This window comes from Charadrius vociferus, unplaced genomic scaffold (assembly GCF_000708025.1).
Source record: "Charadrius vociferus isolate BGI_N301 unplaced genomic scaffold, ASM70802v2 scaffold43, whole genome shotgun sequence".
In the NCBI taxonomy this organism is placed as follows: domain Eukaryota; kingdom Metazoa; phylum Chordata; class Aves; order Charadriiformes; family Charadriidae; genus Charadrius; species Charadrius vociferus.
In genome coordinates, this window is record NW_009648043.1 from 4,832,546 (window position 1) to 4,904,634 (window position 72,089).

The following is a 72,089-nucleotide window of genomic DNA, read 5'->3' on the forward strand; positions in this document are numbered from 1 at the left end:
GCCGGGCCCTGGCAGGAGTGTGGTGGGACGGGGTGGCCCGGCGTTGGTCAGCCGCCATGGGATGGCTGTCCAGCACCCCGCACCCAACAAGGAATGGCCGAGAGCCGCTTTTGCAGCACTGGTTTATTGTGGACTTGGTCTCCTTGACAGGATCGATTTTGAAGGTCCTTCTCCTCTAGTGATGGCTGTTGTCACACCCCCAGAACCTCCACTCTTCCCGTGAAACTCGCCTTGAATTGTTCGTCATGTAGGGACAGGCTGCCAGATCCAGGGTTTTATTTGGGTTCTGTGACAGTTTTCAGGGAGTCTCCTTTAAGCATGCTTTCTTGTGTCAACAAGAGGCATTTGTGTTGATGGTTTTCAGAGAATCATAGAATTGTCTAGGTTGGAAGGGACCTTTAAGGTCATCGAGTCCAACCATCAACCTAACACTGCCAAAACCACCACTAAACCATGTGCCTAACCACCACATCTGCCCATCTTTTAAATACCTCCAGGGATGGCAACTTCACCACTTCCCTGGGCAGCCTGTTCCAATGCTTGGCAACCCTTTCTGTGAAGAACTTTTTCCTAACATTCAATTTAAACCTACCCTGGCGTAACTTGAGGCCGTTTCCTCTTGTCCTGTCGCTTATTACTAGCAAGAACAGGTCAACCCCCACCTCTCTATAACCTCCTTTCAGGCAGTTGTAGAGAGCTATAAAGTCTCCCCCTGAGCTTCCTCTCTCCAAACTAAACAACCCCAGTTCCCACAGGGGACCTGCCACTTCACCAAGAATATTCTGCCTGCGCTGGATAAGCTACATTTAGCATACAGCCTTGCCACACAGCATTAGAGAAGGGCTTGGTTTTCCCCATAAATAAAGGCAATCCATGCTAATATTTTGCCTGGATCCATCTCCCAGTCTCTGAAGTTGTCCCTGAAGCTGATGCTCTAGAAGGTTACAATGATGGTGGTATTGGTTGATGAAGAACTTTCATACAGGTATAAATAAGGTACTTCAAAAATTTACCACTGATACTTCTACTACTGAAACATAGCAAATTCATCAAAACATTTTGAAATTTGTTTTTCGTGCTCTTTTTAGAGATACAGTTCAACATTTTAGAGAATGCAGTTTTTGACAAACCTCACTGGTTACGTCAGTCAGACCACAATAGTTGGAAGCTCTTGTGACATTGCTGTCAAGAGCAATCAGTTCTGGGCTAGCTGTAAAGGTGAAAAGCTATGCGTTTTCATGTCCTGGCTGTAGATATAGTCAAAGTGATTCACAGTGTAATTCTAAGAGTTTTTTACAGATATTCATTTATTTACCCTTGTAAATTTAATTGAATGTCTCCAGAAGGAAATCAGAGACTGGACCTGGTCCTGCCACCCAATGGTAATGTTAGGGAATTATTTTTCATTGTTTCTCTTAATACAAAATCTAGCTGAAAGCATTTAAGTGGCAGATTTAAGTGGCAAGTCCCATACAAACAAAAAGAGGCTTCTTTTTTTTTTCTTTTTTCCCATAAGGTGCTGCTCTTGATACAGGTACTCCCTGTGTCCCTATCTTCGGTGGTTTGGATTTGAGCCAGAATCTTGGATGATACTCTTAAAACTTCAGCAGTTTCAGAGCATGATACAGCTCTCAAAGTTTCTTAAAAAATGGTGGCACAGTGAAAGAGAGGAACCTGATCAGGTCCTGCATTGAGGAAGAGTGTAGCAGAACTCTGCTGTTTTACTTGCTTCTTGGGGGCAGCTGGGTGGCCGTTGAATGCATGCATACATCCTCATCACAGACAGCAGTCACAGATTTACTGGCTGATTACCATTTCCTCTAAACATAACTGGAGGGATCACTGAAGACATGGGTGGAAAAGTTGTCATTGAGGAAGTGGGTTATACTGTTGGATGGCTAAGAGGACCTCAGGAAATAATTCATAGGCAAAACACTACTCTTTTATTTTTCTGCTTTGTATCTTGTTTTTTTTAAAAAAAACTTGTTTCAGCCAAAGTAATTATTGAATTTTGAGTGAATAGATGAAATGTTTCTGGCTACCTTAAAACTGAAAAATATAAGAATTTCTCCCATCTCCACCTATGATCCAGCTGGTGATGTGTGGAATAAAGACAGTCTATTTGTAAGAGTGGTTTCTGTGAATGAAGATGTTTCAATTACTACACGGGGGAAAACTCACATAAAATAGAGCAGTCTCTATTTTTGTAAGAATTTTTGCAGGAATTTTTAAATTCTGCAATAGTGCTTAAGACTCATGGTATTGGAAGCCTAAAGAGACAATACATTACAGTACAGTAACATATTCTGAAAAAATAATGTATCAGTCATATCCTCATAAAAGGCCAGCAGAGGATTGGCAGGTAAATTCTAAAACATTAATTCAGCTGTATACTGACTGAATTCTTTTACAGTATCTAAGGGGTCAAAATATAATATATGAAAAAGCCTTGGAGGGTTTATCCAAGTTCAAAGCTCTGTTATATTGTTCTAAAATCTGTTACATTTTTGCAGGCTCAGAGGGCATTTGTTTTTGTAGCTAAAAGCTTGAGCTGGGGCACAGAAGGCCACAATTCATTATCCCGTGTGACTGTAGACAAGCCACTTAAACTTTCTGAGAAACATTTAACCACTGATAAAATATTTCACTTTTCTGTCTTGTTTATTGAGATTTACGCACTTCAGGCCCAGTTTAGCAGTGTTAGGGGGCCATGTAGCACCTGGTGTATTGAGTCTTCCAAGTGCTCTGTTTCTGAAGTGATAGTAAAGCAGCTTAGTCCATTGCAGAGATGTATTTGTGCTGTAAAAATTTATATCAATTGACCTTATGTTTCGGATGACAATGGTGGTAATGCTATAAATACACAGTCAGAAAAACTTGACCTGTACCAACACTGTGTATCCAGATATTTCCATATTTGGGTAGAGATGAGATTTTTGGGACCCACATCTCTAGTTTGGGGTACTACCAAAGAGATCGGATCACATTATCTGTTGTTTAAAAATGGATTTTTGTAACAGCCGAAGATCTTGATGAGAGGAAGCCTTCAGCGGAATGAAATCTCCAGGGAGAAGTGCATGAGGAGTGGTGATGTCTCACTCCTATATTTTCAGGTTTGTTCTGATATACCAGATGTTTGGGAAAAAAGCCCTGTAGAATAAGCTGTACATCTTTTCTACTAATGAGCCACTGCATTAGTGAGAGACTAGCTGTCTTTGTAGGCCGGAGTCAAGCAGCTGCTTTGCTAAAGAGAATAGAAAGACTGTATTGAACTTTTCAGTGAAAGCATTGTGAAGTACCCACCAGTGTCTATGTGCATCGTCCATGCCCTCTGCTGGCTGGAGCGTCAGAGACTCGTTAGTATGTGTCTCAATAATTTTTCTCACGCTCCAGTGAAGGAAGGAGTGAAAAAGGATTTCTGTAAGGATTGTTACACTGACAGAGTGCGGTGGATCAAGGTTTTTAATTCACGAACTCTGCATTTTGGATACCTCAGTTAGGTACATGCAGCATGAAAACTGAAACAAACCATAGGACTTACAGACAGCCTAAGTTTGTGTATTAGTAGTCCCAGCAGTAAGGTACCTCGAGCTCTATTGTGACATTAACAATGTTGTTATTATGGGACTGCTGGGTGCCCTTAGCCTCCCTTTAAAAGGGTGGTTGTTCAGTCCCTGCCTCAGGAAATCATCACTTGGCACTGGCAAGCTATCATCTTGTCTCAACCTGCTAGTAGCTTGAGGGAGCAGCGTGCTCCACAGGGAGACTGCCAACATATGGTATATTTCTTCTGCAGGATCTTGAAGTTCTGTTGAATGAATATATTTTCTGAGATGAAAACAAAGGTAGAGAAGAGTGACTACATATTGTCTGATGTCTGCGTATATATGTATGTGGCTGAACACCACGCTCTGGAATTGCATGTGCAGAAACAAAATGTTGGCTGAATATATAAAGTAGTGATTCACATTAATTTTCATACTGTCTGGTTGTGTCTGATTACTAATCAATAAATACCTTATCAGTTATGAAGTAAGGGGTATACAAGCATAGACTGAAAAATGTCATCTAATTACTACTGTCCAAGGAGAACTATAATCAATACACCACGATGGTGGTAACACATTAGCGAACATAATGAAATCCAAAGTTATTCCCTTGAGGATGCTAATATTGATAGGTGCCTTTTACCTCCTTGCCCTTTAGTTTTTCATATGTAACAAGGGGACAATAAATGCAGGAAGATTTTGCAGTCCTGAGTACACCTGGCATTAAAAAGAAAAGTAGCTGCGAAAGGTTTGGAACACCTACAATGAAAGAACTGTTCTCTAAAGACCCAGGTCCTTGACTGGTGTACACAAAAACTTTGGATTGATCTCAAATACTGTATCTTTACATGACTATTGTAATTAAGAAAAATACCATGATGCTGGGTTAAATTTCAGTGGAGTCCTTCCAGAAAAATACACAGAAGGGTCTGGGACAGCCACACATCAGGAAACATTTAGAAGTGTTAAGAGATGAAGTTTCCAGGCACCTGTACAATGGCTTTCAATAGGACAGGAAAAAAACTGCCAAGGAAGAACAACAAAAAAGAAATTTCTTTAATAAAGATGAAAATATTGTCTAGTAAAGTAGTATTTTTTTTAAGCCATGCAATAAACATTGTTTTGTATCAATGTTATTCTTTGAAATGAAACTCATGACCCTGTCTTGAAATCTCAGACCCCAGTTTTGCAGGCTGTTTTGCTTTGGTGGAATGGGTATCTGCCAGTGCAAAGGGGCCTACACAAGCACACTGTGGAAACCTTTCCAGTAAGCTTTAAGTGTGTATGCTTGAAATTCTTCCTAAAAAGGTCATCAATGCTCCATAACTGAATATGTTTTAAAAGTATGTAACCGTCTTTGCTGTCTCGTTATTTGTATTGAAAAGTGATGGATAGGTACGTGTACGAATCTAAGCTGTGTCTGGGAGTTGTCTAGCGCATATTGCACAGGTCTGAAATCTTCCACATGATTCTTTGCTGATATATATACAACAGGGTGTCCCAGTGTGATGCAGGGATTAAAGCAAATTTTGTTGGACTTCTTGGGATGCTAGTGACATCCTAGGCTGTCTATGAAGTGGTTGTATTGGCCTGTCTCTCAAAAATCTCTCTCCATGTTGTTATTTTTAATACAGAGAAGCAAGAAACTGTAAGGCAGGGACTAGAGTATGATTTCAATTCTGTTCAGATTCTGTAAGTGCCAATAGCCATCTCCCTTAAAAGTGCCAGTATCAGATTCTTCAGACAGAGAAAGAGAATTTCAATTAAAATTTTAGCAAAATTTCTAGACATTGAATGAGGGCACTGGAGGCAGTTAAACAACTTTCATTTAGACCACTTCATCAAACGCATTTTAGCATTTCTCAGTCTCGAAGTATTGCCAGCCTGAATTCTGCCTAGAAAGGAGAAGTACACAATAATGAATGGCAATCAAAGTGAAATGAACGTTCCTCTAGTATTTAATCTTTTGAAAAATACAGGAACATAGGAAACTGAAACTATAAGGCTACAGAGACAAGTAATGATTACAGGAAATGCAGTGAATGGTAGGTGAATATTTTGCCTGGGTGGAGGGACGGGGGGTGTCTGCTTTAGGAGAATACAAGTTCGGCTTTGAACATGAGATAGTCACCAGCAATGCAAGGTATAGCACCCCTTTTCCTTCTTTTCTCCTTCCTTACTCACTGACTCCAAAATATAATACAGAGCAAACTAATATATTTGGAAAATACTGTGATTTTACACAACACGTAGCTGGCTTGAATCTCACTGTGACAAGTTTGTAGGATTTAAAGCATGCATTGCAAATACATGTAAGTATCATAAATATCCTGGATGATATTGATGGATGGAGCTTAGGAAGACACATTTCAGTGGACAGTTTATCGCAATAGTCTGCCTTTCTCTCACCTTCCTTTTACTTTTCTGGTCCTGGCTGCTCTCAAGAAAAAAGAGAGAGGATCGGATGGATAGGTCTAATCTAACATATCCATTACAGTGTTCCTTTATCTTTATGGTGGGCTTCAGGGAAAGATTGTCTATATTAAATACCAGGTAGATAAAAACTGTTGAATGGGAAGAGACTGGTCTGTCCACATTCCCTATTGCTTCACTCTCTCCTGCAGTTCACTTCCTCTGCATCCACTGGGAGGTCCTGAGTGTTCTGTCTTAACTCTTCTGTGATTTTAACTTTTCATTCCTCTTTTTCTGGCGATTTCACGCTTTTCTCATCACAAATGCTCTGCTTGCTATTTCCTGGCTGATAGCCAAAAATATTTACGGCGAGACTTGTAAATATTGTGAACCTGCAAGCTCTCTTATCACAAAGTGCTACAGATCTAGTATCTTTCAGAGCAGTAAATACAAACAAGCCTAACCTCAGGAAACTTTGCCAATTTGTGATTTAACAAAGCAGTGCAGTGTTTGAACTAGAATCCTGTGTGCCAATGTAGAATTTTAACCATGTTAAAGCATTCTGCTGAAAAAATAAAACTTCATATAAGTCATACAGAATACATTAAGACATTACCAGTGATGTTTCCAGTTTTTAGAAACTCTTTAATAGTTATCACAAATCCAGTGCAAAAAGGAGGGACCTGAGGTACAAGAATTATTCAGAAGACATACCATGGCTTTTGTTTACCCAAGATCCAATAACCAAAATCAAAGCTGCAGTGAATAAACTATGTTTTTACAGAAGTGATCAAAGCCAGCTGGCTTCTTCTGTGCTGGACTGTCCACTACATATATTTGTTTTATTCATTATTCTACTTGGAATATTGACGGCGGAAATAGCTTTGACTTGTGGACTCAACACCATAACTGTGATGAGAAAATTGTCACTTCCTCTTGATAACTTGTTGTCCAGAAGCCATAAAACATTATTTCTCCATGTTAAATCTAAAACCTTTACCTATTTTTCTGCATGTCTGTTATGACTGACAACCTGTAAATTCAAAGGCAGAGGGTATAATATGTGTTTTCTGCTAAATTTAGGCATTAACTTTTCATGAAGAAAGGGCTATTATATTGAAATCCTAGGTGTGAGGCAGGTTGTATCTGTAGGAGGTGGTAATTTATGCAGTTCATGCCTAGCTTTAGGGAGCCTTTTTTAATCTATCCGTGCCAGCAGCCACTCTTCACCCACCAGAAGTCCAGCTGTCTATTAAGCATCTGACATAATAATCTGGAAAGGATATTTTATCAAATGAATGACAGTTAATTGCTTCTAAATGCTTAATCTGACAATACATAAATCATAAGTGGAATCTTGATATGAAACCAGGAATGGTTTTCTTCTGAGGTATCTCTGCTACTTTAACATTGCTTTTGGCAATGAAATAATAATAAGACTATTTAGTCTTAGTTCCGTCAGCAGACTGGATCAAAAAGGTGGTCCTGAGATTGAGGATCATAGACACTGGAAGCGAAGAAGGGGAGCCCCGGGTTCCCAGCATCATTGCATCTTGCAGCCTCCACTGCTGCATCTTCTTCAGGAACAAACTGGTTTCCACTGAAGAGACTGCTGAGGAAATAGTCAGGCATGAAGAAAGTTCCACACTTACAGGCTTTTGTCCAGATGGCATGGACGGTCCTATCCAGTTGCTAGGGCTGTATGGACAGAAAAATTAGGACCAGTACCAGTAGGGAGTGCAGCGGCAGATCAGATGAGTTGTGAGCATTGGCCAGACAAAACAGCTGAAAGCCAAGGAGGGGATATCTGAAATTGGGAGGGGGCTTGGGAAAAGAAGAGGAGAAGAAAGAAAGAAAGAACGATAAACCACTACAGCTCAAATTTTAAATAACAAAGCAGTAATATTTGAAGTCAACATTTACATTAAAGTTAGAACCCTTTGAAGAGTTATGAATATATTTAATTAAAAGAAAAAACACAGTGTCCCTGTGGATATTGTGAAAAGTGGAGAAAAGTTAGGTTAACCAGATAAATTTTATACTGCCAAGTCCCACAGATCTAAAGTTAAGACAAATATTTTTAAGGGCTAATTTTCATATGGAATGAAATTAATTCCTGCATAGACCATCAAACCTGTTGACTGCTGAGACTCAATGAAATCCAGGTTGAGATGCATTTAACTGGCTTAACTTGAAGTATACAAGATGACATTATCAACAATTTTTTTTTCTAAATATAATTGTTAAAAATGTAAACTGTAAAAAAAAATTTCTTATTCTGGATTATCCTTCCATATGGTAAAATCAGTGTATACATACCAGTATATCTTTGGCACAAATAGTAGTTTATAGAACTAAACTGAAGAAATACACTCAAGCTGAAGTCTCACCTATGGAATAGAAAAGGTTACCTGATACAGATAAGACCACAGAGTTGCAGCTGTTTTATGCCTTTCAGGAATTATTTTTCTGTGTAAATAAAATCTTTAGAAAAGAATATCCTCAGTTTTGTGGGTCATTTATATTAAGATTCTCAAAATTAGAATTAAACAAAACAGATTAAACATCCTTATCTTATAGGATGAAGAACTACTGAAAGTACGAGTGTCATTTGCTTCCAGATCATATCCAGTGGCAGCTGTGACAGTGTTATATTCTGCAGATGTTACATTGAGTATATTATTTCCAAAGGTAGATTGAAAATCTTCTATTTCGGGATGTGTAGATAATGTCACCTTACTCTGAGAGGTAGGTGAAAATACAGTTCTGTTAGACAGGATCTTTTCTTCAGAGGCTTCTATGTTAGAAAGTGAATTTGAGGACACATGAATGCAGATATCTTCTGAAATACAAGCATGGAGGTAATGGATGTCATTTATATCAACTCTAGGTTCACAACTGTGCCCTGCATAACAGTGGCAATCGAATTTTTCTATGAATGTTTGCAGATCCTGAAATGCTGGTTGCCCTCGTAGGGTGTATTTTCCATCCTTTGTCATTTGAATGACAATATTCTCGGGGTTCAAGTGAAGATAGTCACTGGAATTCCATTTTTTCCGTACGCAAGCACCAGAGTCTTGGCATAACACTTGGCTACAGATTCTGGCTGCCATTGTGACATTGATGAGGTATGGGGTCAAAGTCCTCCTAAGGTAGTTGTCCAGAGTCCTACAGGTGTTCTGTGAAAAGAGCATCATATCTGCAGTGTTTAGTATGGAAACCATTAAAATGTTGTCATTCTAATAACAGGACCGTAGCGGCTATCTGTGAATGTTTCTCCTTAGGTTTCGATAATAGTTATAACTGGTTGTTGGAAGTAAGTTTATCTGAGAAGTTGCTGTATAGCTAAAGGATCACAGCAAATTTATGTTGGGTGGTTGCTGGAGATGTTATAAAAAGCAGTTATATCAGAAAGCAGACAACTTTAAGCTTTCATTTTATCTGTATGTTTCGTGTAGCATTTTGAATCAGATGCATTTAAAGAAGTTACATGAAGGACTGAAGTTCCTTTTTATGTGTCTTGAATGGTTTGAAGGCATCTTGAAAAAAATCTCGCTTCTTCAGTCTGAACGAATAATTTTTTTTTTATCAAATCATCTCTATAAGACTCTTGAATTTTCCCTTGACCTGAATAGCTAGGCTGTAGGAGTAAGGAACTTTCATGGCATTTTTGAATGGAAAGCATTTTGGGAGCATGGTCAAATGGAAAGTATGCTAAGAGAATTGATCATTTTAATTGATCATGAAGTTGGCAAATACTCTGTGTATGCTTGGCACAGTTTAATAACCAGAGGCTTTGTGAACTCTTTCTTTGTTTCTGACACTATCTCTCCTTAGGGCATTTGCCTAATACTACACATAGATACAGCTAATATTTACACCCATGAAGATCACTTCAGCGAATCTGAAGTACATGTAGCTTTTTTGTTGTTCTTTTAGGTATATATAAAAACCCTGCCTGAAAATTTTGGTTGATCCAATTCTTGCAGAAGTGAAGCTCACAGTAATATTGCATCACTGAAAGGCTACTGACTGTGATAGATGCAAGAAAAAAAGGTGCGATTAGTTCACAAATACATAGTCTGACTGGGCTGTGGAAAATTCTATTTGCTCATACAAATCTCAGAATTCAAGCAATAAAAGTTGTTGCTCCTCTGTGTTCTGGTGTTGGGGTAACAGGCAAAAAAGCTTCAGATGCAACTGCTATGCTTTCTCAAAGGCAGGCACATAAGAAAAAGGGTGAAAGTGGGATGCTTTGGGGAATTTGACCCTTCCAGAGCTGTGGGGGTTTATTTGGGCATGCTTTCTGTAACAGGAGGCGCAGGAGTGCTGAAGAGTTTCAGTTCTTTGCTCTTAGAAGACTTCAGAAGAGTCCAAACAGTAGTTTATTATATCTAGCTTGCTGGATATGAACGCACTAGTTCAGAAGATTTATTTGGACATTCTTATAACAATGTTGCTCAAACTATGTATTTGACCTTCCAAAAACAAATAGGATTTTTTTTCCTCTTCTGACTCGGATCTTACTTACAATGAAATTAATCAAAGTGGTACTTACAACACAGAACAGGCTAGAGCTGAAATTTCACAGACTGACTCCTCCTAGTGCTTCAAAGATTATTGATAAGTGCACTACTTTAAAAAGCAGAAGCACCTTTTAAAAATTGTTCTGGGCAAGCACAAGTAATTTTTTTCTGAACCTCATGACTGGAATGTAATGAAGATATAGGAATTCTTTCCTTAAATTAACTAAACAAGTCCTAACTTGCCTACAGTTATCATGGTAGCTTGTACAGTTACTCAGAGCCAACACTGAAGTTTTAAAAGGTTGAACTCTTACTCTGTGTAGTCAATGACAATATTCATAAGCCTCAGATGTGGTTGTTTTTTAACTAGAGAAGACTGCTGGCAATATGGAGTCATCATTTTAAAAGTAGAAGATATGATGTAAGTAATCATAATGCTTTATATCCTTTTCGCTTTATTGCTCTTTAAAAATGTCATATAATAATTAATATGGCATACCTTATTTTGTGTTAAATTCATATCACCCCAGATCACAATTCCAGAAGCACCCAGTGCAGCAGATTCTCCAATGGTGTTTACCAGGTCATCCTGAGAGGAAATGTGCAAAGAGTCATACCAGTGTAAGTAAGCTATAACATAAGGGCAAAAGGGATAATGCATATAGTAAATTTCATATCCAAAATAACTACTTCGAAGACAGCAAGCAATTACACATGATGCAAACATTCTGCTCTCAGTTATACTATTTTATTCTGGGCCTGGGTTGCACAGGTGATAACAGAGAATGTTGCCAACTATATCCAATTTGTATATGTCATCTGGTTAGAAAAACAAGGCTGTAAAACTAAGCCAGTGGTTAGGCATATGACATGCATTCCTCCATCCATTTTATTTTGCTGTGCTGCGTCCTGGCTGCTCAGAGTTGGTAGTAACTGGTTTCAGAGGCTGGAAAGCACAGTTGTTTTGTTTTGTTTTGTTTTTTAAACTTAGTTGCAGTTATCAGAAAGTGCTAAAGCAGAAAAGTAGCAAGAGAAAGAGCTTTCACCAATAGGATTCCCTTTTCTTCAGAGAATGGCTCTGGCCTTTTACAGAGATTGATTTGGGAAATTTGTTTCTGTCCAGTTCTCCTTTTAGGGTCAGATATTAGCCCAACCCTAACAAAATCTTAAAGCCCATCTGGGGTGGGAGAAGACTATAGGTAGAAAAAGAACAAGGAGCAAACAAATTACTGCAGGGTGCAACATGTGAAAAGGAAGAATGTAAGGATTACAGGATTTAAATTATTAACTAGTGTCGTTGTAGAGACGGACACGACACTCAATATCCAGTTACAGCAATCGTCCCTTTATTTTACAAGCAGTGCTCTTTTATATCCTCTTAGCTGGTTGCTTATCTGTGCATATATTCTAACATTCTACTTTTGCCCAGTCCCCTCTCACATCACCCACCATCCAGCCAATACTATTGTTGATCACGCACTGTTCATGCTCTGGGAAAAGCCAGGATGTTTGCCACCCCTTGTCCTGTTTGCTCGGATCTTCTCGGGATTATTCTGTCTCCTCAAGGGTACACAGGTATCTGTTTAGGGTCAGTGTTAAACTTGTATTTTGATCCCTCGGACCAGCCGAGGTCTCCCACAAACTAGGAGCCCAGTAGGGACCCTGTCAGCACCCCTGGCTCCCCGAAGGTATACATAGAGCTGGGGGGTAATGCCTCCTGATGGTCTACCCAGGATCATAGGAATCATAGAATCATCCAGGTTGGAAGGGACCTTTAAGATCATCCAATCCAACCATCAACCTAACACTGCCAAAACCACCACTAAACCCCCACATGTCCCCAAACACCACATCTACTCATCTTTTAAATACCTCCAGGGATGGCGATTCCACCACTTCCCTGGGCAGCCTGTTCCAGTGCTTGGCAACCCTTTCTGTGAAGAACTTTTTCCTAATATCCAATCTAAACCTACCCTGGCACAACTTGAGGCCATTTCCTCCTGTTCTGTCGCTTGTTACTAGCGAGAACAGGTTGACCCTCACCTTGCTACAACCTCTTTTCACATAGTTGTAGAGAGCGATAAGGTCTCCCCTCAGCCTCCTTTTCTCGAGGCTAAATAACCCCAGTTCCCTCAGCCATTCCTCATAAGACTTGTGCTCTAGACCCCTCACCAGCCTTGTCGCCCTTCTCTGGATACATTCCAGCATCTCAGTGTCTTGTAGTGAGGGGCCCAAAACTGAACACAGTGTTCAAGCCCAGATTTCTGGATGGCCAACTTCAGCGGTCTCACAGCTGAAAGTTATTCTATAGGATGGAAATCTGTCTGGTGTGATAATGATTTGATCCCTCAACCCAAAATGCACTCTGTGTAACATAGATTGGATTTGCTATGATAAAAGTGTACAGGAAGCTCCAGGAGAAAGCTCATTGAAGAGTCATTAATAATACAGCTTTTTTTACACAGTGAAAGAGCAAGACACTTAACTACTTTAAAAAGCATGCTTGAGTGAGAGGATACCAGACACAATGCAGTCACCAGGACCACAACCTCTAACTTCCCCTTCCTTATGGCCTGGATGACCAGGAAAAGATTCCCCAGATTGGTGGTATCTCTGATAGGGTGGGTGTATATAAACATTTGAAGGGAAGAGTGTAGCCAGAACTGCAGTAAGATGATTAGACCTTAATCAGAGCCTAACCTTGACTAACCCATGAGATGCTGAAATACTATTTAGAAAGCTATTTGAGTACAACTAAGGACAGAATTTTCTCACTAGCTTTTAAGCCCTTTTTTAAGGAAAAGAAAGATTCCCTTTTATTGTTTTTTCTTATAACCTAAAAAGCAGACATTAGGCTAACCCAGTTTTACTAATTCACTTTGGAAGAGGTTATTCAAATTTCTTTCCTCTGACTTAATATACTAAATATGCTTTCTAGCTTTATAATATTTTGCTACGTGTGAGAACTATTCAGCAAATAAAACACTATTTGACAAATATCATGAGGAAGATTTGAAAATAGATCTCTTAGTGTTCCATTTGATCGTATTTCTTTGATGGATTAATTTAATTCTTATACAAAATCTAGACACTTTTTTTTTTTTTTCTGATACGACTTAACATATTTGCTAAATAAGTGTCACCTGGTAATTTCTTTCCACTTAAATTTGAAATATTTAAGGTCTAGCTCCACTCACCTGGGAGAGATATTCCTCATAGACATCTGTGAATACTGGACGTGTATATACAAAAACTGGAAGAGGATGAGTAGAATTAGAGACATATGAAATTCTAATGGCTTCTCGAACTCTGTTGCGAACAAAGAGTTGGGCATTTCTGGAAGACTTTAAGGCTGTCTCTAGATAGACAGATGGGTAAAGTGCTGTGCTTTTCTCCCACAACCAATTAAGCTCATTATTTCTTTCTATTTCAATGTCTAAACAGGTTCCTGTATAATTATGTGGGTTTTGTTTGTAATCATAGTTATAACAGTCTGGATAAAGGTAATATCCCCACAGACGATTTGGCTTCAATTCTATGCCCAGCTTTAAAGATTCCAACATAATTGATTTTGCTGCAGCTTCAAATTCCATTTTAGCTATATTCCTGGCTTCGGCTTCTGATAGACTGAGGTCTCTCTGCTGAACCAGCTCAATGGATTCCTGTCTGTAAATGTCTTTTGATCCCCAGTTCCTTATCCACACAGGTCTCCAGTTTTCCCAGTCAATGACAGCCAATCCAAACTGTTCATCTGAAGGAATATAGAACTGGATGTCCTCTTTGGCTTTTTTTAAATGATTCTCCAGCAGCAAGAGTTGGGGGAGACCTCCATTGAATGCCTCTCCTGTGACTTCATTTTTGTAAGGATAGTAGCCAAGCCTGTCTGGATAGAAGAGAGTGATGTTTTGCCCAATGGATGTCTTCAGTGTGCTTCCAATGAGAGAAAAAAATTCCATGTCCAGCTGCACTCCAGTCCTTTCTGGACAAAGCTCTGTAGGAGCATTCCAGATAGAAAGGAAAGGTGAATTAGAAACAAGTGGACGAGCTCTTATGTTCAGAGATGAACAGCAAGAAACTAGAAGAGTGGCAAACACCATACCGGATGCTATAGGATATGTACAGGTAACACAGATACCAAAACTTTGTATTTGTCTTAGAGTTTCCATTGTAGCGTGTGCAGTGGCATTAGGTGCTTCTGATCAGACAAAAGTAAAATGCTCTCTGGGTGTTCAGAAGGTTGGTAGTCTGTCAAAAGCTTTACCATGCAATATATTTCTTCAGATTAATACCTATTAAACAGTATTCCTTAGCTGTGAAATAGGGGTGTCCTTTATACGAGGCTTTCTGTCATTTCAGATTGCAGGAGACCTTTCAACAGCTTCTGAGACCTAATGCAGGAAAAGAAACAAATGTAGATAAAGTGACAGATGATAAACATTTCATTTCTAACCATGAAAGAAATACCATTTGTGATTTTGAATACATTGTAATCTTTGAATAAAATTCCCCTTTGAAGGAAAAGCACAAGGTACAATCATAGAGGAAATAAACTCTCTCTATATCAAATTGTATATATATATAAAGTAGATATAAAACTGACAGTGGAATGGTATCCAGTGAGTCATGGGTCAGAATGAATGTGCTCAGTAGTAGTCCTGATTGTGCCAGTGACTGATGTCTGTAAACACGAGCAATCTCACCATGTCTTCTCTTAGTCAACAGTAATCTGTATGGGATATTTCTCACCTATCTCAAAATAAAGTTCTAGGTCGTAACTCACTAATTTTACAGAGCACTTAAGGGAAGATACAAGATAACACAAAACTGGAACCTGGACTGTTCCAGTTGATGCAAGAAAACAATCCACGTGCACTCATTTAACCCAGTGAGGTGTCTGAAATACCATAGGCATTCTATCTTCTGTTCAGAGCTCTTTCAAACAGGCTCAAAGTCTGTGTATCATCTTGGTATATGGCCATCTGTATGTTGCTTGAAGCCATTTGAGATCTACAGATTAAGTGACCCCAAGTCCAAGTTTATCCAGGAGTGTAATTCGTTAGGAAGGCTGAGGTTGTCCATACACCCAACAGTGAACAGTCACACTTTTTTTCAAGAACATAATGGTAGCGGCAGTAGTCACAGTGTGGTCAGCAACTTTTACATAGTAGCCCCATAGCTAAAGCATTTCTCTGTGCAGTAACTCACCTGAATCCACTTTCTTCCTGATTTTGAAATGGTTTAAACTTGGATCTGTCACTTTCCATAGAGACCATGATGAGGCCATAGGGTATCTAAGAAGTATTTAAGAGTGTGCACAAAAATATAGGAGTCACCATGAAGTGGGCCATAGAGTGGCTAGAATGTAAAATCTCTGAGGACAGATTAAAAAAAGCAAACAATATTTTGGTTTGCGTTTACTGAATTCAGCTAGGAGTGGAAACCACAAATCTCTGGTCCCTACATCTTGAATTGTCTCTCTCCCTCTGTTTATCTTTTTTGTGGCTACTTAGTATAAAATTTATGAGCAGTATGGGCACAGAATCGTAGATTTCACTTCCCCCAACAGTGCATACAGACAACAGGTTGCAGTTATTATCCATTTGCATTTTTTTTCATATCCCTCTGGCTGCATGATTTTGCTTTAATTTGTTTCAGTAAAATGGCAGAACGCCTCCATCCATCAAATCGTTGCGTACCCAAAAAGGCTTGACAGCATAATGAGAGGTGGATGGAGACTTGGACCTTCCTAAATCCAGCCTCAAGCCAGGTTCACAGCAGAGATTGTTGTAGTAGTAGTACAATGAGACTCCCTGTGTGTTCACTGAGTTTGATCACATCTGAATCTACTGAAGACTCCAGATTTGTTTGGACTGTGGGAGAAAAGCATGTGTGAAAGGAACCGGGGCGGGGGCAGAAAAAAAAGAAGGCAGAGCAGCATGACTGATAGTATAGCAGAGCAGCTTCTGCCAGAATGGTGAAATCTAGACCTTTGAGGGACCAAAACAATCAAAGAAGCTATGTCAACAAGTGGACTACATCCTGCCTCTGGTAACAGGCATAACACTGTCTAGAGATGATTCTGGGATTCTTCATTCAAGACTTAGCTTGCTTTTTCTGAGGACTAGGAGGAAATCAAGGACAGAAGAAAAGTTGTACTGAAGGAGATCTCTCAGAGTCGGATTTCACAGAGGAGGGGTTTTGCATTACAGAGCTCTACAAAAAGTGCCAGAACCCAGGCACTTAGCTTCCCTGATTAGCAAGTCTATTTAGCAGCCCCCACTTTGCTGCTTCTTCATCCATCACTTCAGATGCCAACAGGCAGTAGGGATATTTTCCCTTTTATTCTTTTTTATTCTTTTTCTTCCTGGGCACGTTGCCAGCTCTTCATCATCGTGTCATTGGAGAAGCACAGATCTGCTAGCCATTCCTTGTGCCGGGTCCCTAACCTAGCTGCGGAGGGAACAACAGCCAATTCAGTTTTCTTGGCTTAGAGGTGCCAGCACATGTGAATGAAGCTGGCTGCTCAAAGACACAAGCATGCATAGATGAAAGACTGGCAAGCACCAATAGCAAGGATTCTTGGAAGAGGGTTTAGCAGCAGAGGAGGATTATTTTTTTTTTTCTTCAAGACAAAAGTTTATAATCCTGGAGTAGGAAGTGCAAATAGAAGAATCAGAAAGTACAACTGAGCAGTATCACACATCCCTTCAGAACTCATCTGCAGGTATATGAAAAACAGGTAATGAAGGAAAGTAAAATGTAGCATAGGTGGTGAGGTGCAACATACAGTAGAGCTAGAACTGCAACAGCTTCCTCCCATCAACCATGACAGCACCTCTGTCTCCTTGGTCACACTGCCCCTGAGCCCCTAGAGCCCAGTTTCTGACCATAAGTGAAGGAACTTAAAGCACATTCCACATTCTCTACCAGGAATGAAAAACTTTTCCATAGACCAGCACAAACTTTCAGCTAGGATCTTGGCCCTGTCATCCTCATTCTCTCAACTTATTAATACAAATTGCTTTTGCGCCACACTTGAGTGTCCACAGTGTTATGTGTATATCTGCAAAGAAGTTCTTCATGGCCTTTCACAAGTATCTGAGCTCCAGTCAAATGTAGTTCTGCATTTTTTTTGTTTTGCTTATCTTTTCCCTCTCCCTAGCTTTACAGTAAAGATTTTCACTCTTTCAATAGACAGATTTTCATCAATGTTTTGGAAGAAGTGGAAACCAATGGTTTGTAGGCTAAACCCCCAGTCAGAAAGGCCAAGGGCTGTAAAGGAAAAGTGAAACTGCAGATACCTGAGACCTCAGGATCAAGAGGTAGGTATGATGACTGCTTATTGCTTTCATATTAATTAAAAAAAAAAAAAAAAAAGGTTGGATCCCTGTTCATGATCAAGCGCTTTGGTTCTCTTGAACAAGCAGCACTAGACAGGAGTTCTCACAGTACTGTTTGGAATTCCCTCACCTAGCCTTTGATGGTCCATTTCACTTTTATTTTACAAAAGTCTTATCTATCACAGGAGGCAAACAAGTTCTTGTTAAAGAAGCAGCAGTTGGACTGAAGGCTAAACATCCGTGCAGATATTTCACTATGCCACAGCTGCTGATGTGATAACTAAAGAAACTCTGTCAAGAAGCAGTTTCATAAGCTAGACTTAGATCATAGATCCGATCACCAGGAAAGAAGGTCTGCTCTGTTCATTTAAATTGCTCCAAGAGCAATACCTCATTTGAATGGTATCTGCTTGATGACACTTGTAGAAAATAGGGCTTCATCTACTTTCCCCAATTGCCCAGAGATGACGGCAGGAAAAAGCCATCTCTCCTCTGAGTTAAACAATCTCAGCTCTCTCAGCCTCTTCTCATATGACAAATGCTATAATCCCTTACTCATCTTTGTAGCAATTTGCTGTACTTGCTGCAGTATGCCCATTTCTTCCTTGTACTGAGGAGCCCAGGAGCGAACACAGCACTCCAGGGTGGTACCACCAGTGCTAAAGAGAGGGGAATAAATGCATTCCTTGACCTGTTGGTGACAGATACTCTTGTTAATGCCACCCAGGAGCTTGTTGGTCTTCGTTGCTGCAATCACACATTGCTCACTCTAGTCAACTTGGTGTCCACCATGACCTCTAGAGCCTTTTCTGCAACTGCTTTCCAGCCAGTCAGCCCATGAGCCTGTACTGGTGCATGGGGTTATTCCTCTCCAGGTGCAGGACTTCGCATTTGCTTTTGCTGAACTTCATGAGGTTCCTGTCAGCCTGTTTTTCCCACCTGTGGAGGTCCCTCTAAATGGCAGCATGATCCTCTGGTGTATCAGCTACTCCTCCCAAGTTTGCATTGTTTGCAAACTTGTCACAGGAGCACTCTGTCCCATTGTTCAGATAATTAATCAAGATGTTAAATAGTACTGGACACAGTATGAACCCTTAGCATACATCACCAGAAACAGGCTTCCAGCTGGACTTTGATGGGCCTCCAGCTGGACTTCCTGGCACCGACCACAACCCTTTGAGCCTGACGGTTCAGCCAGTTTTCAGTTTCACTTTGGAGGGTCAGAAGCAGAAAAGCATAGAGGGGGTCCCACCTGCGGGGAGGAGCAGACAGGACAGGTGACCCAAAATTGACCAACAGGGTATTCCATCCCATCTGCCTCATGCTTCGTGTAAAAGTTGAGGGATCAAAGGTGTCAAGCTCTTTCTTCAGCATCCAAGGAGGACTATCTGTTCGTCTGCCTCTGATCCCAATCCATGTGTTTCTGAATCCAGATCCAGAATCCAGTTCCCATCTGCCACTGAGTCCAGTCCGGGACTTCCCCAGTGCCAGCCGGTGACGTGATAGTCATCCTGGGAGCGTGATATGGTTTTCTATATATTTCACTATTTTCTTTTTTGATATTATCATCTTTTTTATTATTAATATTTTATTAAAGTAGTTTAGTTTCTTTTAAATTCATAAGTCTTTCTCTCTCATCCTTGTCTCCCTGAAAGGAGAGGTAGGGGAGAGCATCTGTCGTTGCTTTCAGTGGCCACTCCGACCCAAACCACAACATCCTCCCAGTTGACTTGTCTCTTCTTCTACCTTATGTGTGCTTTCTTTTTTATGTCTATTTTGTCAGGATCTCCTCCTGCCTTTGCTTGATTTTCTACACATGGAGATGGACTTTTTTTGAGCATAGAAAAGGGGAATCTTGAAAATCAACCAGCTCCTGGACCCTTCTGTCCAGGGCTCCCATGGGCTTCTTCCAAGCTGGTCCCTGAAGACACCAAAGTGTGTTCTCCTGAAGTCAGCAGTTGTGATCCTGCCATTTGCATCATTCCCTCTTTTCAGGATCCTGGACTCCACCATTTCATTGTCACTGTCACCAAGACTGCTCCCAACCGTCACCTTCCCTGTTTGTAGCTATGAGGTCCAACAGAACATCTCCCCTCACTGGCTCCTATGTTATCCAACATGACATTTCCCAAGATGGTACAGACTGATACTTCTAGGACAAACTAGAAGAATTCCACACAGAAATTCTGGGGGAAAATATTTTCCACTTATGCAAATACAGCTTATTAAAATGAAATAAAATTATCACACATAAAGAGCTGAGATACGCTGACATTTGCCAGGACAGTGATCCTTTATGTAACTGGTTTTATCGTAATAAAATGGGATCACCTCAGAAAGGAGTTGTAGGTGTAGTTCAGCTTTTACTGTGCTTCTGGCTCTGGTTATGGAAGATTTCTTGCCTCCATCAAAGTCAGAAAACAACAGGACCCAAATTTTATTCTTTGTAAGCTTTTTTTTTTTTTTTAAGTGGATTTTAGTAATAGGCTGATTTGATGTAGAAGAAAAGAGGAAGGCATTGTTTTGAATACTGTGTTTACTGTTTTAGCTAGAACTCATTTGTTATTGGCTAATCTTGAAAAGTTTGCTTTAACTGATTGTTGGGAAATTGTTCTCCTCCAAATCTTGCTGTAATGTACTCTGCTGGGTATAAGTTAATAGATTATTTTACTTGATAGCTTCCAGTTAAAAGGATTGCCTTTGGCCCAGCCTAACGATGACAGCTCTGATAAATGTTACTCTTTTCAGTCTCCTTGAATGTCGGTCTAAGTGAGCTGAGTCATAAAGCTGCCCTTGTCTTTGTCAAAAAGTCAATATCTTTACAATATATTAACACTAATTGCTCTGGGGCTACCTGACTAGAAGTACATACTGATGGATCTAAATGTCCTTAGTCTAGGGAAATAGCTTATGCTTTTACATTTTCCCAAATTTGGCATTTGGAAAGGTTACATATTAGAGGAAGTCATATGAGTTTTCTTCGTTTAATTATTTCGTCATTTTTCACAGCATAAACTGGACTGCAGAAACACACATAATTGAAAATGGAAGTATGCTCCCATATTTTCGTAGCTACACAGTCATAGATCTGGGCTGTGCCATGAGACCCTGAAAAAGACGCCCCACTTGGCCAAAGACAGTTAGAAAGTAAAAGGGAGAGGTAGTACTATACATATGCTTGAACTTCATACAAATGTTATGCATCACAACCAGATGATGTGTCCCATCAAAAAATCATTAATTATACTGTTTGGCTTATATTCAACAAGTGCCACTAAATGTTAGGAGCATTCAAATTTGGGATTTTTATGAAAATTGAATGCGAGAGTCCACGTTTCGCCTTGAAATAATTAGACATCACTTAGTCAAGTCAGAAATGCTAACATTAAAACTAAACTTAAGCCAATAAGCACAACTAGTATCTGACATTCTTATGTTAATAGTCTTAACCACACTCTCAAATTTCAAACAAAATCCACAAAAACCCACACTTTCCCCGTTTTAGTTTGAACACTGAGAAAGCAGGAGTGCTGTTGGTGACTTCTGAGGGCGATGATGAGTGTTACTGAGGTGTGGTATCTGTTTGAACAGCAACATGTTAGAACACTTCTAAGCCCGAGATCATCAATATAACTATCATCTTAGATTATAGATAGCATAGTTTTCAAATGGTTATTTACCATTTGTTGCATTGCAAGCAACGTGTGTGTCACTGCTTATTAATTAATGACATAAAATAACTGGTGTGAAATGACATAAGAAAATACTGATGTGAAAATTGGTCGGTCTTTTCCCCATGCTGAGGAAAATACAGATACAGAATTTTGCATGTGGAACGGCTTTTTTTTTTTTTTTTTGATGGGGCAGAAGAATCTAGCTTTTTAAATCTTTACATTTAAGTCTCTAAATCCCTGTAAAGCTGTGGTGTAAAATACAAAATGTGCAGATGGCAGCAGAATATTGAGGATTTAGTCCCTTTTCTTTCATTTTCATATAAACACTAGCTACGTTAGTGTAAAAATAACTCCCAACATTACAGACAAGATATGATACTAGACAGTGTAACTTTCTAAGTTCTTGGGACAAGTTGCTTTGTATCTTCCTTTATCTCAAGGCTATGAAAATATGGAGTTGTGAAAGATTAGATCTAAAGACTCAATTCCTGTGAAGAGATCAGCACTGATTAAGTCCTAAGGAGAAGTACAATAGAATCCTAAGGAGCAGAGGAACAGACTAAAGGTATATTTAATTAAGTGTTAACACATTTAAACTTGGAACGTGAAGCAGAATCCAAAGCTTTTTTTTTTTTTTCTCCTTAGTTTCTCTGAATAGTATCAAAGCAGCCTGCCCTGCTCGCAAAGAGCTGTTCGAGGTCACCGTTTGTATTTTTCATGGATCAGTGGGAAATACTTAATGTGTCTGACATCCCTCCTGCCCTGTCCTTGGCTGCCCCAGGTGGTGCTGTTGTGAGAAATGGCCCCATTCTGGAGGGGCCTTTCTTCTGTATGAATGGAACAGTATCGCTACTGGAACTTCAACTTAAAAAGGATTTAAACCCTCCTGCTCTTTTTAGAGGTGCACATCCTGGGCTAGAAACTGTTTGTTCATTACAAACAGGTGTCAGTTGTGAAACAGCCACTGAAGAAAGGGAAGAATAACCTTGTAGTTACATGGCATTCCCAACTTGGGTAATTTTGGCACGTCTAAAAGAGAAAGCAACAACATTCAATTAAGACAGACACACACAGGTGTTGTGAGGATAACATTAACACTTGTGAGGAACAGGAAGCTCCTCAGAAAGAAGCTCCGCCTCTGGAATTATGAACCATCTGTGTTGCACAGCTCATGGCAAGTTTAACCTGATCAAATTTTAAGTGTGAAGGATGGTCTTTTCATAGTAGGGTGTAGCCTTGTTATGAATGCATTAAGCCACGCTTGTCTGTAAAGTCAGAATTTGGTAAGCACTTATTTTGACAGTGGTTTCTAAAACTCTGCCCTCACTTCAGTAAAGTCTTCTCAGCTGGGCTAGGGCAACTCTTTGTGAGGCCTCATAGTGAATTGTTCAGGTTAAGAATACCTCAGGCAAAAGAAAAAAAAGAGAGGAAGGTTTTGGTTTTTTTATGACTAAGTATATGAACCAGCAAAACTGGCTAGTTTAGCCAGCATGTCTGATTCAAGAAATGCTTGTCAAACTACACCCCAGTGCTGTGGCTGTCCTTATCATCAAGAACTGCCAAACAACCTCTTTCATCATTGCTTATTCCCATTCTTGAGTTCTGAGTACAGGGCGATGAGTGCGTGAGGACCTGAAGCCTGAGAAAACCTCCAAACAAATTTCTGCGCTGGCGTTCCTGACTGTTGCCTCTGGAAGAAATCAAAATACGCCAATGATGTAAAGGTCAGGAGCTGAGCATCCAGGTTGTAAAAAAACATGCGTGCACAAGATTTAGTAAAGCTACTGTTCAATTATTTGAGTCCACTGTATGTTTTTACTAATATGTCCCAATTATTTTTTATAGTCTTACAATGACTACTGCAATGTTCCATGACTGATTTCAAACTTTAGGAAAAATTCTATCATTGTCTTCATTTTTTTTTTTCTCCTTTTACAAGTTCAAATTCTCACTTTTATAAAAATTCTTAATATCCTAACTGCCTGTTTATTGATGTTCTAATTTGTTTTTTAGCAAGTTAGCCAAATAAACTGTCTGAACGCATTTCCAAGAGTATTTGGAAAATTTCCTTTGCTGTATAATTAGGCTTGGCAGAACTCAGATTCTGTAATGACAGTTTCCATTGCAGAGGAATCAGGGAAAAGATAGAGTCCATCACGTGTCACTTTGCAGAGTATTCCACCTCACTAAAGTTATTCTGCAGAATCTTCACTGTCTGCTGAAGCTCTAGTGCTTTATGGCAAAACAAATCCAAACGTACTCTCTATAGCAAGATTCGAAATCAGTAAAAATATGCATTACTAGTCAATATAATATGAAAATATAGTCATGTATCTACCACTAATGTTGATTACTATACAGGTAATTAAAGCACAGATCAACCTGGGAGTATATTTGGATCACATTTCTGTACTACAGCGTAGAATATTGGGGAAGTCACAGCCCAATTTTTAAAAGCAACTAGTGGTTTTCTTGGGTTTTAGTCAAATATTTTTCACTGTATCACACCAAACCCTCTTGAATAATTCTAATTACAAGCCTGGGGAGGGGGAGGGGGGGACCAAACCCACAAACAAACAAGCCCTATTTTCTCTGGTTTAGCCTGTATATTCCTCCTGTTCTTTCTTCAGACTATCTGACAAAGCTACTTGTAGGCAAAATTTCAGTTGATTCCCCTATTCTATGGGGACATCAACCAAGTAAATTAAATAATCTTTGAATGGGTGTGAGGTGTCCCTGCCCGTGGCAGGGGGGGTGGAACTAGAGGATCTTTAAGGTCCCTTCCAACCTAAACCATTCTATGATAAGATAATGCTTTGAAGTTCCACCTAAGATGCCCTGTGTGAGGTTTTTTTTGCAACAGTAGCTTGTACTCCAGTACCATTTGAAACTCTTGTGGACAGCAATTTTTACAAAGATCTGTAGTGCAGATCACTGTGCGTTTGGAGTTACAGTACAAAAACAGGCTTCTTAAGCAATTTACTGGATCTTCTCAGTGAGCTCTTCCAAACGAGATAATTTTATACCTACAAGTGTGTAAACAGTACCAAAGGGAGCCCATTATATGGAGGCTGTATGTTCATCATCCCCCATAGGAGTATTATTTTGAAAACCAGAAGTCTGAACTCAACATGAAAATACACGATGTTCTTTCCTTCTAAGCCTTCAAGCATAAATAACTGCAATACAGTTTTGGTTAAAGCAGATGGCATTTCACATCTGTGTTAAAAATACATTTCCCCCCCGCCCCAGCAAATCATTACCCTGTTCTAGGGATTAATATGAAAAAATGATCTACACTATACAAAAGCAGCTGTGCCTTTCAAAGGAGAGAGACTGTTCTAGAGGACGTCTGCCGAAGAGACAGAACTGGTTTTTGCTTAATCCTTGGAAGTAATGCAGTTTTAAAATTAACACAGCAGCCAATCCCAAACGTGAAACTCTTTCAGTTGCAAAATTATGGTCTCTTATTTTGAAAAAAAGAGGGTCTTTCAAGAAAGATGATAGTGATGTTTCCTTTTAAAAGTAGGGGAGCAGATGTACCCCCGGAGTAAACCCAACCTGCCCGGATTAAACTGCTCCTGGATTTTCAGTAGCAACGTTTCATAGCTAGAGCAACAGGAGGCAGAGGTAGGGCGGTCCTTGAAGGGAATTTTCCTTAGAAATAAATGTGTTATTAACCTCAGTACCAGCTTATATATTAACGTCTGTCTTCACAGTATGTGGTTTCAAGTTCTCTTGTGCTATACCTGAATGCTCTCTTTAAGCTTCCACTCCTGGGACTGTAATTCATTCCATATTCCTTTCTCCCCCCATGACTGTATATAAATAAATACAATCTGAGGAAAATATGAAACTGCAGTAAAGCAATGAACATTCCCTCAAGAATAATTTCTCTTTCCTACAGCATCCCTTTCCACCTGCTGTTTCTTCACAATCCTCACAGTCTTTTGTTATTTTGATAAACCTACTAATACCGAGGAGCCAGCGTAATTGCCACCCATCCCTGGAGATAAGCCAGAGAGATGGGTAAGCAGATGTCAAAGTCTCAACACAAAGGTGAGTACAAAGCTATGCAGAACACCAGTGATTTATAAAGGAGACATTAGCATTATCGAGCACTGTTTTGGGAAACGGTTATGCAAAGAATTAACAGGTTCAACTGAAAAGAAGAAAGGAGCGGTTAGACCTGCCCGAGCAAGCACATTAGCATAACCCTTGGAGAAAGCCGAAGGAAAAGGATTTACAGTGCGGGAGCTGGAAAGCAGAGGCTTGCAGCTCTCAGCAAACAGCAAGTTCTGTTTGGACCTGCCACTGCCAGGGTGGCAAAGCCCGTGCTGTCCTTACCAACAAACAGTCGGGATATCCGACCTCACCACCATGTCTTCTTCTACTTGAAATAACGTCCAAACCCTCACAAATTTTGGCTAAACAGTGAAGTCGAGAGGCACTGCGAAGTCTGCTGTTTTTAAGGGTAAAAGGCCTTAATGCCTTGCACGCCAAGAGAGTGAGGTTGGACCACTCACCGTGGGAGCTGGGACCTGGGCAGCATGTGCCATTCAGGCCTGGATCTCACAGCCCACATCCTCACCATCCCTGAGGCTTCTCCACCTTGGAGGCTTCAGTAGAGACCCACACCAACCTACACCTGGGCAGGGACTGCCCAGCATGTCCTCGATTGTTTAGAAGCAACTCTTGCCTCGGATATTTTGTGGGTTGCCTTGCCCATCTGTACCTTCATATAAAAATAACTATTACACTGCAATGTATAATTTACTCAAATTGAAAGGCTGAAGGCATTCAGGTGTCTTTTCTTTCACCCCTGACTAGAAGCACTCACTAGGGACAAATAACTTCTTATTAAACTTCTCCAAGCATAAGTTTATTCCAGTAGACTTCTAACAAAACAAAAATCTGTGTTAGATTACTCTTCCCTATTCCCACCGCTAGAGAAAAATTGCTTAGACTAATGACTTAACCTAAAAATCTTGAAGCTAGTGTTATTTAATGTAAGATTGTTTTAGCAGTTTTGTTGATATGGAGACATAGATTTTACTCAATACCAACAATAGCTATATAGTTCCAGTTTTAAGTAATCTTTTGGGTGTGTAATAGTTCAATGAATCACTTGGAATGAAAAAAATAAAAGTTAAGACATGCTGAGAGAGAAACAGGTGATAGTATCGCACAGGGTTCGTAACAGTGGTGGTTACACCTCATGATTCCTGACAATCTTTGTGGGAAGTCCTGATGAAATTTCCCTTCCTTCTCCGAGATTTAAATTTAAAAATAGTAAAAATTTAAGCAACATAAAAAATAAGCAGTAAATACTCACCTACATGATTCCACAGGTCAGGGCTTGCTGAAATGAATGAACGGGTGAGTGGACAAAATAATTAGCCTTGTCTGGAAAGGCAGGGCCCTGGCCCAGCCAATTGGGATTTGTCATTTGGGGAAAATCTTAGCATAATTACAGGGTAGTTGGTTCAAGGTGTCACCTGTCACAGCTGATTGCAGTAAGTAGTATAACAACACATTACCTGTCAGAGATCTCACACCACGTTTTATAGTCTACTGAACAAATGCCAAACGAATGCTTTGAAAGAGGTCTCTTGTTTTGTAAAGTAAGAAATATTTTATAGTTTTACTTAGTTTTGCTTTTTGATGCAGCAGTGGTTTGACCAATAAAAGTAACAGTTTTTTTCATGGCTATGCCGAAACGGGGTAAGGGGGAGCAAAACTGCGTTCTGCATTGAAAAAGCGTAGAGTGCCCCCAGGCGGTGCATCCACGGAGGTGGGGGGTGGGGAACAGGTCACAGGAGGAGATCCTCCACTGGAGTGGATAGTGAGGTTGCTAAGCTTGGAGATCACTGAACTGAGCACCGTGTTTGGAGCTCTGGTTGCTCACACAGAGATCCGGGCAAGACCAGTGGGGCATCCCTGGCAGATGCTGATGTAGGGCTTGGTAACACCCACATTGGAGTGGAATGGAATGGAATGGAATGGAATGGAATGGAATGGAAGATTTTCAGTTGGAAGGGACCTACAGTGATCCCCTAGTCTGACTGCCTCACTGATTCAGAGCTGACCAAAAGTCAAAGCATGCTGTTAAGGGCATTGTCCAAACGCCTCTTAAACACCAACAGGCTTGGGGCATTGACCACCTCTCCAGCAAGCCTATTCCAGTGTTTGACCATCCTCTCGGTAAAGAAATGCTTCCTAATGTCCAGTCTAAACCTCCCCTGGTGCAGCTTTGAACCATTCCCATGCGTCCTATCACTGGGTGCCAGGGAGAAAAGATTAGTACCTCCCTCTCCATTTCCCCTCCCCAGGAACCTGCGGAGGGCAATGAGGTCACCCCTCAGCCTCCTTTTTTCCAAACTAGCCAAACCCAAAGTCCTTAGCTGCTCCTTGCAGGACATGCCTTCCAGCCCTTTCACCAGTTTTGTTGCTCTTCTCTGGATTCATTTGAGAAATAAAGGTAATTAAACAACCTTTCACTATCTGTCATTCAACCTTGAACGACCTTCAACCTATCTGTCATTAAACTCCTAACTCTGATTACGCTCACACAGCACTTTGAGGACATCGATGAGGTGGCAGGCAGTGCCACAGGCTACAGCCAGTTTGAGCTGTGGACCCTCTGTTATACTTGAAATGTGACCATTTAAAAACTGTTTCTTTTCTCCCTCAGCGTAAAAACAATTTTGTCTTTGGAACTGATTTCGGTCTCAAGACTTCCATTTCAGTATTGAAACATTTTTGTCATTTTAAATGTTGTACATTGTGTTTGCTTTGTGTAGTATTTTTTACTAAGTTTTTGGTACTCCATGGCATATCCTTAAATGCCTATAACTATAAATCCCTAAAATTACGAAATAGTCAAAATATTCAGTTATTTTATTTTTTTAAGATCAGCAGAATAAAAATTTAGAAAAAAAAAGGTTTAAAACTAAGTTTATGAAACTATTCTAAAATTCTGAGAAAAAACAATCTAAAGCAGTTTACTACGATGAAGAAAAAAGATGGAATAGAATTTTTCAAAATATGTATTTTCACATTAACATTCCTTAGTAATACTCTACTGTACTTTATTCTTAATTACGTAAGAATTTTAAAAGAATATTGGTTGGTAGAAGTCTAGAAAAAATGAAAATAAAGCTTTGGTATTTTAAATGTTAATGCTAAAATTTGTCTTTGTCCGGGTTGAATTCCTCCACCTGCTATTTTTGTAAAAAAAAATACTGTCCTCCTTCGTGGAAAATATGGAGCCACCTTTTTGTGTCAGAAGAAAAAGGAAAATAAGATACACAATAATGAGACTACGTAGGTCAAATTACTGTTGAGAGACTCGAGGTAGTTAGCAAAAGCCATTGCTGTTTCCGCCCAAGCTGTGGACTACTCGACCACTTGACTACTTTTCCACTTGACCTGTAGCAGCAGTTTTCTCTCCTGTAACATTGCACCTTTATGGTACAGGATCTACTCCACAGGAGTCTTACAGCCAGAATCCCATCCGGCATCTTTACCACTCATTTTGTGGTCCAGCATCCACTTCCCTAGTCAAATAGGAATTTCCTCCCAGAAGAAGCCAGCTCTTGCTGGCTGCAGTATTAAATAAGTGAAATAATTCTCAGCATTTGAAGGAAGCATTACTGTGCTTGGTGGAAGGGATGATGTGGAACAGAATGAAGTCAAGGAGCCTGAGGAGTTACAGAAATGGGTCTGCAGAGGTGTAGGAAACAAAAGAGAAAGAAGAGATGCAGAGCACTATGACCAAATCATTCTTCACACCTCATTAACCTACTAGTTTGTCTCAGACATCCAGCAAGGTCCCCTCTGGCTTCTGTCATCAAACTATTTCTTTCAAAACAAGACTTGCAGTTGCTGGTACAGAAGGTACTCATCCCCACAACAAGCCCAGCAGGTGGGTGGTCTGCAAATTACTCTCTCCAGCACTCTTGGGCTTCTCAGTGGGCATTGCCTCGCGTTAAGAACAGCCTCAGTGTCCGCTGAATGTGTCCCCTGCTGAGGCTGCCAGCAAAAGCATTAGTTTTGTTTGCGTTTTTATGATGTGGACATCTGTCCATTACCAACTGGAGGAGAGCCACCGGTGCCACGCCCCACAGCTGCCAGCCCATCTGCAGACACGAACTATTTCCAGTTGCTACTGAATGGGATGGATTCAACCCAATATCCTGGTGCTAAATGATTCCGTGCTCCTCCGAATCATAAGGGTATGGCTGTTGGGTGGCTCCTGATTTCACTTTGATATAAGACAAATTGGAAGGTGTTCCTGCTGGCTGTGGGGCAGCAGGAGAAGATGGAAAAATAGTAAAGCCACAGCTGGGAGCTGATGAGAGGAGATGTCTGAAGGCAGATGGGAAGAGAAGCTGGTAAAGATATGTAAATACCACCCGGTTTATATCACTGAACGCTACAAATAAAAAAATAGGGTGTGTAATGTGCAAAGGAGGCCCAAAGCTTCTAAGCAGCGTAGGCAAAATTTGAACTCTTGCAGCCCCGAGAATGAAGCATGGAGGAACTGATCCCATTATTAATCTGTGGCAAAACTCAACATTGTCATTTTGGCAGAACGGGTTGCAAGGCTGAGGGGGCTCGGTGGAGTGAAGGGAGGCAGGGGGCTGAGCTGAGGATGTGGTGTCTTCTCTCCACACCTTCCCTGAACCCCTGAGATGAATCCCACCTCCCTGACACTTCATCTCTCAGCAGAGCAAAGCATTAAGGCGCCTGTAGCCTGTTTCTCAGCAGTTGTCCTCTGAGCCTCAGTCACACGTGTCAGATCCTACCCTGCACACACCATATCCCCTTCTCCTAAGCCCACCCTTCACTGAGGTCCCCTTCTCTTTATTCCAGCACAGTTTGGGACTCCCCACTTCCAACCTTCATTTCTCCAAAGCGCCCATCTTAACCTCCACATCCCCCAGGTGGAAGGATCTACTCTATAGTATGCTCACCCATCACGTGTGGGCAGAGCCTGTCCTCCAAAGTACCCCCTTCAGGGTGCTCTTTTCCTTCAGCCCTTCACCATACAGAGCTGATTCCCCTAATGCTCTCCCAGGATTCTTGAGGTTGGTGTGCATTGCCCTCACCCAGGGCCAGACCCAGGTAGCGTTGCATCCCTCGCAGGCAAACTATGGGAGGGAGCTCAGGTCACACTGGTCGTTTTGGTTAGTACCATGTATGTTTGGCATGCCCTGTGCACACCTGGGATCTGCTTTCCGCATGTAGACATGACTTTGTCATGTCCCTTTGTCACGATTTACCTCTTCCTTCTCTTTAGTCAAGGTTTTCTAGATATTTTCCACAGTACTTTGTCAACTCCAGCCTAAAGAATTCAAACTGCTTTTTGGAGAGCTATGCCTTACCTCTACCCAGACCCCCCATCTGGTACAGGGTTCAGCTACCCACAGAGGTGGGCCATCAGAAGCAACTATCACTTGTGTTCTCTTTTGCTTGAAGGAGCCACTTTAGGTGCTAGTGAAGCTGCAAGTCTTACTTTTTCTAGGGCTGAGGTCTGCATGAGATCTGACCAACAAGCACATACTGTGGACACCCTCAAATCTTACTCTCTGAGCATCTGTGTCAGGGATCTGACCTCAATTCACATGGGCTCATTCTGGCCTTTGTCACCAGGTTTCCCAACCGTAGAAACCATGGCACTGGGGAAGAGACATGGAAATCAGTGCACTCCCTTGCTTTGCCCCAGGGTGTAGGTTAAGCATAGAACAAAACCAGGGAGTTTGGGAGCACGCTGTCGTTTAATCCAAGAGATGTTTTCCTTCCTACGTGTGCAAAAACTTTCCAGGTGGAAGTATCTCCTGAATGCTGGCAAGACCGGGGGGAAGTCTGAGCGCCAGAGCCCTCCATTGTATTACAGCAGTTAAAGTCATTCTGAAAACTCCCCTCATCTGCTGTGGCATTTGGCAGCTCTGTGGGTATGTTTGTGTCATGAAATGGAGCCCACAGGAGAGTTTCCTCTTATTTCCAAATAAAGCAGTTTCCCTGCACGGTACAATGCAACGCAGAGACCCCAGCCTGGGTCCTGAAAGTGGTAAAGTGTTAAAAACTGCAGAGTACTTACTCAGCACAGAACATTTTTAGTTTTTCTGGACTACTTATACGGCCTGAGCTGGTCTCTTTGTAGGATGGCTGTGCACCGCACCTTCTAAGCCTAAAAGCCCACACGGATCGAACCGGCAGGTTTCAGTCCCACATTCGGCTCTGCAGAGCAGAGCGGCTGTGCTGTTGCCGTCTCTGCAGAGCTTTTGGGTTGGACACAGCCCCACGCTCCCGCAGTTAGGATTTTTCCTGTTCTGGCACATTTGCACATGCAAGGCTACCTCTGACTTGTGCTCCTCTGTTCAGCCTAAAGAAATCCTATGACGGGCAGCACAGCTCTCCCCTGGGAGGCCTCCTACCATGTGGCTGCACTCGTGGCCTTCCAGGGCTCAGATCTGAGATTTTAAAGGCAACATAGAAGGTCCTTTTGCCTTTTCTTTTTTTTTTTTTTTTTTCCCCTTCCAGTTTTGAATAACTAACTCATTTTAGTTTTGAGAATGACATATCTAATTTACATTTAAATCCTTCTAATCCCTTGCCAAGCTGCCATGACAATAGGCATGGTAAAAACTAGTAAATAAGAATTTTCTTATTTACCTGATTGCCTTTCATGTCTCGTTGTCTTTTATGTCAATCTATGCCAAGGCACTTTCAAGTTATATCTTCAACTGTCAATGCTAAAAGCAATCTGAATGTAATGCTTTTATGTCAAGAAAGATATATTCCTGTGTGTCATGTGTACATATTGAAAGCAACAGCTTTAATAAAGGAATAAAGAAGGAGACGCCCTTCTCTCACCCAGTTCAAGTGCAAAAAGGATTGGGAAGAGTGGCAAGGCACTGGCACAGGTTGCCCAGGGAAGTTGTGGATGCCCCGTCCCTGGAGGTGTGCAAGACCAGGCTGGATGGGGCTTTGAGCAACCTGGTCTAGTGGGAGGTGTCTCTGCCCATGGCAGGGGGGTTGGAACTAGGTGATCTTTAAGGTCCCTTTGGAGGGACCTTAATCCACACAGTGCAGGTAGCTCTGGTGCATCTATGCAAATTTATACCAGTGAGCTCACATTCATTAATACAGTGGACATTTGGGATTGTGTCTTCAGCAAGAGTAAGCCCACTGGCCTGTTCATGTGCAGTGATGTGGGTGTCTAGAAAAGGATCCTTTCCACGCGGACAAGTTCAAAGCACTCATGGGGAGGAGAGAAGCACACATCCCCACCAGAACAGTATCAGAAAGGAGCTAACCCACTCTGCATCCTTTCCTTTGTGAAGACTGGAGACTACAAAGAGCACTTACCAGTCTTCCCTGTACTCCTAAATTCTTGCCATGTAGGATAGCAGGACCACTGGATACCAGCAAATCCTGCTTCTTGCTCTCAGCTGCCAGATTTTACTTTTTTTGTGCCAGAATGCTTCTTATGGGCCAGAACCTTTCTTTTCTGTTATGGAAATATAATCCACCTGGAAGTCATTCATGTGGAAGACACGCAAAATCTCCATTAATGTTTTCCACCCACATTTTTCTAAAATACTAATCATTTTATTAACCATGCCATAGTCACAGAGAATAATATGCAGTAGAAAATATGACGTATGTTACCAACTAGGGATGAACCATCTTTGGTAATGAGTATTGACCTCCATCCCAAACACAGAGACGTATCGCTGTCCCAAGCAAAGCCACACGGAAGGCTCATGAGGGAGGAGGCTTTGTTTCCTGGCCGTTGCTTTGCAGAAGGTTGTGTGGGTGTGTAAAAGGAGGCAGATGAGAGCAGGAGAGGAGGAAGGACAGACAGTGCCAAGCAGTAACCTCTCGTAGCTCTGGCTGGAGGGGCTGGAGGGACTGAAGGTGTTACTGTCCCCTGCTGCCCTCCCATCTCTTGGCTGGAATCTCTCTACGTGAACAGCAGAGACTGGCGGTACACATGTAGGCAACATTCCTCAGCCAAAACCTCCTTCAGCTGTATCCTACCCATACACATCCAGGCCCTGGAGCGCAGCGGCCAGGAGCAGGCGCACCAGAGCCTCTTCTGCTGCAACTACACATTTCCAACGATGAGAAACAGCATTTGACTAGTGACTGTGGACTTCCATGAATTTCTTTGAGCAGCCTGTATTCCCTACTGGTTTCTGTTTGGTTCCTCTGCTTTTTTTTTTTTTTTTTCTTTAAAGAGATTGGCATTTTCTGTCAAAAAAAAAAAGGTTTCATCAAACACTTCACATCCCGCAGTTCTTGACAGCGTGTTTGATTGATAAGTTTTTGTTCTCTTCACTTTTGCGTGTATCAAACTTAATTTGGACTTTGATCTCAACGATTTTCTTCTGAGACCTTCTTGCAGTTAAATTAGCTCTTTTTTTCTGAGCGTTCAGTACGTCCCTGCTGAGTCGGCTTCCCCCCCTCCCCCCCCCTTGCATATGAAGTCAAGGAGAGAAAAACTCATTACAGCTTTGCTGTAACTATTTGTGCCCTGGAAGGAAGTTCTGAGATGCAGGTACAAAAAGATGATGATCAATCTTTGACCTTTTTTACAAGAAGTTCAAGAGCTTCAGAAGACTCTCTCTTAATTATTTTTTTTTGTTTTATTTACCTGTTGCTTGCTTACATATCACTTCTGCAGAAGTCAGTAATAGATTAGTATGTATTTCTAACCAGATCTATCTAAAAATGGTGTGTCCATTTTGCACAAACTTTACGAGAGGGTATTCCTGATCTGTTTCTGCCAGAGTGATAGAAGAATTAGACCCAGGGAATTTTCCTTGTAATTTCCACATTAAAAACAATAATACAAGTAATCGTAAATCCTGTTTGACAAAGTCTTTATGCACTTGTAAAATAGCTTTGAAAAAAGGAATTATTTAAACAAATAGGAACCTCAATTTATTAGAATGCTTGAAGAAACAGATCCACCTGTCTGTTACCCTCAAAAAAAAAAAAAAAAAAAAAAGCCCAATTTACTAAGACTGCTGAGAAAAGTGCTCGTTGAAGTAGGTCATTAATGCTCTGTGTGAAGATGACTACCTGAATTTGAATTCAAAACAAAAAAATCAAGGCTTTTCACAAGGGCTGGGATAGGAGGTTGCTTACCAGCTGGCTCCCATACCAGTGAGTTTCCACACCTAACACAGCTGGAATGTGGCCTTAAAGAAAATCTGCATTATAAACTGCCTCTGAACTGATTCACCTGGTTGTGAAACGAATTTAAATGACTTCTGAAAGCTGGTGAGGCAGCAGTTCATTTGGATTGCAAAGCAATATAGAAAAGGTAAGTGTCTTCCCAGGCTAACAATCTACATATTAAAGACATAAAAAGAACTTCTTGGAGTCATAAAGACCAGTGCCAAAACAAATTCAGGAAGACCTGTGGCAAGTGAAATGGTGAATCTGGGCAGCAGTGTCAGTGTTTATAGGTTATTTATCTTACATAGTCTTAAAATGTTGTTGTATGTTATAAAAGTTACACTACGTTTCAATGTGGCATTACTCAATATTTTTAGGCCCTAAAGAAATAGTTTTGGGAAATGGTAATTTCCATGAGAATTTAACATCTAGACTACATTTGATTTTTAATAGTTTAATTCTTTGCAATATAGAAATAGAATTTCTGGAAGGTGTTTTTTATGCACTTCAACTAGTCATTTGAGAACCATTACAATTTCTTCTGTGCTTGACTCTACATGGAAACTGTCTATATAAAGATGAGATATGAACTTCTGGCATGCTGGTATAAAACAGAGTGAATTATTTATTTCTAATTCCATTTTTCAGACCCCAACTACACGTATTTGGACTTTCTAACAAAACCACCTGTAATTAGATCATTATGAAACAAACAGAACATGAGAGGAAGACAGTGTTTAAAAAGTTCAAAAGCTTTGGGTAGGATTGTTTTACAGGTGGATTTTTTTTTGCTATTTTCTTGCTTCTATGTTGAGTAACCATAGAGTAAATCATCTGACAGATGTTTCTCTGAACATAAAGGGAATGATCAGTTCACTGAAAAAAGGGGAAAATCTTGCAAGCTAGTGAAATCCTACAAATGTAGGAATTCCACTGTAAGTATTACATCAGCAATGCAAAAGCGTTAATCAGTGTCTCCTCTCCTGTCATATCACTTTGGAATTCACGTGCTCACAGATAAAAGAGGGACTTAATAATGGATAAGACAATAGTTAGAATCTCCTATCTCTTAAACTGGGATTTTATCATACTAACTTTTCAAGGAAAGATTATGGAAATAATAAATAATTTTCAAAATCAATTTGCAAAGTCAATCACTTCTAATTTTCACCAGATACACAATCATTTCACTACTGTATTTAGTAAACCACTTTTTATTTGCTACTTCAAACAGCTTTATAACACATAATTATTTATAACCCAATGCTGGATATCTCAAGGATAGATTTAGAGTCAATTAATATAATTAATATCTATCTTGCTCTGATCCTGCTTTAAATACCTGCTGCAGTTTTGCACAGGAGGAATTGGTTAAGTGATTAACGCTAAAGCATGCAGCACCATCCATAGCAGAGAGAGAAAGATGTTTAATTAGAACTTCTCCTGAGCTACTGGTTCACTTTCTGTAGACTCAGTCTACGTCAGCCTCTTTGGGCCAGAATAATTGTTGTGAATCCAAAACATGACACTCATTTTAATTACGAGATTATTAATTTATAGTTTTCCTTTGGCCTGAAACAGCTGCTTCTTGCTTGTACATATTTCCATACTGGTTAGGTATGAGTAGAAAGATTATGCTGAAGTAATTTGTTGCCAAGAAAATACAGAAAAATGATCAGGAAAATACAGTGGTATAAAAAAAGATGTAAAAAGGTCCCCAAATGGGAATGCTCGGTTGCCCAATTGATAGCTCTCGTTTGCTAGAGGCATGTAGCAATAGGACTCCTTGTTAGTGTGACATTACAGATAAAATTGCATAATTCATATGTGTGTGTTGATGTGCACTAAAATTTCATGCTGGCTCAGAATGCACAGCCTCTTCAAAACCCTACTAGAGGCCTACCTGTATCTTCAGACAAGTGTTTGTTTTTTGCTTAGCGTGGCCTATAACTCTGATGCCCTACAGGTCTGCCAGAGGTCTGGCCCAGAATGCAAAAAAAAAAAAAAAAAAAAAAAAAAATTCTCATCTGGAAGGAATGACCCGGGAAAGTTGGTTTCAACTCAGTAGACACATATGCAAAAATGTACCCTGAGGTAGAAGAAATCAACTGAGTAGCATACCGAAGATGCAGCAGAACATGGAAATCAATAGAAGTCTAGCAAATACATCATGCTAGGAATGAAGGATGTTTCTTTAAAGATTATTAGAAAAACGTGGTAATAATTTTTATAGGCATGAAATGGGAAAAGGATTAAAAGGGATGAAGGAATGCTTATTTTATAGTCCAACTGCCTACATATAAACACCAGTTTTAGGGTCATTTATTTCCTCCTTGAGCAAAACCAAACTTGGAATTTCTGCACGCTGCAGCCTAGTCATGACACTGCACACTAGAATGAGCTAAACTTTAAACACACTTGATCTTGCTTCTGTGCTGCAGAACTCACCCAAGACCGCACAAGCCAACACTAAGCAACTTGTCTGAGCCTGGTTTACATAGCCTTGTGAGTAATTTTTCAGTGTAGCATCCAGTTGTTCACTCTTGCATGCAATATGGTTACAGAGTTATTAAGACTCTTAAAAGACTTTAAATGCTGTAAACATAAGATATAAAACCCACTAAGAATTCATCGCAGGCTTTGTTACCAAAAATAGGTGGTCAAGACTTGAGAACATTAAAATCTTCCAGAAACCTATAATCTTTATCCCATACTTAAACAACACTGGGCCTTTCTCTCTCTTAATGGATTCAAAGTATCCACAGTTAAATCTATTTTTTCCTCTATCATGGCATCACAACTAAGTTGAAAGTTCAGTTCCAGTCTACCTAGTTAGTATTTTATCTACCTGCCGCAGGACATAAAATTGGTGTAGTGACTGTCCAGCTCTCTGTCATAAAACTTGCAGCACAGCTGAAAGTAATTGAGTAATGAAGGCTGAGCTATTTTCCCGCTCTTCAGGCATATCAGAGCCTAATAACTTTGAATGACACTCACAGAACATTACAGCGAAGTTTGCATCCTGCTGCCTATTTCATTCTACTGGATAATTAAAACATGATTATTGAGTTGCCAAATTGATACTTTCCTTTATCACTTAGGATGGGATTTCTTTCAGCCATCTAAAAGTTACGTCCCTCCTCCAAGTTAGTTATTCCAGGCAGTCTTTCTTATTGACAGTAAAAGACAGATACCCCTAGAGCATGACTCATCCCATCTATGTACAACATCTATCTAGAAGAGCTATCCTTGCCAGGAGATACCTTCTCACACTAATAATGGAGTAAATCATGGATATATAGCTACACCTACAGACCTAACTCATAAATGGTAAAAATGGTAAGAATTGAATGCTACAGTGCAGTTTACCCAGGTAACTTCAGGCATTTTGCTGAGGTGCCTACTTTAGGAATGCAGTCCTCAAAGACTGGCTCTGCAGGAACCTCTCAAGTTCATTTAAAGTCCTGAACTGTGGGTGAGGGGGGACGAATCACACTGCAGAAGTGCCTGTCTTTCCATTGCCTGCAGATGGTTCCTAACGAGAATAGGCCTCTAATTAGTGCATGAAAGGTAAGGTATGTAGATGAATTCAAGACCTAAATAATCAGTTATTCACACAGAAAATGAGAAGTAATTTCTCTCCCTAGGAGATGGAGGCACTTTCTGCACTATATTGCGCTGCTCAGGATGTAATAAAGGACAATGTGAATATCATCATACAAAATTACTCAATTTGAGAGTCAGCGCGCAGTCTGGTGGTATGCTAGGGACCCACTGAGGCAGCAACTGTCTGGTTTAGAGGCTCATCTACATTTTCTCCAAGATACTGCATAACTGAATACCTGAGGTTTAGCCTAGTTTTCAATAAAAATATAAAAAGATAAATTATAATAATTGCATGCTTAAAAGCAAAAAAAAAAAGACAAAAAGTAAAATGAAAACGTGGGTATTGATAACTTTTCCAAAGAGCATACAGCATTAGACAGTTTAATCAAAGCATTGCCTGTACCAAGTTAGCTCTAAAGATGCCCACTCTATAAACAATTATTATCAAATTGCTGCAGTAATATCCTATAGAAGTTCTTTTTATAAAGAACAAATACAGGACATCATCATGGTCATCAGTAGGGCCCGAGCAGCACCCGGGTCAGTAGAAACCCAGCAGCAGATACCATCCTGATCTATATGGGGTGGCTGCCCTTCCGTATGATGGTGGCTGTGGCATGTGAATCAATGTGTGCTATATCAGCCAGTCATAAAGCAGGAGGAGGAAGAAAGGAGGTGTCATTTCTTCAGTCTGTTCTCTGTGCCGTAGGTGGAAATGTGCCTGGGAAAAATCACCCCAGTGTACTGTCCAGGCCTTTTGAGCAGCACTTGAAAACACAATATACATTTGCTGTGATATACACTGTATACCACAATGAAAGAATATATCTGCAAAACAGGGAGAAAAATTATCCTTTTTTTTCTTTATTTAGCTAGGCTATAAATTGCCATCTGGAAGCAGGAGTCAGAAAATGTAGCAAAATAGGTAATGACAACAGACAAGCTCAAGAAGAAAAATTGTTTGCACCATCCTCACCGTTGCTCCCAGACCGGGTTCTGTGTCCCGGTGAGGTGCAATCCGTTTTGGAGCTGTGGGAGCACATATGACTCTTTTGGCAAATTCTTCCTGTAAAAATTAACTTGGTACCCTGGATTACCATCTGGCACTTAGCAAATAGTGTCTGTGCTCTACTGATTTTACCTCCTTTATAGCTTTCTCTGCGACTGCCCTTGAATTAATGGTTACATCACGCATTAGTAGTGCTCGTCATTCATTTCCCAACATAGTGAGCATTGTCACGTGCTGCATCCTAAGCAGGTCTAAGCCAGCCTAAGTCCTTTGTAATTAACTGTGGCCCAGCACATGGAAGTGTATTTGACAATGATCATCGCTGTCCCCATTGGTTCTGCACTGGAAGGATGGGAGGATTCAGAGGGATGATAGGAAACAACCTGGCATCTCTTTGCAGATCGTAGTGCTACGGTGCAAGCGAATGTCTTTGCATTGCACTGCAGGGGTTAGAAAACTGCAGAACCAGTTGTGATGCCCTAAAAAGCTTCAGTTCTTTTAGTTCTCATCCGAAATAATTCACACATTAACAGTTTGTAAATTAAATAATTTCTATTTTTCTTATACAGGACAATATGCCAAATTAACTTGTTTTACTGAAAGTATCAGTGATATTGAGGTTAATGACATGTCATTCTCTGGATATAACTGTCAGAATCTTACAAGTAATATAAAGTTTGGTAGATCACCTGGTCTGTTCTTTAACAGTTCACGTGTTCTTTTCAAATATTTCCCATAGAACAAAATAATCTTGCAACTTTCATTTTACCTTAGTATTCACCAGACTTTCCCTCCTTTCCTAGGTTTAGTCCACTGTTCTTATTCATAACCTTTGACATCACACAAGATAGATCCTCCCTTTCCTTCTGTCTATAACAATTTTTATTATAGCCTATGATTTTGCCCTCTTTTAACACAAATCATTGTGTAATCAGTCATTTTTGTCTTTTTTTTTTTTTTTTAGTATATAGATACTGTGGTGTCTTCAGTTCCTGTTCATGTTCTCTTCCCCTAAATTGCTTTTAATGCTTAACATATTTTTGAGGTAGGGTCCTGCTCAGATCAGTGTGCAACATTGCAAATGCACGGATACCACCTCATGATGTCCCACTGCTACATAGAATTTGATTGGTATGTTTTTGCAGTTAGATGAAGCCACTAGTTTGTCAGCCACTGGTATTTGTTATTCTCTATTAGCATTTCTTTTCCTAGATACAACTCTTTTCCTGAGCAAAGGCTTTTTTTTATTATTTTTCTCCAACCACCTTTCTTCCCTTGAGGGAGAAAGATTTTTCCTCCTCTGATTGCTACCGTGAAGTTTAGCCCATGCCCACTGGCCTGTGAAACTCGAGCAATTTGCTACAACTGATTCCCTGAGAACTGCTACTAGCTCAGAAAACGTACTCTGGTTCCCAGTGAATACAATTTACTTCTTCAGTGGCTCTTCTTGTCTCTGAGGGAAAATCAAGCAGGGATAGATCTTCTCTTGCTTTTATTTCTGAATAACTCTGAGTTTGTTCACAGAAGGTAAAACTAAAATACTGCAGAATCGAAATACAGGTTGAAAAGAATCAGTGCCCTCTTATACCACAAATTTTCTTAATAAAGAGGAAGAAGGAATAGAACTTGGCCGTACCTGGGAGAATTGAGGAGCAATTCAGAAATAGGATGGGAGGGTAAAAAAGGCAACCAAATGATAAAAAATTATAGGTTGCTAATGGAAAAAAACACAGGAAAGAGAATGTATATTGACTATATTGTCAATATATTTATTTGCTGCATTTATTACTAGTTCTAAAAAAAACATTAATAAAATGCCTTGTTCTGCAGGATCTGATCCTACGCCATCAAAATTAACATACTTTTTTCATTGACCGTACCATGAGTAGGACCAGGCTCTAGAAAATTTAGGATGTAAAGAATTTAGTGGAATAGGGCTGTTAAATTGTCCATGAGCTGAGGGAGAGGGTTACTTTGTAAAGGCATCACAGGAACAACTGCTCTGCAGTGATGCATTTTTATGGTGAGACTTGGAGTGAAAATATTTTCAGGAGCCACAGGAAGGCAGTGTGTAACAACTTCACTGTACTTCTGAAAGCTTCACATCTGATAACTGAGGAAGGGACATGTGATATCTGTCAGTCGTTCTACCTGAGCTCAGCTTAGAGTTGGTCAAACATTTTTCAGTGGCATATTATTTTCAGGCAGAAAACACTGACCTTATCGTTTTGATTGCTGTAATGTAAATGACTGATACAATGTAAATTTGCATGTAAATAAGCACGGGAGCGTTTGACATTTATAACATTTCCACCTTCAAAGTGGAGGCAGCTTCCTGTGAATGCCCTGAAGTGATTGCCGAAACGTGAATTTAGGTCAGTAAAAGATGAGATGTGTCAGGCAGCAAAATGCCTAAAGCCACAAACATTCAGGCGTCTTTCCCAGTCCGAGTGCCAGCTGCCCCTGGGTGGGGGGACAGGATGCTCTTTGAAGGTTCTTTACCACAGTGAGGAGGCTACCCAGGACCCGTGACTATCAGACGAAATCCCTGCTCTTTCCTGCCCTTTCAGGGTCAAAAGTGTAAGGTATTTTGAGGGGAACCACACCAAACCTGCTTGAACACCTCCTTTCTGGTTCTGCTCCTCCTTTAATTTTCTCATTATCCCATATTTGTCCTTATGGATGATTGCAAGAGTAATGGCAACTATTACTCCACTGGTGAACAGTGTGGGATTTACATTTATGGAGAGAAGTGATGGGGCATCGGTGTGTAAAATCCCTCAAACAGAGGTACTGAGTGGTTGGCATATATCCTGGTGCGGGGGCTTCATCTAGTTGTCCTGTCCCCAGTCCTCACTCTTGTGCTATCTCCATCTTTAGAAATCCAGCCCTCGCAGCCTGCTGTCCTGGGTAAGCTGAATTCCCTGCAGAGTTGATAACCAAGTCTCTGACATGCCTGGACGGAAATTAACGTTTTCAAGATTTCTGCACAAAGAAGTCACAGTATTACTGGATTCATTTTCAAAGTTTCCTAATGTTTGACCTATATTTTTCTTTTGGTTCTCCATATTTAATAATACAATAATATTAATTTCCCCCCACACCTTTAGCCTGATATACAGCCTTTTCGGCAATAAAGTGATCATATGAACATTCCACATATTATATTATTTTCCAAAGGGAAGAATATATATTTTTTTTTCCAAATGTCATTCTTTCCAAGTTAATTAGTTTACATTATTACAGATTTTTCATTATGCAAATCAGATTACAAGCCCATTAGCTACTGCGGCTGTTGTTGGTATTCTTAACTATCTTAGTCCTGCAGGACGATGGGGAACAGACTCACACAAAGGTTTTGCTACAAGAAAGAAAACCTTATTATCCTGCTCACCTCACAGGGATATATTTCAGCCAAGCAGAATTTCAGAAGCAGCTGTGTTTGCCGACGGGTGAATATCTATCACTGAACTTGGCTGGATATAACCTCTTGATAGGGGATATGGAGAATTCTTGCAGAACTAAAGCAGAAAATTAAGGGGGAAGAATGGTTTTGCTGAAGCAATAGCAAATGCAACAGTAGTGGGGGATAGCGATGTTTTTTTGAGTTTTGCAGCTTATATGTGGCAGAAAGGAACAGCTGGCTTGCCAGCCTTAGAGGAGAAGTTTTTTGAGGTATTTGCTCTTTGCAGTGTGGAAACCTAACAGCATTCAAGCCCCAAAGGGAAGAACCTTCAATTCTGCCCAAAGCCAGTAAACTCCGTGTCTGGTTTTGTGACCTTTTTATATGCTAGACTTTCTATGGTGCCTAAATTGTTGGTTAAAGTATGAAATCTGATGTTTGTGTATGTAAGTGTAAATATTAAAAACAATGTTTTCATAAATAAGAGGAAATTTAGAGACATGAATATTCAGAAGCTTTGTTCAGCTTGCAAAAAGCTGTCCAGCTGTAACTGAAACTCATCTAAGTTTCCTGAACCAGGCAACTTTCCTAGGTGAGGTCTTATAATGCAATTTCCAGTAATTTCTCTGTTCTTGATTTTGGTAGGATCATCGCAGTAGGATATCTTGTGGCATTTTTTGCTGTTTCTATTTCCAGTTTAAAAAACCTAAATTCTTGCAAGGATCATGGACTGTGACAGGCTGAAAAACTCTCTCGTTTTGGTTTGTTTGTTTGTTTGTTTGTTTTTTCCCCTAAGAGTTCAAACTTTAGGCTGTGGGTAGGGATCACTGAAAGGTGCAGGTGACTGTTATGGAAAAAGCTTCTCTAGCCCCAATCCTCACTCAAATTTAGGTTGTATTTCTTGTTCCTATTTGCAGTGCTGTAACCCCTGAATTACCAATGTCAATATAAGTTAAACCAGAGGGAGTGAGGTTTAGGTCCACAGAACCGCTTAAGCATTTAAAGGATTCCAAAGCCTGAATTCTATTTAAATCAGTTGGAGCTGGTTGGTAAAATGCATTCTTAAACACAGATAATAGAGCCCACAGTGTAAATGACAGAAAAAATATCCCCACCACCTCTTTATTTGCATTCTAAGCATCTCTGGCTTTGAGATGTTAAAGACCCTCCCCACAGGTGGAAATGACCAAATGATATGTAGCATTCTGCATAATGCATCAGGAAAATATTTTAAAGAGTAGCTTGACTTTAGTATTTAAAGTGCTGGAGGTAGAGCTGCTAGAAAAGCTGTTTTGCATTAAAAAGGGCACTACTTTTAATTAAACATGTTTCTGAGATGTGTTAAATTGTTTAAATTTTCTCCAACATAAAATCGCAGTACAAAGGGGAAAGTTGCAACAGTATAAAAATATTCTGTGGGAAAAAAAAAGTTTGTTTGTCATTTTAAATTACTTTTCATTTTCATTTTGGTTTTGTATGTACTTATAAGTTAAAAAGTGAAGGCAAAATCATTTGTTGAAATGAAACAGCTATAGAAGGATTTTTTCATTTCCTGACTGAAAATAACTTTAGAGTCTTTAAAGTGATAGCCAGAGAAGCATCTGGGTTGCATTATCTGAATCCCTTGGAAATAAGAGGACATAACTGCTGGAATATGCACTTGCAAATTAAGATCTCTCACTGTTGTTCCAAGTCTTTTCTTTTTTTTCCCCCAAGCATTGCCTTTTGCCTGTGGGTTTCTTTCAGGAGCCCTGGTGCTGCCCTGACTCTGAGGGTCAAACCTGTCCCAGGGCATTGGCACCTCACCCTTAGCGGGAGCAGGATCTGCTCCTCCTCTGGGTTGCTCCTCCGCAGCTGGTGGGTGCTCTGAGCTGGAGTCATGCCATGGTCACAGCCTTTCCCTTCAGGGCATTTATCTGGGGAAAAAGCGACCGAATTCCCAACCCATTGCCTGCATTTCTACCCTACCTGTCGCACTTTTTTTCCTACTCATCCCCCTAGGAAAAGGAGGAGGAAGAGGTATGTTTTGACAGGTAGCATTTTATTTATGATTTAATAAAAATAATCTCTTGCATTCTCACTTTTAAAATCTTGTTTTGTTGATTTGTCTTATGGGCTGCTTTACGCTGCTTACAAGTTGAACAAATGGTAAAAACAGATTTATCCTAACCCATGCCCCCTACAGTGTGTTGATAAACAGGGATAGAGCAGGCCCTGCTCAGGCTGTAAGGTGTTTTCCTACATCAAAATAGGTGCTGTTACAACAGCCGAAAAACTATTCTATTTTGTACATTGTTCAGCCGCATGAAAGATGATTGTAGTACCTTGATATAAATACTTCCAAGTGACAGCACTTTCTTTATTGCCATTAGCATGTGCAAACACAGTGAGCTGGCAAAGATTAACAGGCTCTACCGTTTTGTACCGATGGAGTTTGTCTACCTGCCAGCATCATGTTCTTTCCCTTTCTGTGTCTCTCTAAGAGAAGAACATGACTTTCTGAAATCTCGCTACCATTACTATCATCATTAGTGTACTAGAAAGACAACATCTTGAATGTGTGCCAATTCCAAGAGTTATTTTTGATGTTGTATCCCCTACTTATGGTCTGTTAAATAGATATTTTAATGCATACAATGACAGACTGGTAGGAATTAATGTACATGATAAAAGACTATGTTTGACATAGTCTTGTTATCAACATGAACACTGTTAAGAGCAGTAACCAACGCTGTAATGTTTATAGCAGGCCTGTCTGTGTATGTGTAAATACACATGACGGATTGAGCAGTATATTTATGAAATGATGCTCAGTATCCTTCGAAACATCTTTTAGTAGATAATCCTCACATAGTTCAGCTATTTTTTTCCCAAAGAAAGCAATATATATTTTAAGTTCCTTGCTATGTCTGTGCATAAAGCTCTTGATATTTTTTTTTTCTGGCTATTTCAGAATATTAGAAGCTTTGTGCTAAAATGTGCTAAAAATGAGGGGACTGCATAAACAAATGGAATTTCATGGCTTTTAGATGCAAAGTGATTTGGGGAGGGTTTCCAAGCTTATGAGCAGAGAATCTTTGTGGTAGAGCTACCCTTTTGCTTAATTTAGCTTGTTACCAAAGGAGGTTCGCTCAAATCTGTTTTCATTTTCCTTGTATTTCTATTTCTCTACGTTCCTGGCCTCTCTCTATTCTATCCTAAGGTTAAATGAGGCAGACAATGCTTTAATAAATATGTAAATTCCACTCAGAAAAAGAAATTGTATTGAGAGTAATTGGTGCTAGTATTTCCACAGCAGATCTCATGAACATGATGAATTAAGAAACTTTTTGAAGGTGAAAAACAATCACAGACTTTCTTATGGCCACAAAGTATGTTAAGGACAGAAGCCAGAGAAGTTCCAAGAGGCCTTAATCCAGCACTTCATCCATGGCCTGCTAAGCCCCTGCTTTACAGGGAAGGATCTGCCTTTAGTATTATTTGTCAGCTTCAAAAAGCTCTCTTGCCCTGCCCTTCTCAAAATGAACACCCAGCTAGGGCACATTTCTGGGAGTTTAGGGAACTTGAGCCTTCTTCCTGCTGCACCAAGATGTTATGAGAGGTACCTATGTCTAAGCGTTCAAAGCTTCTCTTGGATATAGCTCATCTCATGCCCGGAGCCCTTACCTTCCATGTCTTTGTGATTGTTCGACAAAAGGGGTTCAAACACTTCTCTGTTGCAGCCCTGAAGTACTGATGGCCTTTCTGGCCCTGCACAGTCTCCCCTAGGGCCTTCACCACCCCAGCCCATGGCCCAGGAGCTCCATTTCAGCACATCGTGGGGCTCTCGGTCCTTGCCCCAGAAACATTGCAGGGGTGCCCATCTCCAGCCCTGTCTCTGTCCCTGTCTCCCGGATGGATCCCTTGGGTCTGTGCTGTTGTCTCATCTCTGGCCTCATCTCCTGCTGCTCCTGACTGGGCTCTCTGGACAGCCCTTGGACCTGGTTCACCACTTGTCTCACCTGGGGCTGTCAAGTGGTCCCTGTTACCAGCAACTGGCTCTGCCTGCCATGTCCTGCCCTCGTGGGACTGTGTCTTTTGGTGAGGGCATGGCTCGTGCTGGTGTTACCCTTGGCTGCCCATCCCTCCTGGAGCAGCTGGCCCTCACAGCCCCAACACTCTCATCTTTGGCTTTCTGTTCTGAGCAAATTATCACGTTACATGTACAAAGAACAAAAGCTTTCTATTTTCCCCACCACTGTAACGTTTCAGCAAAAGTACTTCTTATTTTTTGCATCACTATCTAAAGATTCACCAAGTTTAGTTAGAAGTGCAGGAGGCCTGGGTTTAAGTCTCTGCTCCCAAGGGAGATCAGCAAACAGGTCTTTCAAACACATTTCCTACAATACTAGCCTGCTGAATAAAATGAGATAGAGTTGGGATTTATCAGCATTAGCTGGCTCTCCCTCAGGTGTCCAGGAGATATGCTCTAAGGACACCTAGCCAGTCACTCTCTGGCTAGATAGGTGAGACTTTTGGAGAATCCCGCCAAATTGTAAGTGTGAAATAGGTCTCCAAGTAGCTGGGCGGCAAGAGGGGTCAGGTGATGAGACATTACTGGGAAAGCCTGATGTGCTGAAGGAATACAGCAGTCTAGAGGGCTGGGAAATACCTGAGCAGAGGTTTTTTAGGAGTTCAGTAACATCTGCATGCTAGATGTAAGCATCTGAGCTCATTGTGGTTGCTACCAGTGCACATCTATTAGTAAGCACAGCAAAACAAACTACCTTTGTGAGTGTCCCTGTGCATTAGGACACATACGTTTCTTTTCTAAATGTAAATTTATGCAGACTAAAACCCCCCAAACCCCAGTGCAAACAATTATAAAAACACTTGGTGATGATCCACTTGTCTATATACAGTAGAATATGACTGACCTGTTCTTTCCCAGGTATCTCCATGGGGTTTGCAGGTATGACACAGGATGCACAGGAGTCCCATGTCCCTCTGGGAGTGCAGCCAGAGGTCAGGTGGGATATACTTGAATCCCACCCTTAGCGTAGGAATGACCCAGCTCAAAGAGCAGCAAGCTTAAACCAAAATAAGCAAATTCATGCAGAGTTTTTTTACCTGGTTCTGATGAGATCTGCTGCTTACAAGGCTCTGCAGGAGAGAGCGACCAGAACTGCCTGTTCCCAGGCTACCTTACCTTTACACTGGCTGGCAGAAATCCAGTTCTTCCAGTCCTTCCTTAAGCGGCACGGAGTGAAGTTTGTGGTGCACCGCTTATGCCCACATTCACTTGTTACAGCATGTACTCTTTGGCACAGTAAACAAAGCAATCCCAACCTCCTCCCAGCATTTGAAATCAAGAGGGGTGAGGGCTCTTGGTATGCAGATAGAAGCACTCGGTGCTTTGTAAAAACTCAAGTCCTTGATCAGAGATGTAAAAAGAATGAAAACCGGCCATTGGGAAAGCTGCAAGCTTCTGAAACGTCGGCACGAGTCAGAAGTGTGACGGACAGGTGGACGCTTGAAGTGAGTGTGTTTGTTCTTTACTGGACTATTCTTGAACAAGTGCACCAGACCTCCTTAGTCAAGCAAGACATAACTCACTGGCAAGCGATGCTATGTAACGGGAGGCTATGGGGATGCTCGGGCAGCCCTGGCACGTTTATGAAAGCCCTGCCCGTATGCCAGTATGCTGCTGCAGACCCAGAAATGTTCTTTTCTGATCACTCTGAAACCCCGTCCAGCAGAAGCAGGGCAGAGCTGCCAAGGACCTGTACAAATCCTGCTCCTCATGAGAAGGAGCGAAGCAAATGGGTGCCCACCTCTGCCAGTGTAAATGAGCTGCATTTCTGATTGTCTCTCCTTGCGTGGCTGGGCTAACCGGGTGGAGGATTTTGGTTTGTGGACCCTGTTGCTGTGCTGCTTCACCACCTGCCCGGGATCCTGCCCACAGCACCGTGGCACTGGAAGGGACTCGGAATCATTGGAAAAGCAGAGCCCTGGAAGCCAGCAATGGGACTCAGAGTTACCGTGGCGCAAACAGTTGGAAAACATCTTTTTTTTTTTTTTTTTCCTATGTCCTGAATCATCCTAGAAAAAGATTTGGATTGCATTGTGTAAAATTATGTACTCAATAGTGAAGTCTGGAATAAGGAACGGTGATGTCACTCTTCTATTTTCAATCACCAGAAAGGTTTACCTTATTTTAGAAGTGGTCCTTTCCCAGGAGATAATACGAAAAAGTCATAACTCTCTCACTATATTTGTTCATTTCTATACCATCAAATCTTCTGCTGAGCAAAGAGAAGATTAGAAAGGTTATTATGCCATGTTTTTCAATGCAATGAATTGATCAGCGCTACAAAGTCTATTTGAGAAACTAGGCAATCACATTCCTCTAGGCAGATTTCAATAGATATCTGACTGCTCATGGCCCTTTTCTGTCTGTTTCCAATTAATATTTTAATGAGCAAGTTTCTTCGAAGAACCTCTTGAGGAAAGAGCAAATTTTATTTGAAAGGAGAGAAAATTTCTAAAAAGTAAATTTTACATTTTTCCCCATTAACACTTGCCTTGAAGCTTGATTAGAAGAATTTGATTGATCTGGTCGGAAAGATCAAGTCACTCAGATAACATGATAAAATTATAGGTATTATTCATTAACCTATCCTGAAAAAGGTCAGAAAGTAAACATGTAAAGATTTTAATGTAAAATTCATGTACTGCATTATATTCAAGAAGTAGGCAAACCATGTAAATAAGGCTAATCTGCTACAGCTAAAGCAGATTTCTATTTCAAAGGTTTGGTGGCAACATAAAGAAATACCTTTTCATGGACTGTATTTCCTTTATGTTGAATTCTGTATGTGCAGGAACATTTTCAGCACATAGACAAGAGAGTTCTCACAGTGCTTCTATGTCTATAGCTCAGGTTTTAATGCTGTGAATGAAATAAACATTAACCAGGCACCGCATGGGAGCGTTGTAGGTCTTCTCCCAGTGGTGCCATACCCCTGAAGGTGTGTGCCCAGGGAGGCTTTGTTCCCACCGCTGCAGAGCATGGCTGTACACAGGCAGTGCTGGTCCGTGGACAGCCTGTGACCTTGAGGCAGGTCACCAGAGCTCCTCACTTTACAGAGATTTTAGAGATGCTTTCTGGTTGAGTTCCTCCTTGCTTTCTAAATCTTGAACCTGAGGACCACCTTTTGAGGCTTGCTTCCACAGGCTCAGGAGTTAGTAATTTGGGACTTTTCTGTTCAGCAGCTGGAACTGGGAGCCAGCGGATGGGGAGAGCTGGAAATGATGCCGTGACTAGCTAAAGGTGTGCATTTAAAGTGAGAGGGACTGACTATATTAAAACTCTTGTGTGGCACTTTTATTCAAAAGCGAAGGGCCTTTGCTCAAGTTGTTTTAAGTCACTTTAGGATTAAAGAGAGACAGGGTGAATTAAAGCTGCTTTTACCATTTAAAAAGCATTCAAGAAAGGCTATGATGTAGTTTAGCTAAACCAATTAAGACAGATAAACTGCTCAGAGCTTCACTTGGCAAACTCTGAATACCCCTGCTGGTTGCAGTTCACGTTTTTAGTTCTTTTTATGCAAGTCTGTCAGTGATTTTTTTTTTTTTTTTTTTTTCAATGAATGAATTAATGAAGGCATCCAGTAGATATAGACCATGGGTCATTTCTGGTACTGTTACTCACATTTAGCTGCTTTTGCTGAGAACAAATAGGATCGGGAGTTCAACAGATGTATGCTGCCATAACTGCACTGACTTGACAAAAACTACGCCAGTGCCTTTAACCACAAGCACTGAAAAAAGCATGAGGAGGACCCCAGAGGAAATATTATAGATTTCTGAGGCAAAGAAAGGGCCATATGTCCATTGGGTCCTTCCTGTGCTGTGCTTGGGGATGTCTTCTTTGGCAGGATGTACAGTTGCAATAGTTTGTGGTAAAGCAGGATCCTGTTCATCCTTTGGCTTTGAGGGTAGCATGTTCATTTGGGGTCCAGAGACCCCTGTCTTGTTCTTGGCTCAGCCATCAGCCAGCTGCAAGATGAGCCAAGACAATTTGTCTTTTTGGTCTACAGTTTGACTATCTGTAAAAGGGTTATTTATGGCCTTTGTAAAGCATTTCAAGGTTGGCTGGACATACTATAAAAGAGCAGGTATTTATTGGAATCATTACGCAAGTGACTTAAAAGCCACCCACTATTAAAACCAATAGTCATTAAGCGCTTATTGACATTTGGCTTTATAAATTTTCAGTCTTTTCTCCACACCCCATAGGTTAAACGTAGTGTGGCTTAAGCAATGCTCCAGGTCCTCTGGGAAGATCTGGCCTTCTACGGCAGGGATTTTATAGCTGATCTGCAGAGAACATCTACTGTGTTTGAGATACGTTGGATGAACGTGCTGTTTCTTGGAAGGGTGAGATTCAATGCCCAAGTGTCACTTATCTGGTCTCATCTGTACCCATGAACATGAATGGAAATCCCAGGCAAAATTTTTAGCCAGAAAAAGAGGGCAAGCTAACTCCAGCCAAGTTCTCATCTTCATAAATGAAAGATATTATTTCTCCTTTGCTCTATATTTTGCCAGCCAGCACTGGAGGAAATTCCCCAGGTACTGAAAAGCAATGGTAAATGTGCGGGAGTTAGCAAAGCTGGCTGCCAATACACCAGCCAAGAAGTTATCTGATGGCAACCACCAAGTAGCTCAGCAACTCACCTACCAGTGCTTCACCCCACTGCAGAGCAGAGGGGGCCCCAGAGGTCACATCTCACTCTCACCTTCCCCTTTCCTCCAAAGCTTTGCACTGTTCAGACACTCCATCTAGACACAGTTCAGTGTGTGTCATGGCCATTCCTTTCCCTGCCCAGGGGCTCACCAGCATGTGGAGTGTGGCAGCATTGTGGACCAGGGTGCAGGTAGCCCCGGAGAGCAGAGCATGCTTGCAGGGCTGCACCCAAGACCTGGCTCCACAGCGATGCTCGCCACTGTCCTTGCTGCTCTGCCTTCAAATCCCACCACAGACTACAGTCTCAGCACTACAAAGCTGAGAATTGAATGTGTTCCTCTAAAACTCTGTCTGCCAAGATTGCACAGGACCAGTCATGCCGATAGTTCATTACAAAGCCCTAATGTATATTTAATGACACCAAATTTTCTGCAATGTCAGTTGGTATTTTAATAACCTTAGTAGTAGCACATATTAATAGCATTATTACTTGCTTTTGTAACACTCTCCACCTCTCCACCTTCACTGTGCTATGCCAGCAGTAACTAATGAATGCACATTTTAGAAAATTCATCCACCTGGACCTGATTTCTCTGAATAAACTTCAGGGAAATAGGATGTGAGCTCGGTGTGGGAGTGGGTATGAAAGAGATTTGATGTTCTTTTGGAGTTATAGATGAGCTTAAATTTCTGCTGATGCAGAATAGATAATTCCACCTGGGCCATTTGTGTGCCTGCTGCTCCAGATCCAGCCAAGAACAGCAGACCTGCGTCACAAGCCAAGCTGCCTAGAGGTAGGAATCCAAGATGGGGAGATGCCAATGTGCCATCTTTCAAATAATCTTTTCCATCCATCCTCCACATGACTAAAAAAATTACTACATGAAAAGAAAAATATTACTGGGTTACTGTGTCAGCTTTGGGGTGTCTGATGAGAGCAGCTCACCAGCAGCCTCATATTGCAGACATTGGGGAAAAGTGGAAAACCAAGCCTAAGATTATTTTAGGTCTTCTGTTTTGCCTTGAATGTTTTGCTTTACTCAAAATACCATGTAATCATAGGCCTAATCGATCAAGTCTGCAAGGTAAAATGTTAGGACTATAGACAGCAGAAGCAAGAAGAAAGATAAATTCTACAGCTTCCTGCTAACATCAGCCCCAACCCTGGGCAAATGCTGTAACTGTTTATAGCAAATGCTATAAATGCTTTTGAGACTGTAACTCAAAAGGTGGTTGTCAACACCTCCAGTAGGATCCTGTACTCAGGTAGTGGACCCTCAGTGGGGGCAGATGTTGGCCAGATTTGTGCTAAGCACTTCTTCAGGTTTGGTATTTGACTTTTGCTATCTATTTATTGTATACTTGGTCTGCACACTTGAGCATCAGTGCCTCGACATCCTACACAGATCATCCTTCACTGGCACTGCCCTTCTTCTGGTACCTATTTAGGAATCTGGTTAGCATCAGAGAGCTAGTGCTAATTTTAGGCACTGTGTTATGCTAAGTAAGACCTGTCGACTTGTAGCAGCTCCCAGGATGACATGTGTGGGACATCAGTTTGACACAGTCACCTGGGCGCTTCCTTTGGCTCCATGTTGATAGTCAACCCTTTGCCTTTCCCTCCCCATCCACTGAGAGGAATGATCCCAGCACACAATTCTCTTATGGCTGTATTCCCATTTCTCCCCCTTTCACCTACTTCCCTGCCTTGCCCCGAAAGCGTGTGAGGCCATAGCGGCTGCTTTAAGCAGAACCTTTAGCTGCTACCTGGGCAGCCACCAAAAATGTTGAGACAATTTGCTTTGTAAAAAATCCACCAGAAAAGCCAGGGACTGAACTGGCAGCTGAATGCTATTTTTCACATACTGACTGAAAGTTTTTCCTATTGATTGGCAATTAGCCTGTTCTAAAAGACTGAGGGTCAAATTCCCAGCTGGTATAAATCAGAGAAGTCCCACTGAAGTGTCTGATTTATTTTCCAAATGGTTTAAAAATTCAGCTGGAACTTTAAACTGCAACGTTATGCATCAAACAGCTGGCTAAAATTCAGAAAGATAGCACATTTTCTGTAATGCTCCTTGACATTAAGTATTCCCTATGGACCTGATATAATGAATACAAGTGTTGAAGCAAACATTCTGATGGTTTAAAAAAAACCAAACAACCAACCAAACAAACAAAAAAATGTGGACCTGATGAACATAAGTCAAAATGTGGAACAAAATTTTACATTTTGAGCCTTTGTTATCCTTTATACATGTGTGTTAGTTATCACAATGACTTAAAATTCTCTTGGATGGAAGTTTGCACCTCCTGTCAAAGTGACTGGAAGGATTTTGCTAGCTCTCAGTGGGAGTGAAGTGCATCCCTTGTGAAGCCCAGTTCCCCAGCAGGTGTGGGTATCACCTATGTGCATAGCACAGTTGTTGCATTTTTGTTTCCTTTCTCTTTTCAGTTGTGCTTCTCAAAACTCTCAACATGTTGCTGGCCCAGACAAATGTTCTAATGAAACTAAAGGCCCTGGAGCTGAATGGACTTGGGAGAATTAGGGTGGTGAACAAAGGAAAAGGGAAGTTCCAGAATCTGCCTTTTCTCTGGTAACAGACAGAGACTTTGTCTTAGGAGATAAACAAACGTTGCCTGGACTTGTTTCATAACTTCTGGCAAGTCTGATGTCAGGCATGCCTCTAACATCTATATATTTTAGGAAACTTTTGTAAACCTGGTAGTTCTGGTATCAAAGAATCACAGCATCACAGAATGGTCAGGGTTGGAAGGGACTTCTGGAGATCATCTAGTCCAAACCCCTGCTCGAGCAGGGTCACCTACAGCAGGTTGCACAGGATGGTGTCTAGGTGGGTTTTGAATGTCTCCAGAGTGGGAGACTCCACCATCTCTCTGGGCAGCCTGTTCCAGTGCTCTGACACCCTCAAAGGAAAGACGTTCCTCCTCATGTTGACATGGAACTTCCTATGTTCAACTTTGTGCCCATTACCTCTTGTCCTATCACTGGGCACCACTGAAAAAAGACTGTTCCCATCCCCCTGGCACCCTCCCTTTAAGTATTTATAAACATTGATAAGATTCCCCCCTCAGTCTTCTTTCCAGGCTAAAAAGACCCAAGTCCCTCAGCCTTTCCTCATAAGAAAAGTGCTCCAATCCCCTAATCATCTTTGTTGCCCTTTGCTGGACCCTCTCCAGCAGTTCCCTGTCCGTCTTGAACTGGGGAGCCCAGAACTGGACACAATATCCCAGATGCGGCCTCACCAGGACAGAGTAGAGGGGGAGGATGACCTCCCTCGACCTGCTGGCCACATTCTTCTTGATGCACTCTTCTTGATGTTTCCTTCGGTTGCTTAAGGAAGCAGAACTGATTTGGGGCTGCTGCTCTTCAGTGTACACATCTTATTTCTGGACATAAGTACAGCCATAGTAAGTTTTCTCCATCTACTCCACACTGTTATGCAAGCAAGTCACTGCTACTGAAGTCTATATTGTATCAAGATAAGACCATGATATAGAGTGGTGATATTTCATTTCACTGGTCAGAAACTCTAATAATCATTTAGATAAAGGCAAGACCTTGCTGTAAATTACACATTTTCTTTTATCCTGTATTGACTTAGAACATAACCAAAGCCTTTTATGACTTTAATAGAATCAGATCCTTTTTTATATTTCAAATACAATAAATCACAATGCAGAATACAAAAAACTGGAAAAAAAAAAAAAGTGTATTATTAAAATAAAAGCAGTATACTCAGAAAATGGAGGAAAAGATTTTACCACCTATACAAACACCCACTTCTTCCCTCCTGGGATTTACAAGTAAATCTTTTGTATTCACGTTGCCTTAACTGAATGCTAGTTAAGTCTGTGTTGCTTTCTAATAAGGAGTGATTTTCTTGGTAGCAGAGGCATGTAGCAGTCTTTAGTTCAGGAATACAGGCTTTTAAACTAAGGACTTTTCCCTAAATGCTCAGCTGCCATCCCTCCTCCCGCTCTCTGGGAGAAACAAGCCAATGTCCCAGTTGTTTAACACAGATGGCTCTGGGAGATACAGCGATAACTGGGAAAGCCTTCGCCTCCAGTACTATGATCGTTTCAACAGCCTGTACCTGTATATCTGGAAAAAGGTTAGGCTTTGCTTTGCTGAAGAGCAAATTCCCCGTGCGTCAGGGAACCGCAGAGCTGCTCCAGCTCTAAACAAATCTTCAGAGAATCGATGCTCAAGCCTTCTCCCACGGCTTCCAGTGTGGGTTAAAGAGAGCGCCACGTTTTCCACAGTCACAGCTAAGGTGTGACTGCAGCCAGTCCCGCCAGATTTCAACATAATCTCCTGTGTCTGCTGAGAGAGAATCCTAACAGAAACATGGATTTCAGGAAGAGGTAACAAGCTCCACCTTTCAAGAATTACTGTTTACCCAGAATCCTAATAGAAAATAGATTCATTGCCATCATTAAGACATATGGTTTTACTGTCCTTAGAAAAGCAGAGCGTCAATTTTCTGTTCAGAAGGTTTACCTTTACTTTATGGGGAGGTATGGGCTGAACTACAAATCTTGTTTGAATACAGACCTGAAACATCTTTTTTTGGGGGGTAGAATGGGGGTGTGACACTTCTGTCAAAACAAGGAAAGAATTTGAATCCGAATCTCCTGCCACGTGTGTTAATAGGTGATTATCAGCTGTTCTCATTCATACTGATTTCTCCTTTCCCACTCTCAAAACATGTTTGTAGGTAAAACACATACAGAAATTCCCAAAGAATCAGAAGAAGAGAAGTCTGTAACAACAGTTAATATCTCACTTCTAAATACTGAGGAAGTCATGTGTAGCTGAGACTTCACTTTCTGTAGGCAGTTTGTAGGGTATACCAGTCTGTGAAAAGCGATCTGAGTAAGTATCCCCATTTGCAGAGTTCACATAGCTGAAGAAAGCCACAATACCTTTGAATATTTTTTTTTTTTTTTTTAAAGACAAGCCTGTTTAGAAAACCCTGCATTAAAGTGGGAGCCCAGTAGAAAATTCAGGTTCTAATTCAGCAAGTTAGGGTTCAAGATAAATTAAGATTTAAATGCAATTTTGTAATTTTCAGAAAATGAGATAGCTCAGACTTCCACCAGTGGAGCACAAGGTGGAAGCAGGTGCAAAGATACAAGAAATCTGTAATTTGTTCCACTATTGTCAATACAATGACAGTGGTGATTAAATTATTCAATATAAGCATAATATAATCTGTCATAACTGAGAGTACTGGGGCTCAGGTAGGTACTTACTCTTTAATCCCCTCTGCATGATACTAAGAATAATAGAAACAAACTCCTAACTATTAATCTGACTTGTTAAGTGTACTTAGGAGCCCTATTCCCATCAATTTCAATACAGAATACAATTAAAAATGAATGTGTAATGCAATCTGTACGGTGTTTAAAATGCTGTATTTAACAATGTTATTGCTGAGTTTAACCATCATTTCAGGGGGTTAGGCACCTGAATTATGCCAAGGCAAATCTATTTTGCACTTGACTGTCAAACTGATTTGCAGCAAAGCCCCAGTCTGGGATTAAGATCAACATCCAGACATCTGGAACTGTTGACTGATAAAGAAAAATTCCTGTCTGTAAGATCAAGCAGCAGAATTGGGCAAGAAGGTGCAGCGTTACCCTTCAGCTGCCTCCAGGCTAACGGGAGGAAAATAGTTTAGTACTGAATAAGTTAAGATGATTTGGACAAGGGCTGCCTACACCAGACCAGAATTTCTGATTTAATTTGAAACACTAGCTTAACCTTGCTGTCACTTGGCTCTGTACCTCCTAACTGGCTATGCATGCAGATGGGGTTTGCGTGATTGGATCTAGATGAAGGAACAAGGCCATGAATTTTACAGCCACTTCATGGTATGACTGCAACCAGGTGCCAGCTTCAAACATCTGTCCTTTGCCAGGATGACAGTTAATAGAAGGAAAAAGAGAAGATATCTTTGTCAACATAAAGCCAGTGGGAAATGTGGCTCATGTCAATACCAGAGAATTACTAGAAATGGAAGTTCCAAATAACCCAAAATTCAGAATTAGTATCAGATTTCCCATTTCAAAGTGAGTCATAGAAGAGCCTAGGAGGGTGATCAGCAGGTAATAATGTCAAAGCAGTTTTCCTTACGTCCTGTTCTCATTCACAACTACAAACCCATTTCAATAACCTTGGTTGCCTCTGTTAAAAAATAGATGTACTGAAAATTGTACACAGTTTCAATTATTAGTGAGATACATGCAGATTTTTAGCTGACTGTTAATATTTTGGCTAGGTGAAAGGAAGTGTAAGGTTATTCTCATTCTTTATACCAATAAATATTGTTAAATACCAAATCACAGATGATATTTATTGGTTATCTAAATGCTTGGTAGCTTACCAAAACCTTTAACAACTTAGATAAGAAGCCCTTTTAGATAATTTTTAGATATCTTTTGTGTTTAGGTGCCTACACAAGCTTCTTCAAACTTGTTTTTTTCTGATCTATTTTAGGAATGTTCTAGGCATCTATTGAGGTCTCAAGACCCTTGTGGTGTAATTCCCTGGGAGGCACCCCAGCTCGATGCAAGGCCTGTTGAAAGCAAGGGAAACTTACTGTTGACTTCATATGACTTTGGGTCAGACCATCAGAACCACTGACTAAACTATTTCTGTGCTTATCATCTGTCCTCTGATTTTTAGTTTCGTATATTATTATTTTCACATGGTATTACTAGGAAATGTTTAGCCTCACAAACAATGAAAGGAAAAAATCACAATTTGTACTATAATAAGAGAAGGTATGTTAAAAGCATCCATTCTCATGGATGTACAGAGATTAGTTAATTTTATCACTAGCATTTAGTAGGTATAATAACATAAATTGAACTTTAATCCTCTGCAGAGAAAAAGCATACAGCTAGAATAATTTCTTCCTCTGTCCGTTTTATTATGACATGCTGCATTATTTTCTACATACCACATGCGACAATGTTAACTGTGCAGCTGCTGAGAGCCCAGGTACAGATTTTCAGGCCTGCTTAGGTGTCTAACTCCTACTGAAATCCATAAAATAATTTAGTCACCATAATGCTCATTTTTGGCATGCCTAAATCTTAAGGATATGGACACCCAGGGGAACCGTCTGAAATTTAAGTAGTCTGGTTCTGTATAGAATGCTCTATAATAGTTAGATCCCAGGAAAGAAATATGCAAATGCCAACACATCATTTGAGGATCATGAAATGCAGGCAATGGGAAACACAAAGAGAAGAAGACAGAAAACCAAAGGGTTATGAAACTGGAAATCAGAATTGCTCCTCACAGGAGAAGAGCAGAGAGAGATGGTTTGATCTTAGAGGTGCAGCTGATACAAATTTATACCAGATCTTTCGTAGCCTGAGTGTCCAGCCTCAAAAGGAGAGGGATGACAGGTTCAGCTTTCCCTGTGAGAACAGACTCTGCATGTGGGGTACCCTGCTGTGGGGAGTAACCTGCTGTGGTCACTCTACCATCCTGCAGGTCATCACTGTCACATTGCAGATCTTGGCTACTTGAACCTCACAAAGTCATCTGGCCTGCCAATACTGTTGAGAGAGAGAGAGAGGCTGAAACTTGATAGACACTTCTGAAATATCTGAAAGCCCAGTTTTGGTGTACTGGCCTGTGCTTTGTTGTTTGCCTGGATTTTGACGTCTTTCTCTGAATGCAGAATAGCAGGAGAGCACTTGAAAAAAATTATTTGAGTCACTGAAAAACAAAAAAACTGACCCTCTGTCTCTCAATGGAAGGAAGCGATATGACAGAGCTGGTTTGCGCTTTGATAAAAAGGCATTGCATCTCTGCCTAAAGAGCAAATGTGGCCCAGATCCAAACCAAGGCTTATGTGCCTGGATTGATACTGAGGTGGGATATAGGGCCCTCTCACCAAAACTGCCATCTCCATCAACGTCTGCCTAAGGGCTACCTACCTCGAAAGCAGCCAAACCCCACTGCGCCTAAAGCGGTCCTCAGGAGCTGCCCTCACCCCTGATGGTCTAGCTTCTAATTTAGTTGTCCCACTTCAATGGATATATTAGGTGGGAGAAATCTGGGCCTGCATACTTGGATACATGTTTGGGTACCAAGGAATATCATAACATTTGTATACGATGCATTAATGTATTACAGACAGTTGCTAATTTAACACATATGCAGAAGAGTTTGAGATTTGAGTTTATAAAACACTGGTTCTCTTTCCCATCATTTAGTTATTATGAGCAGCAAGATGTGACCTTAACAAAGACAGCAAGCAGAGTCAAAACTAATGTCTAATTCAACGCCACTCAGAACACATTGAGACATCTTGTTTCCTATTAGGATGTACTTCAGTCCTACAGCACAAGCAGAATGTCAAATGAGTAATTTTTACATTTTTCCCTTGAAAAATCCACTACAATCAGCACTTTGATTTTAACAAACTCCACTTTTCTGAAAAAGCTGTTCCATCAAAAAAATTTCAGCCAAAATATCTCTAATTTTCTTCACTATAAAAATATGCTTTACACATTTTTAGTGGATATCTTGCATTTATTTTTTGAAAGAAATAGCCTGAATTTCTTTTTTTTTCTTTTAAAGAGGGATCATTCTAAACTCAATTTATTTCTTATTGATTGGCTGTGGTTTAGTCACAGTCTCCCCTAACTTAAATGGAATTTAAAATATTTCTTTCTACAATGGAGTTCTGTCAAAAAAATTAATGAGAGTTTTTCTCACTTTCCTTCAAGAGCTCTATTAACATAGTGTTTGTTCACCTTACAATCATTTGTTTAACATAGTTATTATGGCAATAACTCACTGAGGTTAGATATGAGGATAATAACATATGTTTGAAGAATTAAAAGCTGCTAAGAAGTGCAAAATCACAAAGGTCTAAGCCTGATGGGATCTTTAAGGTTCTGAGACAAAAGGAATAATGGAGGCCAGTGGGAGCTTGATGGTATGTTTCAAACCTTTGCCTTGGTCAAATAGAAAAAAAGAGGGGAACTCAGCATAGGTCTCATAGATCCCTTATTTGTCTTAAGGGTGTTTGTCTAATCTTTTTCCAGCTACAGAGATTCCAAGATAAAGACATAATTGTTTCACATATATATTATATGTGTGCACATGCATCTTTTAATGCGTATTATTAATAACCGAACAGTTTTTAATTGTTTCATTCAAGTAGATTCTCTTTCAAGGATACTTAAACTCTGGGAAGCTGGGAAGCCGAGGAGCTGGAGGTTCACAGAGTGCCCTGGAGGCACGCCAGGTATGCTTTCAGCTCATGGTCACCTCTAGAAGACATTCTTTTCCCTGCTGACGGGAAGGAGAGCCCTTGGAGCCTTTCCACCCCCTCCACAGGACAGAACATACAATGGCAGTTGGGAAATAAATAAGTTTCTTGTCAAAGATGATAAACTTGCCTGATCCTTGTTGCTGCACCTCTGTAATAGCCTTCGGGTGCTTTCATTAGCTTTAAATTTAAAAGCCATTGGAGTATTGTCATAGATTCAGGATGGAAGTAGACCTGGCTGAGATGGAGCTCCTGCCCCCAGCACCACTTAATTCTATTTTGAAAAGTCATGGCATTAAAAAAAAACAGAGGAAGACCCTTTGTTGTTAGATTAGAATATATACATTCCTTTCTCAGTAAATACACTAACCAACAGAGTGTGGCTTGTCCTTTTTTCTTCCTGATCTCCTGACTCTTTCATTCCTTTCTACCGGCTCAAAGCATGAACACCTCCATCACACAGGGCATGAAAGAGGAGAATATGGGCTTTAATTCACTCAAATGGAAAAGAAACTAGAAACCTCCCCTCATCTTTCATTTCCTGGGAGGGTGCTCTATCCAGTATGCCATCCAGTAGGAGGTAGATATGGGTAGACACTTCCTCTCTTTACAAAAGGAAAAAGTGAACATCCTGTTATTTTTTTCAGTAGTAGCAGGCTTCTGCTGTCCTGGTTGTGGCTGTCAGCTGAGCAGAAACCTGGCTTCTGGCTTCCTAAACGGCATGATCTCAGGAGATGGGATCAAGGGGAAGACATATTCTTATGACCTGTGCGTTTTTGACCCATCCTTCAAGGTGGCCCACTCTATCTGTGCCTTATTAAACTTTGGGGCACAGCTGCAGGGTGTGGATTACATCTGGGACCATGACATGTCCAGTCCCCACCTGCACAGTGTGTGAGACTTTTTGGTGTATCCACTCTACCATCCCTCTCGACTGACTGAAACCTGCCCTTTGACTAAGCAGTAGTTAGAGAAGACTCATCAAAGGCAACGGAAGCAGGTAGATCTCTGCAAATCTGGGTGAGACAGAGTCTGCAGGGCTCCCTGGATGGTCATCAGCAACTTTAACTTCCCCACAGTCAGTTCCTTCAATAAGCCTGCTAACAGTGGCAGGCAAATGTCTCCAGCATTATTTCCAGACCTTCATTTGATGTTTTTCCTCTCACAATAAATCTTTGGTCCTCTGAGGCATCTATCCAGAAGCTCTTAGGATTCAAATGTAGGTATGTTGAGGCTCTCCAGGTTCTTCGCACACGTTGTGCATTGTCCTAACAAAGATGCCTGCTGCACACCTCAGCTGCCACTGTGACATTGGTAATGTAGGGCCCTACTTCAGAATTTTTGCACTTCTGCGCAGTTGCTCTGTAAATGGTAGAAAAGAAATTTTAGCTGGCGTGAAACTAACCACTCTACTTTTTTCCTTTTACATTCTGAAAAATAAGCAATATGTAAGCAGCCTGCATGAATTAATCCCTTCAGGACAACTTAAATTTGACTAATTTAAAATATTGCTAGCAAGTTTTATACAGAAAATATAACCCAATTGAGGTGCAAAGGGCTTTAGCAACTTGCATTCCCCAGAAAACACCACAGTCCGTAGATCTACAAAGAAGCCACGATGTATGCTAGAAACGCAGGTGATGACAGTGTGGCTGTGTGGCAAGACTGTGGGGGTCCAGAGCTGATGGAGATGCTCCAGGGGCTTGCCTTTGTCACTTCCCCGAGTTGGAAGGAAGTTCACCCTCCTATTCACATTGACTCTGACAGAAACCACAGCCGAATATTTAAAAAAATTGGCTGCAGTAATTGAATTTGCTGAGGACAACTGAACGCTTATTTTCAGCCATTCATTCTCATTCTGGCTGGCTTTTCTATACTATCTGCCAGCAGAAAAGCAGCCCAGAACGCCCATTTCACACAGCTCTAAGGACAAAGTCTTTTTTCATGATGAAGTTTGATTTGTGGCTGTCTGAAAGCTCCAGGACATGACGGAGCCTCAGAAATCAATCTTTGATTTTAATGTGGCTAGGTCTGATACCACATAATACAAAGCCTCTTCATCTGATCTCAACAGTCTGCTTCATTTTACTTGCCCACACACAGGCACAAATAGAGTTCCCATAACCTGACAAATTGCTGGGCACCACTGGTACACCTAATCTTGTCTGACTGATGTGCTAATCGGGCTCTAGATGATTTCCTGGAGTTTCATCCAACTGGAAAGGCATCTGACCAGGATGATAACTATTGAGGAACTGTCTTCCAAAATTCCTGGTATTAGCCATTGGCTTCCTTCCCTACCACAGGTTGCCTCTAAGCCTCACAAGACCTTGTTGAGCCAGGAAGAATTTACTGTGTTCCATGGTCACCCTGATGGGGGGACCGCAAAGGCTGGTTAAGCAGTCAGCTCTGCTGTACTCGGAGCTGGTGCGGTCAGACGGTGTCTATTAATAGGATAAAATGAGGATCTTTTACACATTGCATTTAAATCAGGCACAGGCTTACCTCTGAAGAAGTTAAATTCATATCTCACCAAATAACAATGCCTGCAGCTCCCAGGGCACTCTCTCCGGTAGTGTTAGTAAGATCTTGCTGCAGTGAAAAGAGTAAAGACATCACTGTCAGGCTAATTCAGCATTTTGCAGCCTTTCTAAAGTAATCCAATTGTTTGCTATGTGGCTGTCCCTCAGACTACATTTTCTTTTCATTCTGATCCCTATGATCTATATTTTATTGTGGCTAAAGGTTTGCTGTCTAGAGTACAAAGATTATTAAACAAAGCTTGAAAACTGAGGTACTCCCTGAGATGTTGGTCATAAGCAAGTGAACAAACACTGGGGAAAAAAAATCTATTTTAATTTACTTTCATGCAAAATTTAATTATAATTATTTGATATCTCATCAATTACTAAAAGCAACTCAAATCTTTTCATTAGGGTAGGATTTTTAACATGAGAATTCCCTAAAGCATTCCCTCAGTTCTGTTTTTGCTGATAAGGGGAAGGAGAGAGCCATTCTGCCGTGTCAATCAGCCGTTTTCCAGTCCCTCTCCAATTTGAAAGCTGTGATTCCGAAGGCCTGCATTGTTCTTGCTGCTTTCCCTAGGAGCTCACTCAGAATCTTATGAAAACCTTAGAAAAAGTGACTGTAAATAGGCACACACTATAGGAGGGAGAATGCCAGCATTGTGCAACCTTAAATGAAAGGGAAAATGCAACACTTGGCAAACCTTCAGTTTTCATTTTCACGCTCTTTCTAGGTTTGTTTCAGAAAGATGTCTTTCACTGTACCTTTTCCTCATATTGCAGGCTTTAAGTATTTGGTGCTTGGATGTTTTTCCTTAATTTGAACAGTGATTAAGGATCAGCAACAAGTGACTTACTGTGCCACAAGCACTGAAGACGAAAGGCCACTGATATGCAAGTGACTCCGTAGACAATATCATTGATTTAAGGGAGATCGAGGGCCACAGCACATCAAGAATAAAAGTAGAAAAACTTCACAGGAATTAGTTGTCTGAAGGGGAAAAGAGGAGGAAACTGAGCATAAAATGGCAAAGGGGACACACACCAGCCTGCGGCAGTTATTGATGTCCATCTATCCTCTTCTTGCAAAGCTAAGGAAGGGCAAGATGGATAAAACCACCAAATCACCTCCTTTAATGCCTAAGAACAGGCATTTGCCTTCAAGATGGAGACAAGCACAGCCTTTTACTGGGAAGTGTGGTGGGTGATGGCAGTGCTAGGGGAGTAGCGGGACCGAATAGGAGAGGGAACTAATGCTCCTTCCCAGACAAGGTGCCAGCTTCAGACTCTGTACCTGGGCTGAGAGACTGAGCACAGCCCTTTAAAATTGAATACAGCTCACTTGCTAAGCTCTGCAACACAGAAATTGAGACCTGCTGGTAGTGCAGCCGCTGTCTACAGGGGAGAATGAAGCCAGGGCTGTGACAGATAGGTTATGCTGCCTTTTCACAGGAAACCTACTGTCTTCATCCAGTTTCTGGGAGGATGTCCAGAATCACATAAAGAAGGAGTCGGGTAAGGCACTTATCTTGAAAATCCTTGTGTGTGTGTTCAGCTGTTGTGAGCAGTACTCCTTGGTTCTGGTGCACCATTTGCCCGCTCCGAGGTAGGTATGGGACAAAGTTAAATGTTTTTGAGATGTAGGCATGCAGAAAGACTGATGGTTTCAATTTCCCATTCTGATGTAACACTGAGCAAGTTGCAAATATCTCTGCCTCAGTTTCCCTTCCATAAAAGGGGCAGCTATCTGGGGATTAGTTAGTGATTGCGTACCTGAGCAGAAGAAAGTACATGAGGGGGGATTAATGTATTAACTGCCTCCTACGTACTACATCAAATTGCTGAAATCCTTTTAATCCATTCAAATGCATGTTTGAGTATAGCATAGTGATGAATTAAAGCAAAAAAAAAAAAATAGGTTTTTGAGGCTGCATTTTTTCTTCAGAACATTGAGCTCTTTAAAGCATGTGGACAATTAACATGAACCAGCAGAGCTGGCACAAGTAGGAGGATTTCCATTCTGATGTGCCATCTGCAATAATGGTTAAAGCATAAATGCAGCCCACATTGTTCCAGGAACAGCTTACCATAGAGAGAAATAATAAATGTTCATCTCTATAACCTAGTTAAGGATACACAAATACAGGGAAAGCATAATCTTGGGATGTCATGGAGGTAATCCTTATGGATTCATTCATCCTAAACTGAGAAAAATGCAAAACGTTTTGCCTATTTCCGAGGGATTGTGTAATGCCAATGGAAGGATACAGGGCTGCGCTGCTATCCCAGAGCCAGGCAAGTTCCTTGTTCCTCAAAACTTCACTCTTTGGGCTGGAACCAGTGTAGTTCTGATCACAGAAACTGTAATTGTGACAGTTAGGGTATAAATAGCATCCCCACAGGCCCTTTGGTCTGCTTTTCATTCCTAATGCAATTGTTTCCTTCATAAAAGCTTTTGCACTGTCTTCAAAGGAAAGTTTGGCAAAATGTTCATTTCATTTCATTTGCTGAAATATTCCCTCCCATTTCAGTTATGAGTTTCCTGGCTGTTCTTCTGTAGACACCTTTTGCATCCCAGTTGCGGGCACACTGAGGACCATTGCTCCCAGTGTATGACAGCTAATCCATTGAAATCCTTAGCTGGGTGGGATGTGATAGTTAACGTCACAGCTGGCTTTTTCCAGATGAGTTTGGAAACTGAAGTTCTGGGGTAGGCCACCATTAACAGGGGCTTCCTGTGATGTGTACCAAGGATAAGAGCCGAGCCTATTAAAATAAAATATGGTCATGTTCTGCCCTCTTGCTTTAGCTAATGGGCTTCCAATTATATGGGACATTTCCAGGTTCAGTACAACGTCACACGTCAGGGGGCACAGGTCTGTCAGGTGGCTAGGAAAGTCTTCCACTCCCAAACCAGTGGTCGAGCTGGTTTCATAGCAAGGAAAGTCCAGATGAGTGCTATGCACAGCCGTGCCAGGGGCTGAAAGGTGAATGATGCATAATGGCATCCCATTTTCAGGCAGTATTTTCATGACTTAAGAGACAACATTAGAAAGATCTCCCAGTTTGTCTGTATAACATGACAGAAGAGGCATTAGTACTTATTCCGTATATAGCTATATGAATTGGTATCAGTCACTTCTAAGGTATCTACCATGCTAACACTGAAGAAACAAAGTAGGTGCAATCTAATTCAAATAGAGGGGCAGATTCCCAGCTGAAGTAAATCAGCATAGGTCTGTGGAAGCCAGTGCAACCACAGTTGCTGGTCTCATCAATCCAGGTCTTACTAAAACCACCAAGGACATTGCCATCACTTCAGTGGGCCCCAGGATGTCTTAGTGGCTGTGGCTGTTGCAGTTGAAAAGGTTGATGAAGAAAAGGTTTCCTTATTCTTCAAGCTCTCTCAGTAATAACAAAGATAACTGTAAAATCAAACCTTGCCTTTTATCACCGTCTTCACAGGGTCATGAATATCCCTGACCTGTCTAGTACAGTGCCAGCCAGAGGCACCCCGAATAGCTCTAAACAAGCACACATATTTCACCGTCATCGTGCAGTACCATAAAGGGATACAAGTTCAAACCCCTGACAGCTATAAAGCAGATCCATGAATGCTTGCTCTGAGCTATTTATTAGCCTGGCTGCTCCATCACATGGAGCTAGCGCCTTCCAGACCAGCAACGATAGCTCTACACTGCACTGCACTGTGCAATGTGGACTTTGATGCTAAGGCCTGTGGCCAGTGTTACAAATGGAATCATTAGTCACAAGGTCCATGCCAATTATGTGTGTATTAAGCAGAAAAGAAACCAGACACACTGCAAAACCTGCATACTTATATGTAAGAGAGAGAGAAAGTCTTATCCATCCTCAAACTCCAGGCTCCCCACTGCATTCAAAACCCTGTGGCAATCCCAAACAGCTGTACAATCAGCCATCAGGGATGACCATGGATTTGTATTTGAGTCCTGTTTGTACTTCTTCCTCAGTCCTCGCCTACCTGTTCATCTCTCCTGGGATTGTGACCTGCTGGAGGTGAGGATCATGGGTTGGATATATGGGCAGCCAGATTGTTACACATACTAATGGGTATAGCTCATCTGTGTTATCCTTCCTGTATCTCAAAACAGAAAAACAATGAGTCTTAGTTGTGTACCTGGGGTACTTTTCTGGACCTCCCCACTCCCCCATTTCTTTGTTATTTTAGGGTAGGACTAGCATGACCTAATTTCAGGTACCTGCAGCAAAAATATCAACATCCTAGGTAGCCAACCTAGGTACTTTTAATAAGCCGTGGGTGCTTTTAGGATACAGTCATCTGACAGTGTGAGACATCAGAGCTCTATGAAGTGTCCAAGAGTGCCTCTTCCTCCCGCTGACCAGGCAGGTGGTCTGCAGGACCAATGCAGTATGACGTAGACACTGCAGATCTCAACGTTTCATCAGAGAAATCTCACCCCATGAGACTCACAATATGTTGCGTTTAGTGAAGAGGAGGCCTAGGTTTTCAAAACCACTATCCACATATCCACAAGTGCCATATCGACATTAATGGGCTTTTTGGAAAATTATGTTAATGAAAATTAGCCCAATTTGCTGAGTATCTCTCAGACAGCGTATACCATACCAATAATACCTGTACCATACCAACTCAGAAAAGCCACTCAGGGCTTGCCAGCATTAGAGGCCAGACTGAAGTTTCTCACTATGTTGTACAGCCTATGATGTACAGCCAAAGCTGGAACATGGTGGGTTTTGTGAGGAGACAACCAACAAAAGGACCAGCTTTAGAAAGTCAGGCTTACTGCCCCATCTCCCCCAGAGGGATAGAGAGATGGGACAAGGGGGTCCTGCCAGCCCAACAGCTCTGACCTTTACACCAGCCCTTGCCTGGGATCAGCATGGGCTTTGGGCTTTCCAGGCAGGCTGCAGGGAGACCAGTGGTGCCCAGCAGATCACTCTGCTTTGCCTACAACCAACTGGGAAATGCAGAGACCTTGCTGTGCTGAAGTGTGGTCGCTGAGCACTGCTCTCACAGTTCACAGAGAATCAGAGCTGGAAGAAAATCCTGGCAGAGGGCAGCAAATCCCTACCTTTTTTTTTTTTTTTTTTTTTTTTTTTTTTTTTTTTTTTTTTTACGCGTTTCTTATATTTTCTAAATTGCAGCATGTTGAGTTCCCCCTGTGAGAGCTGTACCACCATCCTGCCCTTCTGCTCCCACATCAGTCACAGTCTGGATGGGGATGTGTCACTAGCTGGGCTGGGCACATCCCTCGGGTGTTTTATCCCAGGATTCAGGGAGTGCTTCCCATGCAAGACCTGTGTCATTTGATACAACACACCAGCAGCATGCGTTGGCCACCCATGCCCTGGGGCATCTCGTGGCATTGCCCAGTGCACCACAATCCCTGGGGCAGGCAGGCCAGGTGCTGCCCAGCCAGGCCGCACCAAAACCCATGGGACTTGCTGGGAGCTGCCCTAGCTGGGCTCTGCCCACTGGTGGGATGTGGGGAGGCTCTGGACTGCCCCATGCCATGGGTCAGCATATCCCTCCTTGGCCAGGGCCAGGGTGTAATTAGCTCTATGCTTAACTGCATGCAGGATATACTGATTTGCTGCCCAAAGGCCCTCTGAGATGACACATGGGGATGACAGTATCAGCAAGATGATTATGTTGATGATGATGATGATAACAACAACAGTAATAATACCACTATAGGTTATTGAAAACTGCAGGGATGTGGCAGGTCACCCTGAGAAAAACTTATTGAGGCGGACTTAACACAGAAAGATATTTGTAGTCACTCTATTATTAGGGAGGATACAGTTACCATTTAATATTCTGTGTGAGGGCAAATCACTGAGGTTTACTGACTTCTGATCTTATTCCATTTGATGCATTTAGCCATCACACAAACACACACACGCTCCAGCTGGGAGCAGGCTCTGAACTGCCTTGTTTGCAGCATGCAGAAAGGATGTCCTGTACTTGGGCTCTGCCCAGTGTTTTTCCCTTTATCCAGGTTTTTTAAATTTGCTTCTAGTTGTGCAGGGTTACAACACACTAAAAAGTTTTCCTCTTTTTGCTAGGCATTTCTTTCGTTTGTGTCTGTCATAGTTGACAAAACCCAGGATGAATGTATCCGGTTAAAGCCCTTCTGCTAATTACATTTTAATCTGTAATCCAAGGTAACACGGAGGCAGCCCATCTTGGTGTCCAGCTGACAGTGAAAATGCACAGTGGGCAGCAATTCTCAGCAGAGAGAAAGTGCAAACCATATGTCTTTATTAGACAGCAACCAGCTCGAGCTAAGATTAAGCAAAATCTGCTTAAAACAGGCAGGTCTGAATTGAATAGACATAGAGAGTACTTGAACCAGATTGCAGGATACTGCTGAAAAAAAAATAAAATAGCTGGCTATAAGTAAAAGAGTAAGCATTCATCAGGTTATACAAACCCTGTATACCTCTCCCCCAATTAATCTTGAGCAAAAATCCTCCTCCAGTGACGTCACACTATTCATATCAAGGGATTAGAAAAATTGCAAATGATGAATGAAGACAATGACCTTTTCTCCTTTCTGGTTAACCCTGTTACAACAATGTGATATTAAGGCAGCGCAACCTGGATGGGCTTTAACCAGGCTGTCTCAGCAGGCAAGCCGATTGTCAAATACCCTTATCAAAGACGTGCATGGATTTCGAAACAAGAGTTTTCACACCCACAGAGATCCAATAAAATCCCTGGATCTTTACAGAATAATCCTGTTGTTGACTTTTTATCAGCAAAGCCAAAGCTAGTACACTCAGAAGTCTGATGGGCTGGAACAAGGTTTGTCCAGTTGACGTCACGCTGTCAGCAGCGAATCCTTCTCTCTGCGCCGGATCTGGATTTGGAGGCAGAGTGCTCTGAGGCTGGTGACAGAGGAGATGACCCCGAGAGCCGCAGAGCTTGCAGCTGCCTCAGGGAGGACAGCATGGGAGGACACATCGCCCCCATCCTCTGCCTTCCCTCCTATAGATGGGGGCTTATTAGACCAGGGCATCCTTTAGTGATTTGCCTCGATAAGATTCTGTGGAGTATCTCTGTTATGTTAGTAAATGCAGGGGACCCAATATACAGCATAAAGAAGAATTAAAACAGAGCAGGACCTCACCTCACAATTATCTGACTGACCTGGTAACACTAATAGCTTATTACAGCTGAGATTCAAACCCCTTTAGTACAGTGTTTCACTGATCCCGATGAAGGTGCTAGGAGTGCATGCACTGCCAAGGGACGTTTTATAGTGTTTCAAATTTAGGGCAGGGCACCCTTAAAATGCTACAGAATGAAGTATGAATCTGTCACAGCAGAGCTATTTCCCATAGCACCTGTAAGGAATAAGCTGAATAAAGCATCAAAAGCTATAATTCAGCATTTTAACACACGTATGGCAGGTTGAAAGGCAGGTGCTGATAGCAATTTTTTAGAAAAATTTAACTTACTAGGATGAAAGATTGGGACTGCTGGATGGAGGATAGCAGATTTTAGCAGACGAGCTACGCGTCTGTGTGGGGCTCATCAGGACAGTCATCTGGCCTCTGTCATCTCAGCTTCTTTTGCCACCAGTGTGGACTTTTTCATTACATATGTAAGACCATTTGCATTCTGGCGGCCAGCTGGGTAGCTGGACTCTTGAATGTAGAAAATGAAGAAAATTGATCAAGTGCCCTTACGCTATTTACTTCTCCTCTACTTCATGCTGCACAGTTGTCTCTCATCTGTAGACAATTACACCTGACAGTTATCCAGCCTGGGACATTAGACTCATGCTTAGTCCTAGCAAAAAGGCAGACGGTTTGATGGATTGAGTTAATGGCCCACTGAAACATCCATAAAATCAGTCTTTATGCTTAGCTTGTACTCCCCTGGTGCTCTTGATGCCAGTGACTGGGGCATTTTCTGGCGCACACTGAAATAATCACAAAGCTGTTTTGGCCTATGTCCAGCCTGGCAACGTTCTCAGTGCTCCATACCACAATTTTCATCCTGTTTTAAGCCCAAAAATACCCCACTTTTCCAAAAAGGGTAGTCTTTGCACTAGGAACTGTGTTTTGGATGCTGATACTATAGAATCAACGTAATGACCTGAATCCTCAAATAGCCTGTGTGGTCTGCGTTGCTATCACATTGTCTTCATGTGACAGCATATTAAAAAATTATATGGATTACACCATATGCAAAGCAAGGAGAATCACGTTCTTTGAAGGGTATGTCAGCCTCAAGATGTGAAGACTGTGTTCAGGAGCTGACTTAAACTGACTCCCATGTTTCCTGACACGCTGCTCGTTTATCTGCACTTCAAAATATCCACACTGCAATAAGCCACATTTGGGAGATGTGCTTCGAGGACCACAAGACAGCATAAGCCAGCCACCTGACTTCAGGCTTCATTAGAAAAAAGTGGGAGCCCATTTTAAGGCATCAGATCTGCTTGAGCTCTCCCTCTCCAGGGGGGTCCCGAGTACATGGTGCATCCATGCAGCACGGACCAGATATGGGCTTCATGGCATGTCATTACCATCCTCTTTTTCCTATATTTCATAGAATCATAGAATTACAGAATGGTTTAGGTTGTAAGGGACCCTAAAGCTCATCTAGTTCCAACCCCCCTGCCATGTGCAGGGACACCTCCCACGAGACCAGGTTGCTCAAAGCCCCATCCAGCCTGGCCTTGAACACCTCCAGGGATGGAGCTTCCACAGCTTCCCTGGGAAACTTGTTCCAGTGCCTCACCACCCTCATA

At 41.3% G+C, this 72,089-nt stretch overlaps 2 protein-coding genes across 2 annotated transcripts; both read right to left on the reverse strand.

Moving 5' to 3' along the window:
• Positions 1 to 8,479: 8,479 nt before the first annotated feature.
• Positions 8,480 to 14,652, reverse strand: SPAM1 (sperm adhesion molecule 1 (PH-20 hyaluronidase, zona pellucida binding)). Its single transcript, XM_009883660.1, has 3 exons — positions 13,684 to 14,652; positions 10,986 to 11,075; positions 8,480 to 9,139 (listed from the first exon to the last, which is right to left on the reverse strand). The coding sequence occupies exons 1-3, from the start codon at positions 14,650 to 14,652 to the stop codon at positions 8,480 to 8,482; spliced, it is 1,719 nt and encodes a 572-aa protein (XP_009881962.1).
• Positions 14,653 to 61,739: 47,087 nt separating this feature from the next.
• On the reverse strand, positions 61,740 to 66,850 carry HYAL4 (hyaluronoglucosaminidase 4). Its single transcript, XM_009883690.1, is given in 8 exon segments — positions 61,740 to 61,862; positions 61,864 to 62,134; positions 63,270 to 63,364; positions 65,385 to 65,789; positions 65,791 to 65,893; positions 65,895 to 65,941; positions 65,943 to 66,277; positions 66,742 to 66,850. Coding segments are annotated over 8 exon segments (1,488 nt in total).
• Positions 66,851 to 72,089: the final 5,239 nt, after the last annotated feature.

What these genes read in the sequence shown, in the direction of transcription:
- SPAM1 (XM_009883660.1), bottom strand. Translation starts at nt 14,652, where the DNA reads ATGGAAACTCTAAGACAAATACAAAGTTTTGGTATCTGTGTTACCTGT. An exon ending in ATGAGGAATATCTCTCCCAG is followed by an intron (nt 11,076 to 13,683) that starts GTGAGTGGAGCT and finishes ATTTCCTCTCAG; the next exon opens with GATGACCTGGTAAACACCAT. An exon ending in TGAATTTAACACAAAATAAG is followed by an intron (nt 9,140 to 10,985) that starts GTATGCCATATT and finishes CTCTTTTCACAG; the next exon opens with AACACCTGTAGGACTCTGGA.